Source organism: Anomaloglossus baeobatrachus, chromosome 3 (assembly GCF_048569485.1).
Source record: "Anomaloglossus baeobatrachus isolate aAnoBae1 chromosome 3, aAnoBae1.hap1, whole genome shotgun sequence".
Taxonomy (NCBI): Eukaryota; Metazoa; Chordata; class Amphibia; order Anura; family Aromobatidae; genus Anomaloglossus; species Anomaloglossus baeobatrachus.
In genome coordinates this window covers 283,279,085-283,351,173 of record NC_134355.1, presented here as the reverse complement: position 1 = coordinate 283,351,173, position 72,089 = coordinate 283,279,085, and positions in this window count along the sequence as shown.

Sequence of the window (72,089 nt, the reverse complement as noted above, 5' to 3'; positions counted from 1 at the left end):
CACAACAGATTACACTGGACAAAGAGATCTATTGTACAGAATAGCATCTCTGTGTCATGTATTCTAGAGGGAGAAGAAAAGAGATTTATTTTTCTTCTAATAAAATTCCTAAAAATAATTACAAAAAATTAGAATAATTTACTTTTTATTGCGCTTTTTTTATAAAAAAAAACATCACAAATCAACAAATAACATGGGCATACAAGTTGTGCTCAAAAGTTTACATGCCCCAGCAGATTTTTTGCTTTCTTGGCCTTTTTTCAGAGCATATGAATGATAATAACACAAAAACCTTTTTTTCCACTCATGGTTAGTGGTTTGGTGAAGCCATTTACCGTATTTTTGGACTATAAGACGCATCGGACCATAAGACGCACCCTGGTTTTAGAGGAGGAAAATAGGAAAATAAAATTTTAAGCAAAAAATGTAGTCATGACACACTGTTATGGGGCAAGGATCAGCTGCTGACACTGTTATGGGAGTAATGTCCCCAAATTCTCCACTAAGGTACTCCATCCTGGTAATGATCCTCCTGCCTTGTATATATATATGTCCCTCATCCTGGTATAGCCCCCATCCTGCTATATACTGCCATCCTGGTATGTGCTCCCATCCTGCTATATATCCCCATCTTGGCATATGGCTGCATCCTGCTATATATCCCATCCTGGCATATGGCCGCATCCTGCTATCTACCCCATACAGCTCATATGCCCCCATCCTGCTTTATACCCCATCCTGGCATATGGCCACATCCTGCTATATACGCCATCCTGGTGTATGGCCACATCCTGCTATGTACCCCATTTTGGTGTATGGCTGCATCCTGCTATATACCCCATCCTGTTATATGCCCTCATCCTGCTATATACCCCCATCCTGGTGTATGGCCCCATTCTGTGACACACAAAAAAATAAACGTTCATACTCACCTTTCCTCACTTCACGCAGCATCGCTCCTCCTCCTGGCTGTGTCAGCAGCGCCGCTAACCTGTGTTTAGCCGGCCATGATCCCTGCAGCACTGCGATATTCTCCTGTCTGCTGGCCGCGGCTGTGTGTGTACACGTGCGCACATCGATGACGTCATCACTGTGTGCACCGCTTGTCTCCACACACAGCCGCGGCCGGCACAGACAGGAGGACGAGCGATGCTGCAGGGATCGTGGCCAGTGAGTATACTGATTCACTGCACCCCGTACTGATGATGATGCGCGGGGGGCAGTGAATACAGCTGCACATGATCACTCCAGGCTTTAGTTGCCATGGGTTATCATGCAAGCCGGCTGTTTAGTATGCCACATCCCCAGCCCATCATCCCACCCACCTGACAATGCCGGCTTCAGTGCTGAGAGATGATGGGCGGGATGATGGGCGTGCATAGGAAATGAGCGGGCCCACGTGATCACGGCAGGCGCTGCTACAGTTTGCGCATGCCGCCACTGACTCGCTCCACCGCAGCACCCTCATTCCCCACAGCCATGCCCTACATTTTTTTGGGCATATGGGAAGTGGTAGTGTGCCGGAGTTAACCTCCAATATATGCCCTACATTCAGACTATAAGACGCACCCCCCACTTTCCTCCAACATTTCGGGGGAAAAAAGTGCATCTTATAGTCCGAAAAATATGGTATTGTCAAACTACTGTGTTTTCTTTTTTTAAATCAAAATAATAACCAAAAACATCCAAATGACCCTAATCAAAAGTTCACATTTCCCAGTTCTTAATAGCATGTATTGCCCCTTCTAACATCAGTGACAGCTTGAAGTCTTTTGTGGCAGTTGTGGATAAGACTTTTTATTTTCTCAGATGGTAAAGCTGCCCTTTTTTCTTGGCAAAAAGCTTCCAGTTCCTTTAAATTCCTGAGCTTTCTTGCATGAACTGTGCGATTGAGTTCTCCCCAGAGTGGCTCAATGATATTGAGGTCAGGAGACTGAGATGGCCACTCCAGAAACTTCACTTTGTTCTGCTATAGCTAATGACAGGTTGACTTGGCCTTGTGTTTTGGATCGCTGTCATGTTGGAACCTCCAAGTACATCCCATGCACAGCTTCCTGGCTGATGAGTGTAAATTTGCCTCCACTATTTGCCGATAACGTGCTGCATTAATCTTTCCTTCAACTTTGACCAAGTTTCCTGTGCTTTTGTAGCTCACATGTGATGCCCTGGACTAGTCAGGTCGTCCCAGGTAGTCACACACACATCACCCCCTTCCCCGAGTAGGTGACAGCAGCCAACCAAGAAACCCTTGTCACCACCCTCCAGGTTTGATGTCCACACCAGGGGGGGTGGAGCCAGGTGGATGGCTCCGCCCACCGAGAAGTTCACAGGCCTGGAGGCGGGAAAGACACAAGTTCGGACAGAAGTTCTAGAGCAGTCTAGAGAGTAGCCTTGACAGTGAAGGAGGGAGGATGAGTTCAAGGGCAGACATGTGACCAGGCCTGCCAAGAGTCTACTCAGGTGGCTGTGTCAGAGCCCAGTCACCTTTGGTAAGGACCCACTAATGATTCATAAAGAGAAATTACATACAGACACTTCATCTACTAAGCACAGAATAATACCATTTTATTATGTTGGCAACATAATCAATGCCAATGATGTAATGTCAATTAAGCTGTTTCAAAATAAAGAACCATTGATTTAAGCAAATGTTTCATATTTAATGGGAACTGGTGTAGAGTTGCTCTATGAGAGGACTTGACAAGGGCACAAGAAACAATAAAATGTAAAATATTCTATAACACATCTCTACATTCAGCAGGATAAAAGCCATAATTATACTTCAGACCAATCTGATATTACAGGCTTCCTGCATTAGTGTTACCTCACTTTTTAATGACATTACTAGCTTACGTCTATCTTGTCACCTGAAAACCTGTCCTTTCCAGCAAGGTTGCATGAAAGCACAGGTTATGGTTTCCTAAGGTCAACATACTTAACATTTGTTGTACTGGACTAGCTTATCTGTATCAGTACCTTTTGAACATAATACACTGTAACTTGATGTTTGTTACTGCCATAGTCATATCTACAGGGGCATACTAAATGAAAGAGACCCAAGCCAGAAATAGCATCTATGATCCCGTGTAAAAACCCACATTTAGGCTGGTATAACAGAAAAGGCAGAAAAGTAGTTTATTTGGAAGTGCTGATACAGTCATGACCAAAAGTGTTGGCACCCTTGAAATTGTTTCAGAAAATGAAGTGTTTCTCTCAGAAAATTATTGCAATTAAACAGGCTTATTTCCTTTTATGTATATTGGGCGAAGAGGCGAAGAGCAAAAAAAAAAGGGCAAATTGGACATATTTTCACACAAAACCACAAAAATGGAACAGACAAAATTGTTGACACCTTTCCAAAATTGTGGGTAAACAACTTTGTTACAAGTATGTGATGCTCATTCAAACTCACCCGTGGCAAGAAACAGGTGTGGGCAATATGGAAATCACAACTGAAACCAAATGAAAGCGGAGAAGTTGACTCAATATTTGCATTGTGTGTCTGTGTGCCACACAAACCATGGAGAAAAGAAAGAGAAGAGAACTAAATATCAACAATCTCAAGGTTACAAGTCCATCTCCAGAGATTTTGATTTTCCTGTGTCCATGGCGTGCAACATAATCACGAACTTTACAATCCATGGCACTGTCGCTATTCTCCCTAGACTTGAATGGCAGAGGAAAAACTCATGAAAGATTGCAATACAGGATAGTGCAGATGGTGGATAAGCAGCCCCAATTAAGTTCCAAAAAAATTAAGCTGTCCTGCAGGCTCAGGATGCATCAGTGTCAATTTGAATTATCCATTGACATTTGAATTAAATGAAACACTATGACAAGAGACCCAGGAGGACCCCAGTACTGAAACATAGACATATAATAGCTAGACTGCAGTTTGCCAAAATGTAAATGAGTAAGCCACAATCCTTCTGGGAAAGCGTTTTGTAGACAAATGAGACCAAGAGCTTTTTGATAAAGCACATCATTACACTGTTTTCCGAAAATTGATTGATTACTGAAAATAAAAGAACACATTACCTAAAGTCAAATAATGTTGGAGGTTCAAAAATGTTTTGGGGATTTGCTGCCTTTGGTAGTCTGTAAGTTGACTGTGTGCAAGGCATCATGAAATCTAAGGATTACCAAAGGATTTTGGATGGAAATATAGTGTCCAGTGGTAGAAAACTTGGTTTACGTCATAGGTAGTGAAGTGATGGCTGAATACTAAAATATTTGGGTTCAGATAATTAATCTATAATACTTCGTACTATTTATGTATTCATCATGAAAAACGAATCTAATTAAAGTCAATGAGAAACTCGAATAATTTTAAGATGGATCCTCCCATGATGTCTGGCGGGGCTTTAAAAATACTGAAATGGATAGAAAAGTGCTGACATTGAATGGAAACAGCATGGGGAAGATGTCTGTATGCATCTCTGAAACACAGGTTGTTTCTGGCAACAATATTGTCAGAGTATTACGTTATTTTGAAGTGCAGTCCACTGCCTGTTTGTGATAACCAGTGCAGTTAAAATAGACAGCTGTGGGCTTAAGCCCCCAGCTGTGTGATTTATCTTGGCTGGTTATCAATAATAGAGGCCTCCCCACTACATTTTTTTTTGTTTTTGTTTTTAAATATTTTAATAATTAAAAAAATGAAATGGGTTTCTACCCATTTGTGATAACCAGCACAGATAGAGGAGACAGCTGGGGACTGATATTCTCAGGCTGGGAAGGTCCATGGGTATTGGGCCCTCCCCAGCCTAAAATAGCAGTCCGCAGCCGCACCACAATTGGCGCATCCATTAGATGCGCCAATTGTGGCACTTTACCAGGCTCAACCTGACTGCACTGGTGTGATGGCAATTGGGGTAATATATGAAGTTAATGTCAGCTGTGCTTTGTCAAAACACACAGCTGTCATCAAGCTCTGGATTGGTAATAGAGCGATGTCTATGGGACCCCCATTATTAACCCTGTAAATAAAAAGAAAACACAAACACACAAAAATCCATTATTTTAAATAGTAAAAGAAAAATACACCCTCCTTCATCAAATTATTAACCCCCAAAACACCCCCGCAGGTATGACATATTCCACACGGCATCCAACGACTATCCAGGCTCTGCCACATCAAGAGGCCATAGTTAGCAGTGACATTAGAACACTTGAAAACACACCGTAGCCTCATGGACACACTGAAAGCAGCATGGGAGCTGCCAGAAATGAACTCAGGTGAACTCAGTGCCGACCTGTCTGCATGTAACGGCAGCAGCACAGTTACACAGTCAGGTAGGGTCCAAGTCCACTCATTAAACCTTATGAATATTCCCTGCTTCCCCCACCCACCTGCTGTGACAGCATCTTTGATTGGTTGTAGTCAGACTTAGTGCCTCACCCTCTGTGCTGGTGTCTGTGATTGGTTGCCCTCACACTAGTATACATTCTGCTTCTGAAGCGCACTGATATCTTATCAAGCTCACAGGGTCGTGATAACATGGCAAAAGGACAAGCTAATCTGGGGAAACAATGATCCTACGACTAGTCAAGGCCCTAAATAGCATATGAACAGCGCGGTTTATAAGTCATTTTCTAATCATTCACATTAGTGAATAGCATTATACAGGGCTGGTTAGGCAGGGAATTTTGGCATACAGGTATGAATGCTGCTGGATTGAAGGTCATGGGGGACATGACAGGTTCTGTTTAATCATTTACAGGACCATTTACATTTCTCATGCTACAGAAACGTAAAGTATCCAGAAAAATGAGTCTTATCTTATTTCAGAGTAAAATGTTAAAAACTTACCTGTGGGGGAATTCATAAGGGCTCGAGATATCTGTTCCGATGATGACAGTTCTTTACTTGAGTGTAAGGCCGGCGTCACACGGTACGATCTATCATGCGATTGCACGAGCGATCATACCCGCCCCCATCATTTGTGCGTGACGGGCAATTAGTACAAAGTCGGTCACCCCCTATCACACGCACTTACCTCCCGGACGACGTCGCTTTGGGTGGCGAACATCCTCTTCCTGAAGGGGGAGGGACGTTGTTACGGGGGGCTGTCTGATAATAAAACCCAAAGGAATATCAGACAGTCAGGGTCCACAATGCAAAGACTCTGCTGCAGACTATGGCAGAGGATAAGGGGTATATAAGTGTGCCACTGTAAATAGTAATAGGACAAGTGCAGAGTGCAATACCTCTGTTAAACTCACAGAGGAATATAATTAGAACATAAAGCAATTCCTCCCTTACTTGGAGGGTGTGTGGTATGGTCTCTGTTAATTGTCACAGAGACAAAAGCAGTGAGTGTGAAATGGCACCTACCTAGGTCCGTTCCTCTAGCGGTGCCAGGAGACGGACAGCAGCGTAAGCCGCACAAAGCTCCTACCTGCGTTCGCTCCACTAGTGTGCGAGGACACGAACCACTAGATATGGCACCTGCCTAGGTCCGATCCACTAGTGGTGCAAAAGAGACGGACAGCAGCATAAGCCGCACAAAGCTTCTACCTATGTTCTCTCCCCTAGTGTGCTAGGATACGAACAACTGCCAGACGCAGTATAAGGAACGTTACCCTAGCGGCAACGTCCACCTACGAGTAGAATCACAAGGCCCAGCCGGACCATGTGCCTCAGGCACCTGCCTATGTCTGCTCCACTAAGAGGTAAGGATACGGACCGCAGCCGAAGCTGTAAGGTATAAGAATGCTACCCTGCCGGTAGCGCTCACCTAGCATAGACAGAGAGATGCCTAGAGGGACATGCACAGAGCGTCTACTCTCATGCATGAACCAAGAGGACTGAGCGCCAAGCGGCGTGCGTCAGGGTCTTATATAGACTCTGTGCCTCATCCAAGATGGAGGACACCAGAGCCAATCCACTGCCAGAATGACAACAATGACGTCACGCTGACCTATCACCGAGCAAAGCGTCACAAGCACATGACCAGCGACCAATCGGCATAGAAGGTGTCAGAGACATGTGACCTTGTGTCACAAGCACATGACCAGCGGCCAATCAGCTTAGAAGGTGTCAGAGACATGTGACCTCGTGTCAGCGATGATGTCACCCGCACATGTGCAATGGCTCCAAGATAGGACTTAGTCTCCAGCACTTGCACATGTGCAGTAGCAAGAAATCCAAACATAGTCTCCAGTGCTCGCACATGTGCAGTAGCAAGAAATCCGAACATAGTCTCCAGTGCCACAGCAACCGTAACAGACGTTCGGCGTCACGGCGACATCACAGAGCGGCCGGCCAATAGAAGCGAAGGGGCGGAGATGAGCGGGATGTAACATCCCACCCACCTCCTTCCTTTCGCATTGCCGCTGGGATGCAGGTAAGATGTGTTTGTCGTTCCCGGGTTGTCACACGGAGCGATGTGTGCTGCATCGGGAACAATGAACAACCGGAGCACAGAAGGAGGACCGACATTTTGAAAATGAACGATGTGTCAACGAGCAATGATTAGGTGAGTATTTTTGCTCGTTCACAGTCGTTCGGAGGTGTCACACGGTATGATATGTCAAACGATGCCGGATGTGCGTCACTAACGACGTGACCCCAATGACATATCGCCCGATATAGCGTAAAGTATGACGCCGGCATAACACCATTAGTGAATGTCTAGCCTGGAGGCATTATTCTAAAAGAATACTATCTAGAGCGCAGAATATTGCCACTAAAAACCCTCGATCATCATTATTGACAGAACATACCAGCAAACTATTGAATAATGGAGCCATTACCTTTCCACTCCATACAGTGTTGATTACTATAAAATAGTGGATCTTGTTAAAAAAAATACTCTCAGGATGCTGTTTTAAATAGGATCCTTTCCAAAGGCATCAATTTGGATGTTAGAAAACCTAACATTGGTAACAGTATTTCACCTAGTTTGTTTAACTCACAACAACCCCTACTCATTCTTGGCTCAGTGTCAAGGGTTCTTATAAATGTGGCAGAAATAAACATAATAATGTAAATACATGGTCAAAACCACAAATTTTCAATAGCCGCTCTGGGACTACATACTAAAATAAAGTATTTTATTAATTGTGCCACTACACATGTAGTATATCAGGCCCTTGGCAAATCGTGCAATAAATTTACCCTTTATACTTTATATACAGTCATATGAAAAAGTTTGGGCACCCTTATTAATGTTAACCTTTTTTCTTTATAACAATTTGGGTTTTTGCAACAGCTATTTCAGTTTCATATATCTAATAACTGATGGACTCAGTAATATTTCTAGATTGAAATGAGGTTTATTGTACTAACAGAAAATGTGCAACCCGCATTTAAACAAAATTTGACCGGTGCAAAAGTATGGGCACCTCAACATAAAAGGGACATTAATATTTTGTAGATCCTCCTTTTGCAAAAATAACAGCCCCTAGTCGCTTCCTGTAGCTTTTAATGATACTTTTAATAAGTTCCTGGATCCTGGATGAAGGTATATTTGACCATTCCTGTTTACAAAACAATTCCAGTTCAGTTAAGATTGATGGTCGCCGAGCATGGACAGCACGCTTCAAATCATCCCACAGATATTCAATGATATTCAGATCTGGGGACTGGGATGGCCATTCCAGAACATTGTAATTGTTCCTCTGCATGAATGCCTGAGTAGATTTGGAGCGGTGTTTTGGTTCATTATCTTGCTGAAATATCCATCCCCTGCGTAACTTCAACTTCATCACTGATTCTTGCACATTATTGTCAAGAATCTGCTGATACTGAGTTGAATCCATGCGACGCTCAACTTTAACAAGATTCCTGGTGCCGGCATGTGCCACACAGCCCCAAAGCATAATGGAACCTCCACCAAATTTTACTGTGGGTAGCAAGTGCTTTTCTTGGAATGCCGTGTTTTTTGGCCTCCATGCTTAACGCCTTTTTGTATGACCAAACAACTCAAACTTTGTTTCATCAGTCCACAGGACCTTCTTCCAAAATGTAACTGGCTTGTCCAAATGTGCTTTTCCATACCTCAGGCGACTCTGTTTGTGGTGTGCTTGCAGAAATGGCTTCTTTCACATCACTCGCCCATACAACTTCTCCTTTGTGCAAAGTGCGCTGTATTGTTGACCGATGCACATTGACACCATCTGCAGCAAGATGATGCTGCAGGTCTTTGGAGGTGGTCTGTGGATTGCCCTTGAGTGTTCTCACCATTCTTCTTCTCTGCCTTTCTGATATTTTTCTTGGCCTGCCACTTCTGGGCTTAACAAGAACTGTACCTGTGTTCTTCCATTTCCTTACTATGTTCCTCACAGTGGAAACTGACAGTTTAAATCTCTGAGACAACTTTTTGTATCCTTCCCCTGAACAACTATGTTGAATAATCATTGTTTTCAGATCATTTGAGAGTTGTTTTGAGGAGCCCTTGATGCCACTCTTCATAGGAGATTCAAATAGGAGAACAACTTGCAAGTGGCCACCTTAAATACCTTTTCTCATAATTGGATACACCTGCCTATGAAGTTCAATGCTCAATGAGGTTACAAAACCAATTTAGTGCTTTAGTAAGTCAGTAAAAAGTAGTTAGGAGTGTTCAAATTAAGAAATTGATAAGATGCCCATACTTTTGCACCGGTAAGATTTTGTTTAAATGCGGATTGTACATTTTCTGTTAGTACAATAAACCTCATTTCAATCCAGAAATATTACTGAGTCCATCAGTTATTAGATATATGAAACTGAAATAGCTGTTGCAAAAAGCCAAATTGTTATAAAGAAAAAAGGTTAACATTAATAGGGGTGCACAAACTTTTCCATATGACTGTACATTGAATCTTTGTTTTGTTAATTGATAAAATTTCTTTATTTTGTTATTTGATTGCTATTTCATTTGCCCTTGTTTGTGTGATGCCCCTGGACTATCAGGTCGTCACAGGGTATTGCACAAACTTCCCTTCCGTGCAGTATTCCAAGTCCCTCATGGTTCTGGGAACCTATCTTATGGTGTTGCTTCCAACAGCAAATCAAATCCTAGATACACACTGCACCAAACCCACCAGGCACACCAGTGGACGGCTTGAGTGGAATAGAGTAACCCACCTGGGGGGTCAGGGAGGGGAGGTGAGTAGTGTAGTCAGTCGGAGAGAGAGTAAGTCGGAGAGTTGGTCAGTGAGAGGAGGTTGGGAGTGGTGGCTCCCAAGAAAATCTGTCTAGGTTGCAGATGGTGGTCTGGACCTAGAGGAGTTGGACCCTCGGTCACAGGGGATTGTGGCTAGGTGCCTGGACCTGTCAAAGAGGACGGTCTGCAGCCTGGCACTATCATTGGTCCGGAACCAAAGGCACAGCCGGGTACACGGACCCTAGGTCGGGGAGAATCTTCAGGCAACCCGGCAATTAACCTGAGGAGAACGATGCCTTTATGACTTGTTCCCACCTGCTCCAGAATCGGGGCACTAGCGCAACGAGGGGGATAGGGCCTTCTGAACAAACGGTTAAGAAAATCCCAAGCGTGAGCCCTGAGAGCAGGCTCCTACACTTAGCCACAGCGGAGAGCAGGGCCCGGCAAGTTTCAGACTATTGGGCCACCACGTTGAAGTTAAATTTAGTGCCAGGGGACAGGTCATGGATCACCAGGCAACACTATAGGGGACGGGACCAGGATGAGCTCCCCTCAAGTGGCAGCGATACCCCAAGATTTGGTTTACCCGGTTGTCAGCATCTGCTTATTGACTCAGTGAGTACCTGAGTGACCCCTGCATCCCACCAAGTCCCGGGGCCTTCCCGTACCCGTGGAGAGCAACGACACCTTTGCTGCCCCACTCCATCATCACGGGTACTCCCAACGGCTCCGGCGGTATCCCTTCCTTACTGTACACCACGGGTGGCATCACGAACTATACCTCCCCTGTAAATAACTTCCCCCTTTACATTAAGAAGTGGCCCCAAGCCCCCGGGTCCGGGGATCCCCGAGCCACAAGTCATCGCACAGATCCAAGTGGTTTGATCCACTGCAGGGGCGACACACCTCTAAATAACTTGGCGTCATGAACAGGATCCAAACAGGACCCACGTACCTGGGTGATGTGCGCCTTGAAAGTCCAAACTGCATGTCAAAAGTCCTGTTTCCTGCCATTTCTTCCATCTTCCGCCATCTTTGGCACCAGAACGCCATCTTCTCGACTAAAAGCGTGTGAAGCAGAAGCCCCGCCCTTCGTCCTGAGAGTCTGCACAGAACCGGATGTTCCCAGAGGGCCCCAACGCAGCAGTGAGTGGTGGGCGAAAACCGAGGGGGTGTGATGGCATGTAGCAGTGGAAGAGAAGCAGGGACACCAGGACTCTGCTATAACGTTCCTGGACACCGAAGAGGAAAGATGGAGGCTGCGCGAGACTGGTCACCGGAGCGCGCTGCTCCCGAGACCATGACCTGGATCGAGCAAGGGATGGAGCAGCTCTGCAGGAGCATGCGGACGCAATTCCTCTTCATACTGGACCACTGGAGGAAAGAAATGAGGAACCTGGCAATGGCAGTGCGAGAACGTGAAATAGAAGTCCCTCATGAGAAGACGGTAAGCGGTTACAAAGTCCCAGTTGATCTGATCGTTCCGGCCTATGCGGCTGTGGTATCCGGTCTGCCTCTGCTTGCGGCAAGCACCTCACCACTGCCACCCCCGTCCTCTGTGGATGCCGAGATGCCTATTCCAACCATGAGAGTGGAACCTTCAGCCCCAATCTGCAAGGAGCCAGCTGCAGAGCTCCCGACCCCGTCAACCGACCAGGCCACGACAGCGGTTACCCCGATACTGGCCCGACCAGACCTGGCCGCATAACTGGGCCCGTACCTTGATACGGAGTACCCGGACTCTGCACCCCCGGCTGCGGAGCAGTTGGTCCTTTTTCCTGTAGTGGCAAAACTTGAGGAGCTGCCAGTTCCGCCGCCGCGCAGCATCCCAGCCGCTGCTGGGGCCGCAGAAGTGCACCTACGACCTATACCAGAAAGGGAGGCGAGGCCAGATGCTGACATCCCCTACTGGGAACGAAACCAGCGTAAGCTACACCAGCAGATGACAACACGAGACCGGCGATGACGGGAAATTGCCACCCGTACCCAAAAAGAGAAGGAGCAGATGGGGAGTGCCGCTTCCCGAGTCCAACGGCCACGGTAAAGTGGCCTCGTGGATTGCTTTGACCCCGACCAGGGATGAGGGATCATCCAGGAAGCAGGCCTCATGGCTGGGGTGTTTGTGTCCCGGCGAGATGTGGCACAGCACCTCCCCAGGGGGAGCACCGTTTAAGTAATATGCCTCCCTAATGTGGGACGTGAACTTGTAAATAAAATATTATTCTTTTTTCTTCCCAGTTGCAAAAATAAACCTCTGGATGTCGTGTAGCTTGGTGATGAGCTACGTTTAACCAAAGGGGAAAGTGACGCCCCTGGACTATCAGGTCATCACAGGGTACTGCACAAACTGCCCTTCCATGCAGTATTCCAAGTCCCTCATGGTTCTGGGTCCCTATCTTATGGTGTTGCCTCCAACAGCAAATTAAATCCTAGATACACACTGGGCGACTCTATTCCACTCAAGCCGTCCACCAGGCACACCAATGGACGGCTTGAGTGGAATAGAGTCGCTCACCTGGGGGGGTCAGGGAGGGGAGGTGAGTAGTGTAGTCAGTCGGAGAGAGAGTGAGTCGAAAAGTTGATCAGTGAGAGGAGATTGGGAGTGGTGGCTCCCAAGAGAAGCTGTCTAGGTTGCAGACAGTGGTCTGGACCTAGAGGAGCCGGACCCCCAGTCGCAGGGGATTGCGGCTAGGTGCTTGGACCTGTCAAGGAGGACGGTCAGCAGCCTGGCACGATCACCAGTCCGGGACCAAAGGCACGGCGGGGTGCACGGACCCTAGATTGGGGAGAAGCTTCAGGAAACCCGGCAATTAACCTGAGGAGAACAGAGCCTTTATGATCTGTTCCCACCCACTCCAGAATCAGGGCACTAGCACAATGAGGGGGCTAGGGCCTTCCAAACAAACGGTCTAGAAAATCCCAAGCGTGAGCCCTGAGAGCTGGCTACCACACTAAGCCACAGTGGGGAGCGAGGCCCGGCAAGTTTCAGACTACTGGACCACCACGTTGAAGTTAAACTTAGTGCCAGGAGGCAGGTCACGAATCACCAGGAAACACTATAGGGGACGGGACCTGGATGATCTCCCCTCAAGTGACAGCAATACCCCGAGATTTGGTTTACCCGGTTGTCAGCATCTGCTTATTGACTGAGTGAGTACCTGAGTGACCCCTGCATCCCACGGCATCCCACCCAGTCCCGGGGCCTTCCCCTACCCATGGAGGGCAACAACACCTTTGCTGCCCCACTCCATCACTCCGGGTACTCCCAACGGCAGCTGCAGTATCCCTTCCTTACCATACACCACAGGTGGCGTCACAAACTATTCCTCCCCTGTAAATAACTTCTCCCTTTAGGTTTAAAAGTGGCCCCAAGCCCCCGGGTCCAGAGACCCTCGAGCTACAAGTCATCGCACGGATCCGAGCGGTTCGAACTGCTGCAGGGGCGGCACATTTGTGCTTTTCATTCACTTGTAATTTCCAGCATTGATTACCTACTATATATATCTGGATTTTGTATTCAATGTTTCACCTATGACTAAGGACTAGTTCATAGTCCGAATCGCGTACGTTTCTTGGGTTACATGTACCCCTAATTTTCATGATATTCATACCTTTTAATTTTCATGATAATACATGATGCTTTAACATATTTTTTCATTTTTTTGATGCTGGATCTATTTTTGTATTCCCACAACCCTGCAGCAACAAGAGCTGTCAATTTTACAGTTACAGTAGAAAACTATTTTGATTTGTTTAAAATATTCTTTTCCAAATAGTTAACTCATGTATGTCATGGCAAAAATATTTCACCTGCTCCTACAAAGGACTTTCCACATAAAGTAAAATTGCTCAGGGCTTACTATAGAGAGATTTTGGAATTCACTGCTGTAGGGCACAATATTCTGACTGTGGTAGGGTGCAGGATGAAGTCCTCGCAGCCACTCTGAGATGTTATGTTGGTGCATTGGGTGCCAGCCTCCTCCTGGTGTAGGACAGGGCCTGTGCCAATGTGGCCAGAGCAACAGTTCCTGGATGACAAGAGCATTGATGACAACATTGCCCAAATTGAATCCAATTTAGAAAGTCTATGACAATGCAATATCATTAACTGCTTTGTAAATAAGATACTACTGGTTAAGTTCAAAGCTCTAGATTTGGATGACTGATGACATGAACAAGCTCACAACCCGTACCCATGTGTCCCGGCGCAGAAACAACAACTACAACTTCATAACCTTTAGTGGACGGGGTCGGCCACAGCTTTATTTTAACCTTAAACTTGTTTTAACCAACTTCCACTCAACACGTGAGTGACATCTCTCTTTGAACCGAAACGGTTGCCCCTCCAGCTCCTGGAGGGCATGTGCGTCCTCGGTCCCTTAACTGTTGAAAATACCGCCTGCTGTGACTTGTATCATAATCGTTAGCAAATTGAAACCACAAACAGGGAGGGTGGGTGGGGAGCTCTCGTCAGCGATGCCGGAAGAGGAAGAAAACGGGGGTGGGGGAACCTATAAGCCCAAGGGCTAAACCATAAACCCACCAACTATAGGGTGAGCACCATGCAGGGGAGGGGGAGGGGCCCATGCCCTAACCAGCCCATTAACACCAGGGCGCCCCCTGCCACATTCCACAATCCCTCCTCTTTTTTTTTTTTTTTTTTTTTAAACAAACTTTAATCATGTACCCCTTGGTACAAAACAGCTGCCGGACACCGCTCCATTCCTTCTCCTCCAACCTAGGCCCTCAGTCATGGACTACTTGCCCATAAAGGGCTCGTACTCCATCAGACTGATGACATGAACAAGCTCACAACCCGTACCCATGTGTCCCGGCGCAGAAATAACAACTACAACTTCATAACCTTTAGTGGACGGGGTCGGCCACAGCTTTATTTTAACCTTAAACTTGTTTTAACCAACTTCCACTCAACACGTGAGTGACATCTCTCTTTGAACCGAAACGGTTGCCCCTCCAGCTCCTGGAGGGCATGTGCGTCCTCGGTCCCTTAACTGTTGAAAATACCGCCATGAAGGGTCTTGTGTACCCCTACACCAAGCCCCGACCGCCACGTAACAACAACAGCGCCTGCTCGACCCCGTCCTGAAGGCCTGACAAAAATATGTCCAAGCCTATCTCATTTAGGTGGACACCATCCGTTCCCATTAACCGCCGATTATCCCCTTCCAGTTGCCTATGACGGATCACCACCCCAGACTTGGACCGCACAAAACGTGATAGACGACAATTAATCGTGCGGCGAGACCGCTCTATTGCCTCCGCATCCCTTGCACCCTGCCATACGACCCTGGGAATCAACTCCGACCAAACTAAAATGACCTCGCTGAAAAAATTGATGATTCTCTCAAGATCCGCCCGCATTAAGGTCATCAATTCAGCCATCTTTAGAAAACAGAGGTCATTACCGCCAGCATGAATTACTAAAATGGTCGGTGGCCGTGCAACCCTGCTGATTTCCATTGCCTCTAGCAACACCTAGTTCCATACCAGCCCACGGGTCCCTCTCCAATACACATCGATGTCCCGTAGCCCGAGCTCTTTTCCACCGGGTCTGCACGCCGCTCTTTGTGATGCCCAAAATATGTATGAATGGCCAATCAGCCACACGTTCGGGCGACGGTGACCTGTAGAAGAAAAACCATTAGATCAAAAGTTCCGGACGAACATAACTATTTACACAGTCCGATTTCCACCTGCCAATCTGCTTCACTTTACCTATCGACAACCCTGCTCTGGACGCTTCTGTCGCTGCTCCAATTCTGAATGAATGAGTCCCGAAATCTCCTGGTGGAACCCCAACAACCGCTAAACTTTTCCGCAAAACCGAAATTAATTGAAAACGCGTTAAAGGGGACCCATCAATATGGGATAAAAAGACCTGACCCTCAGTTCGACATGCTAAATATTCCGTGATTATTCTCAGTGGGCACGTGTGCCCCCGTACTGGTTGCAAAACTACCCAAGAACCCAGGCCTCCTTGGTCTGTCTTTGAACGCCGAATTCTCATCTGAACCGTGCCATTGCTTACCACTACGTCATTGTGCAAAAGGCCACCAGGACGCAATTTTGAGACTGATACCAACTCCCCTACCCGCAGCGCGCCGAAAAAGGCTAAACAAAAAGCCGCACTAAAAAGCGACACTTCAAAAGGGTCCGTGCTCACAGATCCCAAAGCCCCGATCAATTGACCCATCAGCTCATACGACACCGGCCGTCGATTCTCACGCCGCACATGCTGCTTCCTCCAACCCTTTAGTGCCTGCTGCACGAGAAAGATCTTTGTTACATCCGTCATTCCCCTCAGCCGTAGGTGAAAGCTAATACCCGACACCTTTTTAACCGCCGACGAGTATGGAACGCCTTTTTCCCGGAGATGAAGCAAAAAACCCACCACAAGCTCGCGGAGCCAAGCCGGGGGAAGGACCTCGGGGTTCTCCCCCGCCATGACACACCACTCCCTCCACGCCTTACCATATGAGTTCCAGGTGGATTCTGCAACTGACGCTCTGACCAGGGACATCATTCCTTCGTTACCAAGTCCCACACCAACTGGGGGCAGGGTTTGCCCACCCTGCATGCTTCCGGCATTAAACTGTGGAACTCCTGCCATTTGAAACGAGAAAGAGCATCAGCGCATTGGTTTTGAACACCTGGTATATGCCTAGAACGAAAAAACACATTGTGTTGAAGGCAGCGAAGAACCAAATGACGTAACAAAGACAAAACCGGCAAGGAGCTGGATGACAAACTGTTCAGCATTTGGACGACTGACATATTATCAGACCAAAAACAAACCCTCTTGTTGCTCAGCTCAAAGCCCCACAGTTCTATGGCCACCACTATTGGAAAAAGTTCAAGGAAGGCAAGGTTTCTACACAGCTCACCTTGCAACCACTCAGGGGGCCACCGAGCAGCACACCATTCCTTACCCAAAATGGCGCCAAACCCAGTGGAACCTGCTGCATTCGTAAATAATGCCAATTCCTTGTTAGATACTTCCTCCGCCTGCCAGCACGTCCGGCCGTTGTAGCTCTCCAGAAAAACCCGCTATATCTCCAAATCCGCCTTCATTGCTCTAGTAACCCGAATCCGGTGCTCAGGCCTGGACACCCCTCTCGTTGCCAATGACAACCGCCGAGAAAACACTCTGCCCATAGGCATGACACGACACGCAAACACCAACATGCCTAACAGTGACTGCATTTGTTTCAAGGTGACCTTGGAAACCGCCAAAAAGCCCTTGACCAAACCCAGCAATTTACTGATCTTATCGGGTGGAAGGCGAAAAACCATTTGAACAGAGTCCAGCTCGATGCCCAGAAAGGTTAGGCACCGAGCTGGACCCACGGTCTTTTCTGATGACAAGGGAACTCCAAAGCGTTGCATTAGGGAGCAAAAAGAATTCAAAAGATAACTGCACCTGGAACTGTCCTGTGCAACAAAAAGAAAATCATCCAAGTAATGAATGATTGCTCTAGATCCCGCTTCATGGCGAGCAGCCCACTCCAGAAAAGTGCTAAACAACTCAAAATAAAAACAAGAAATGGAGCAACCCATCGGCAAACATGTATCGTAATAGAATGCATCACCAAAATGACAGCCCAGTAGGTGATAACAGTCAGGGTGGACCGGGAGAAGCCGGAACGCTGATTCAACGTCAGACTTTGCCATGTAAGCACCTTCCCCCGCTTCCCTAAGGAGGGCAACTGCTCTATCAAACGATACATATGATACCGAGACTTCATCCTTAGCTATCCCATCATTCACCGAAGAACCCCTCGGGAATGACAAGTGGTGGATAAGGCGGTACGTGTTCGGCTCCTTTTTAGGTACCACACCTATGGGTGACACTCTCAAGTTTGAAAAAGGAGGGGAACTGAACGGTCCCATTAGCCTACCCAAAGCGACTTCTTTTGCAATCTTATCTGCTACCACCTGGGGGTATTGAACGGCAGACTTCAGGTTCCTTGAAAACATCGGACAGCTAGAGAATACGAACGGAATAAAGAAACCGTAAGTAAATCCTACTCGTAGGCATGCCGCTGCGGACTTATTGGGGTATTGGTCTAACCATGGCCCCATCTCTCCCACTTTCACCGGGGTCTTTTCCTTCAACTGCACCTGCCGGGCGGACCTGTCTGCCAGGTTTTGTACACTTTGACGCGGCATGCTGCCCGCCACACGAGGAACACTCGGGCCTGTATTTACACAGGCCAAAGAAACGGCAGTGGCCCTCGTTAAACAGCCAGCATGCCCCCGGTCTACGCACGGCCGCTCCCCCTTGACCGTGGGATGCTGGGGGGGCGGCCGCCGGCTGAAAAGGCCTCTGTGACATCATTAAACGCAGCCACACATCTGTTGCTTTTACTCCCCAACCTATCTCAGGCTGCAAGGCGAGACGCCTGCGAAATTCCTCGTCATAGCGGTGCCAGGCTGTACCGCCGTGAGATTTGTAAGCGTTATAAATCAAATCCATATACGCAAAAAGCTCGGAACAGCGCTCTGGGTGTTTTTGACCCATTACGTGACCCAGCACCGAGAATGCCTGCAACCAATTACCCATTGTTCTGGCTACCTTTGGTTTTCTGTCAATCCACCTGTCCGTGTTTGGTCTCCGCTCTCTGTCGATCGTGTGTTGATCAACAGACACCAGAGACCAAATATCTATATATTGGTTCGCCCATATTTTAGCTTTAGTGTCATCCTCCAAATGTGAACCTAAGGGACTTATTCCACAGAAAAAAGCTTCTTTATGAACTGAAGCCCGGGTTAAACTCTCTGACTGTGAAACCAAAGGGGCAGGGGGAGGGGGGTCACTGGAGGCTAACCTTGCTAACAGCGCTTTCACCACTGAAGCTAAACTATCCTCACTATCCCCCGTACCCCAAGCCCCAGCATAGTTAAACTCACCATCTCCAGACGCTGGAACCGGCGTGGGCCCATGCAGGGAAAGCGGCACCGCGCTGGCTTGTGATGCCTCGCGGAACGGCCCACTGGCCGACATCGACGACCTGTGTCTTCCTCTCCGCACCGACCCTGCGGAGCTAGCGGAGCTGCTTGAAGGCGACCTCCACCTCGACGAACGTGAGCGACGGGACCTGCTGCTTCCTCCTGATGATCTAGATCTGTGCCTGCTGCAGCGCCTGCAGTTTGACGCCGGTGTCCTGTCCTGAGCTGTGGCGCGAGAGCGAGACCTGGAGCGATCCCTCCTGCGGTACCTCCGCTCCCCTGCACCTTGAACCGGAGACCCCTCGCCTGGGGCTGCTCTGCTGTAAAACTCGGCCGATGGGGGAGGTGGAGTAGTTATCACTGTGGACCCCTGCTGTGCAGTTTCTTGCTCCTGTGTGGGAGGAAGGGTTAATGTTTCCTTTGCAGAAGAGGTTGCCTGTGCAGAATTTCCCATAGTAATGTGCTGTACAGTGACTGAGCCGAATGCCAGCACTGCAGCTGTTTGTGCCTCCTCCGTGCTATGTGTGGCCCGTGAGCTAATAACACTGTCAGTGTTACAAGCCAGGGCTGCAGCAGCACACGTGTATGGGATAGACTGCACAGGGGGCGGGATTCCGGGGGGCGTGGCCACGACGCAAGAAGCAGAGGAAGCCCGAGGCTGTCTCACACTTCCCCCATTACCTCGCCGCCTGTCAGGGAAACTGGGACTCAAACGCTGAGGGGGGCGTGTCCTCCTTGCCGAGCGCCTGCCCCTCTCTACCAAAGTCTGCTGAATATTAGAAGCAGGCGCGCCGCTCACCTCACCACCTATGATATTCAGGAGGTGTTCCCTGAAGCGCGGGTCGCCGGACTGGAGGCGTGCAGCCAGCACCGCCAAAAGCTCCCTGTCAGCCATCACTGGAGAGAGGTAACGACACGCGCTGAGCTCTCGTCAGCGATGCCGGAAGAGGAAGAAAACGGGGTGGGGGAACCTATAAGCCCAAGGGCTAAACCATAAACCCACCAACTATAGGGTGAGCACTATGCAGGGGAGGGGGAGGGGCCCAAGCCCTAACCAGCCCATTAACACCAGGGCGCCCCCTGCCACATTCCACAATCCCTCCTCTTTTTTTTTTTTTTTAAACAAACTTTAATCATGTACCCCTTGGTACAAAACAGCTGCCGGACACCGCTCCATTCCTTCTCCTCCAACCTAGGCCCTCAGTCAGGGACTACTTGCCCATAAAGGGCTCGTACTCCATCAAACATGTGAAAGGGTGAAGGGTGTTGTGGAAGATGGTGGGAATCTTTTCTAAATTTCCAGGATCCCAAAACCCAGAATTCAGGTATGAATTTTGCTAGAAAGTTGGCTCTTCTACCTTGACATAAAGGACACTTCGGCCATTTTTAATAAATTACATGTTGTAAAATCATCTGTCTGTAACTGCCATCTGATTTTCTAAATATTATACTCTTGAAAGGGAATCAGTCATCAGGGTTTTACTATGTAATCTGAAGACCGTATGCTACAAGGATTAAAAAACAGATTTTAAGGCTGCCAGTCTTGTCAAGGTCCAATCTGTTGTTTATTTGGTATGTTTGTTTAAGCAGCAGGACGTATTATTGATGTGTGCTTGGCACTCCGACACTTCCCTTCTTCAGATTGACTGAGAGCCTGGTGTGGGCAAAGCCTCTGCTACAAGCTAAATCTAAAAATTCTGATTATGTCACAACGGCTGCACCCAGTAATCTAAATGATACATGGTTGGATTCAGGATCCTATACCATGCTGCTCTCAGATGATTTAACAAAAACCTGCTGACAGATTCCCTTTAAAGGTGGCTTCACACGCTTCGAGATCGCTAAAGCGATCTCATTTGGGTCACGGAATTTGTGACGCACATCTGGGCGCTTTAGCGATGTCATTGTGTGTGACAACTATGAGCGATTTTGAGCGGTGCAGGCCGGATGGCACTGTTGTACTCACTGTTATTGACACACACCAGTCTCTGGTAAACCAAGTTGATGGTGGTCGGTGCCCGCAGCCGGCTGCGTCTGGTCCCCCACCTGGTTCGGTGGTCTTGGCCTTTCTCCTGCACTGTTTTGTGTACTTGGGCTGCCTGTGCTTCAGCGATGGGAGTCCGCTCCCCGGCTTTGTGGATGTCGGGAGAGCCCTTTTGCCCATAGACGCTGGCCCGTGGGATCTCTCTGCCTGTTGGTGGCTTTCTATCCCCCTCGTTGGGCTGTTGTGTTCAGTCGGGACTTGGGTGGGAAAGGACCTATAGTCCAGACCGCAATCAGTTAATTAACTCAGTCCAGTGGATTCTGGACCTCATTTCAGGGTCTGAGTACCCCCCTGTGTGCTCCGGTTTCCGAGTCGGTTCCCCGGGTCGGTACCGGCGGGCCACTTCCCAGTCCCGGTCCACCATGGTTCCACTGAGCCTTCTTCCCAGCTCCTGCTGGCTAAAGGCTACTCTATACACTACGATATCAGTACCGATATCGCTAGCGTGGGTACCCGCCCCCATCTGTTGTGCGACACGGGCAAATCACTGCCCGTGCCGCACAACATCGCCCAGACATGTCACACATACTTACCTGCCCGGCTACGTCGCTGTGACCGGCGAACCGCCTCCTTTCTAAGGCTGCGGTTCGTTCAGCGTCACAGCTGCGTCACTGAACCGCCGCCCAATAGAAGCGGAGGGGCGAAGATGAGCGGGACGAACATCCCGCCCACCTCCTGCCTTCCGCATTGTGGCCGGGAGGCAGGTAAAGAGAGCTTCCTCGTTCCTGCGGCGTCACATGGAGCGATGTGTGCTGCCGCAGGAACGAGAAACAACCTCGTTTCTGCTGCAGTAACGATTTTTGAGAATGGACCCCCATGTCACCGATGAGCGATTTTGCACATTTTTACAACGATGCAAAATCGCTCATAGGTGTCACACGCAACGGCATCGCTAATGCGGCCGGATGTGCGTCACCAATTCCGTGACCCCAACGAGTTCGCATTAGCGATGTCGTAGCGTGTAAAGCCCCCTTAAGGCCACCGTTTGCCTCCTAGCCAAAGGTGCCCGGGCTCCAACTCCTCTCACTACTGACAACTCCTCACTCTCTGACTGACGTGTTTTTCCTGCCTCAGGCCCTCTGAGATCCTTGGTGGGTGTGGCCAACCGCCGGGCTCCGCCCCCTGGTGTGTCCATCAAGCACTGAGAGAGGTGACTAGGTTTTAATGGTTGGCTGATGACACCTTATTGGGGGACAGGTGTAGTGCGGGGGTCTATCTGTGACTACCTGCCTAGTCCAGGGCGTCACAGATGCACATGATGGCCCTAGTCTTTGGCAGTATTCAGATTCATCCTTTTATTTATGTATCCATTTGGAAGCACATAACTCTTTGATGCAATTTTCACATAATTGTATGTCTTTTGAAGGCTGTATATCGGCATATGTGACTATTTTGAGGTGCGCTAAATATAAACAGTTTTTGGACAATCTCACCCTCATGGTTGTTTGGTTGGACCTTAGTGTTTAACCATCAGGACCCCCTCCTTTTTTGTAAAACCTGCTGTGTTATATACATGTAAATTATGTGATATGATCTATTTCTTGCTATAAAAATATGTAATAAAAAGGTTTTTTTATATTTTTGCAAGTAAATAGTTTATGACTTATTATTCTCTGATAAATTGGACTATGATTCCCAGTTTTTCTTCTTGTTTAGTGATATGATATTGCACTGGGTTTAGTCCTATAATAGTTGGCAATGGCCCTGTATTCTGCCTTTCCTTGTTATAGACATGAAAAAGGTAAAAAGAAAACCACTTTGCATTATTGACTTCCTCTTATAAACGCAAACAATGATGTACAAAATATGCAATACATTTCATATAGCTAGCGGTCATAAAAATCACTGGTGTTCCCATCATAATACAAAAAGCCACTAAAATTCCAAACAGTAGAAGTGTTGTGGAAAATCTTTTGTATTGCTCATAACAAGCAATAAATATCAATTGGGAAGAGTACAGGCAAACAACAGCAGGCGCGCCATTATGTAGCTACTGACACTTCTACAAGTCCTGGACTTTCTGAGGAGACGCATGGCACTTTTAAGATGTGTCTGATTCACTAAGTAGCATTTATTGTGATAGTCTTAAGGAATAGGGACTAAAATCTGTAGTCGAGATATACATTCTCTTTAAGTGGGGGCTACACCATTTAAAGGGAACCTGTCAGTTGCAATGTGCACCCAGAACCACGAGCAGTTCTGGGTGCATACTGCTAATCCCTGCCTAACTGTCCATGTATCTAGTAGTATACATTAAGGGATCGTTAGAAAAAGTATTTCTAAAGATCCCATACAATACGCTAATGAGGCCAGCAACTAGTTGCAAGGGCATTAGTTCCCTTGGCTAGTCAGCCCCCTTGGCATGTAAGCACGCCCCTGTGGGCGTACTAACATGCTAATGAATGCTAATGAAAGCGTCAGAGGATGGTCGCACTCACCTCTACTGCCATCGAATCCGATACCTGGATTTCGGCTCAGTGCGCATGCTATTGGAATTACGGTCATGCGCACTATGAAGCCAGGTGTACGTGTCCTGGCTTTAAACTCGTATAGAGCGCATGACTGAAAGTCCAGGATCATGCGCACTGAGCCAATGTCCAGCGTTTGACTTGATGGCAGCAGAGAGGTGAGCATGACCATCCTCTGATGTACATTCATTAGCATGTTAGTACACCCACTGGGGCATGTTTACATGCTAAGGGGGCCAACTAGCCAAGGGAACTAACATCCTTGCAACTAATCACTGGCCTCATTAGCATATCATATGGGATCTTTAGAAATCCCTTTATCTATGCTACTATAGGATGGGACAGTTAAGGTGGTGTCACACACAGCGACAACGACGTCGCTGCTATGTCACCATTTCCTGTGACGTTGCAGCGACGTCCCGTCGCTGTCGCTGTGTGTGACATCCAGCAACGAGCTGGCCCCTGCTGTGAGGTCGCCGCTCGTTGCTGAATGTCCAGCTTCATTTTTTGGTCGTCGCTCTCCCGCTGTGACGCACAGATCGCTATGTGTGACAGTGAGAGGAGCGACGAAATGAAGCGAGCAGGGAGCAGGAGCCGGCATCTGGCAGCTGCGGTAAGCTGTAACCAAGGTAAACATCGGGTAACCAAGGTGGTTACCCGATATTTACCTTCGTTACCAGCCTCCGCCACTCTCACGCTGCCAGCGCCGACTCCTGCTCTCTGCACATGTAGCTGCAGTACACATCGTGTAATTAACCCGATGTATACTGTAGCTAGGAGAGCAGGGAGCCAGCGCTCAGTGTGCGCGGCTCCCTGCTCTCTGCACATGTTGCAGAACAGCGACGCGTGTCGTTATGATCGCTGCTTTGGCTGCTGTGTTTGACAGCTAAGCAGCGATCATAACAGCGACTTACAAGGTCGCTGCTACGTCACAGAAAATGGTGACGTAACAGCGACGTCGTTGTCGCTGTCATTTAGTGTGACCCCAGCTTTAGGCAGGGATTAGCAATATGCACCCAGAACTGCTCGTGGTTCTGGGTGCATATTGCATCTGACAGGTTCCCTTTAACCTCAATAGAGAATACTTTTGAAAAACTAAATTAGCTTCAAGAATTCACAAAAATTTAATTTTTATGTTGATCTCCTAGTTATGCATCCCAAACAGGTCAATGACCTCCCTGCTAACAATATCTGACTCTGCCCCTTTATGAATGATTGATCAGGGGAGACATCTTTATTATCTTTGACAAAAATGGGTGTATATACACTAATATATATATATATATATATGCGGCCCCCGTGCCAGCAGCCGGTGCTGCTCGGATCCGGGCCTTCAAAGGTGGTGGCTCGAGGGTCTCCGGACCCGGGGGTCTCGCGGGCGCGCCGAATAAATGGGGGGGACGTAGATGTACGGGCTAGGCCATAGTAAGTTCGTGACGCCACCCACGGTGTGTGGTGAGGTGGGATACCACCGCTGCTGTTATGGGGAAAATGTTGTGCAGCAAGTTGTTAACCCCTTCGTGGGCAGGGATGGTGGCCCCGGGACCCGGTGGCTCGGTGCAGGGGATGGCGACCACAGGGGGGGTGCTGGTGTACTCACTGTTAGTAAAACACACAAGTCTCTGGTAAACCAAGGGGATTGGGGCCGGTGCCGCGGCCGGTTGCGTTCGGGTTCCCCACCCGACTGGTGGTCTCTATCCTTTTCCTGGACTGCTTTGTGTAAGGTGGACTTTCCTAGTGTGAAACTCAGGAGTCCGCTCCCGGCTGGATGTGGCCTAAGGAGCTGTGCCCGCAGATGCTGGCCCGTGGGATATATGGGCCCTGGCGGTGACCTCTTATCCCTAATCGGTGGGCTGTTGTCTTCTATGAGGGACTTTGGGTGGACAGGACCTCTAGTCCTGGCCTCAATCGGTGAATTAACCAGTTCCGCTCGGTTCCGGTGCTGGCTTCAGGGTCCGAGTACCCCCCTTTGTGCTACGGTTTCCGGGTCGGTTCTCAGTGTCGGTAACGGCGGGCTACAACCCTGTCCCAGTCCACCTCGGTTCCACCGAGCTTTCTTCCCGTCTCCTGCTGACAGAGACCACCGTCTACCTCTTAGCCAGTGGCACCAGGGCTCCTACCCTGGTACCGTTCAACTTGAACTCTCCTGCTGGAGCTACACTTAGCTCCAGCCCACACTCCTTCAAAGCTTAACTGCCTGTTTTCCCGCCCCGGGCTGTCTGGACCCCTAGGTGGGCGTGTACCAACCGCCTGGTCACGTCCACTGGTGTGTCTATCTTTCCCTAAGGGGGGGGTGACTAGGGTTTCTGGTTGGCTGTGTGTTTCCTAGTGAGGGAACGGTGTACTGCGGGGGCCTAACTGACTACCTGGTTTTGCCAGGGCGTCACACTCCCCCTTGGTTAAACACAGACCGTCCGCGGGCTGTCCGACCACCACCATATATTTAACTGGAAAAGATAAAAAATGAACATTTACAAGTATAATAACATATTTACAGTAAGCATATTTTGTTCTTCGCTTACGGGAGGCATGCTTCTTAAACGTTGCACATATAAAACCGGGACGGACCGGGTCTGTAATACTATTGTATGTTCTGAGGATTTCGATAGCGTTAGGGCAATGACCACCAGAGACGAGTTCTTGGTACAAGATGTTTATAACATGTAACCACGGTAGATACACAACGGAACAAACACAGTAGAACACACACGAAATACCTTCCCGAAATGGAGCGAAGGGGATTCCCGGGGCCACGCACCGGACTCCCCCAGGGAGACCACCAGAGCGAACCCCTATACAGGGACTGTCCGGCAATCACCCCGGAAGGCCTAAATGCGCAGCAGCCGGGACACAAGGGGCAAGTGGTAAAAGTCCAGGAGTGTCCGTACTGGATGATAGTCCGGAGTGGTTACGAACCAGAAGGAACCGGGCAGAAGTGCTGACCAAAGACGGCAGACGAAGTCCGGGCACAGCTTGAAGAAACCGGGTATGGTCCAGAGTCTGTCGGTAGTCTTTCAGAAGGATCCAAAAGGCAATCAGGAAGTAGAAGCAGCAAAGCAGGAGCACACAGCAAGCAGTATACTCAGGCACTGGACTAGGCTTAGAGGCGGCCTTTTAAGCAGCTGGACAGGAAGTAGGGCAACAGAACATTAAACTCCATGTTAACTGAGGGCAAGCTCTTTCAAAAGAGAACTGGAAAACCCGGAAACCTGACATTTCCCCCCCCCCAGAAACGGCCTCAGGACGGATCAGGGCCTGGTTTGTCCGGGTACCGTCGATGAAACTGAGCAATCTTCCGGGGTGCCCGAATGTTACCCACCGGTTCCCAGGAATCGTCCTCGGGGGCGTACCCCTGCCAACGTACCAGATACTGAAGCCGACGACGATGGAGCCGGGAGTCAATAATGTCCTCGACCACGAACTGCTCCTCGCCGTCGACCATCACAGGCGGAGGAGGCACGACACGACCAAGAAACGTATTAGGAGAAACGGGTTTGAGGAGAGAAACATGAAAGACCGGGTGTACCTTCAGATGGTGCGGTAACCGCAGCCGACAGGCCACAGGGCTCACGATCCCGGTGATCTTAAATGGACCGATGAATTTTTGTCCCAGCTTCTGCGAAGGGACACCCAATCTCAGGTTTTTGGTGGATAACCATACTGAGTCCCCTACCTTATACATGGGGGCCGGTTTCCGGTGAGTGTCTGCCGACCTCTTGTAACGCTCCTGAGCCATAGCCACAGTGTTCTTTAGAACCTCCAGATTTTGTCGCAGCTCTGTCAATCTGTCCTCCACCGCAGGCACCGAAACCGCAACCGGTGACCTAGGCAAAATAGTCGGATGGTAACCCAAGTTAGCAAAAAAGGGCGGTACCTTAGTGGAGCTGCTCTGAGTGTTGTTATACGAGAACTCCGCCAACGGAAGCATCTTCAACCAATCGTCCTGCAGATGGCTGACATAACATCGAAGATATTGTTCCAGGGTTTGATTAGTCCGTTCGGTTTGCCCATTCGTCTGAGGATGGTATGCAGAAGACAAACAGACATCAATCTGGAGTGCCGTACAAAACCCCTTCCAGAACCTAGACGTGAACTGCACGCCCCGGTCAGAGATGATCTCGTCTGGTACCCCATGCAATCGGAATACGTTCTGGATAACCAAATCCACTGTCTCTGCGGCTGAGGGAAGACCGGTACACGGAATAAAGTGAGCAGCTTTAGTCAACCGATCCACCACCACCAAAATGGTATTGTGACCGCCTGAGACTGGCAACTCCACAATAAAATCCATTGAGATAGATCCCCAAGGGCGAGATGGCACGGGTAACGGTTGGAGGAGTCCCGTAGGAGCCACACGAGGGACCTTGCACCGGGCACAAACCACACATGAGTGGACATAGTCCTTTACATCCTTTAAACAGGTAGGCCACCAGAAAAAACGGCTTAGAAATTCCTGCGTCTTCTGTACCCCCCTATGACCAGCCAACACTGAGTCATGGACCAACTTGAGAACCCGAAGTCTTACGGCCTCCGGGACATAAATGCGTCGTTCTCTCAACCACACACCATTCCGAAGAACAAGAGTTACATCATTCGGGGGGGCAGCAAGAAATACGTCACCATCATAGGCCAGCTTGATGTCCTTCCACAAGTCCTGGTCCTGGATTACTCCAACGAAATTGGCATCTGATAACACGGTCTGAGACGGGGTTCCAGGCACGGAGTCCACGGCATGGATTCGGGACAAGGCATCGGCTTTCCCATTACGTGAACCTGGACGGTATGTAACGATAAAATTGAACTGGTTAAGGAACAAACTCCAACGGGCTTGCCGTGGAGACAGACACCTGGCAGACTTAAGAAATTCCAGATTACGATGATCTGTGAGTACTATCACTTGCTGCGCGGCTCCCTGTAAGTGGTGTCTCCATTCCTTGAAAGCTGAAATAATCGCTAACAATTCCTTGTCCGCAATGTCATAGTTCCTTTCTGCAGGGGACAACCGGCGGGAAAAGAAAGCACACGGATGCAAGAGACTCTTGTCCCCAGTCCTTTGAGAAAGGATGGCCCCTAATGCGTAGTCGGAAGCGTCGACTTCCACGATAAAGGGAAGTGCGGGATTCGGATGTACCAATATTGGCGCTGAGGTAAAACAAACCTTGAGACGATGGAATGCTTCCTGGGCCTGGGCGGACCACACAAACTTCTGTCCTTTCTTGGTCAACAGAGTGATGGGACGAACGATCTCTGAAAAATTACGGATAAAGCGTCGGTAAAAGTTGGCAAAACCGACAAAGCGTTGTACCTCTTTAATGTTTCCCGGTTCCGGCCAGTCTAGAATTGCTTGTATCTTGCCAGACTCCATGTTCAGTCCCTGAGGAGAGATGACATAACCTAAGAATTGTATTTGTGAGGAATGGAATTCGCATTTCTCCAGTTTAATGTACAGGTGGTTTTCCCTCAGCCGGGTAAGTACGGTTTTGACGTGCTCCTGGTGTTTCTGTAGGGAATCAGAAAAGATTAGGATATCGTCCAGATAAATCACCATGAATTGGTCCATGATGTCCCTAAAAATATCATTAACTAGATGTTGGAAAGCCGCGGGAGCGTTACAAAGTCCAAAAGGCATCACTAGGTACTCAAAATGTCCATACCGACATCGGAACGCGGTCTTCCACTCGTCTCCGGGACGTATGCGAAGTAGATTATATGCCCCACGGAGATCCAATTTGGTGAATATTTTTGCCTGTTGGACCCTCTCCAATAGCTCAGGAATCAACGGTAACGGATACCGGTTCCGGATGGTTATTTTATTCAGTTCCCGGTAGTCAATACAGGGTCTCAGAGTCCCCTCTTTCTTTTTCACGAAAAAGATGGGTGCCCCTGCTGGTGAGGTAGACGGGCGAATAAATCCCTTGGCTAGACTTTCATCAATGTACTCTTTTAATGCTTCTAGCTCAGGTGCCGCCAACGGGTAGACATGACCAAACGGAATCTCCGCCCCTGGGAGTAAGTCTATGGGGCAATCATACGGTCTATGCGGGGGAAGCCGATCGGCTTTTCTTTTGTCGCATATATCAACAAAGTCATTATAAACCGGGGGTAGAACAGGTACCTGTACAGTGCCCTCCGCAGTCGGTGTTACTGGAACCGGAACAGTTGGACTAATGGTCGGACCACTCTGCGGTGGGAAGGATATTTCCTTAGTCTCCCAATCGATGACTGGATTTGTAGACCGTAGCCACGGAATACCTAAAATAATCGGAAAATGAGGAGAAGAAATTATCATGAACACAAGGGTCTCCTGCTGACCTGGCTTCATCACGCATTCTAGCGGTACTGTTTCCCGATCAACTGGTCCAGAGATTAACGGAGATCCGTCTACCGTCTCCATGGTAACCGGTGAGGATCTTTGCTGAGTCCGGATACCGTGTTTCCTGGCAAAAGAGGAGTCCATGAAATTTCCCCCTGCCCCAGAATCTATCATTGCAGAGGTAGGTATTAGCTGTCCCTCCCACCGGATCTGAACGGGGAGCGAGCAATGGGTATATTTCCCTTCTGAGTCCTTCGGTGAGGTGGACATTACAGTCAAGGGAAATACCGCATCCAGGTGTCCACTTGCCTCAGAGATATCGGACTCTGCGTCCGTGTTGTCACACTCTGCCATGGCTGCCAATACCTTATTTGGGCGATTCGGACGTTTCGGGCAGTCGATCAAGAAATGGTCCGATTGACCGCAATAGAAACACAAAACGCTCACGGAGCCGGTGTTCACGACGTTCGTTGGTCTCTCGCTTTTGCAGAGAGTCCACTTGCATAGGAACGTCCTCGGCCTCCCGTGGCGTCCTGAGAGCGGGTTCTCTGGAAGGAAACGCAAAGTTGTTTACACGGTTTACAGCTGCCCATTTTTCCTGTCTACGTTCCGTCAAGCGGGTATCAATACGCACACAGTGCTGGAGAAACATTTCAAAATCCCCTGGAGACTCGGAACGAGCTAACTCGTCCTTGATGGTACCGGACAAGCCTTTTCTGAAAACAGACAATAATGCATTGTTTCCCCAGTCGGTGTCTACCACTAACCTCTTGAACTCAGTGGCGTATTCAACGACAGAACGCTTTCCCTGACGTAAGGAAAGGAGAGCCGATTCAGCGGTAGCACGGCGATTCGGATCATCAAACATTTGCGCCATTGCGGTCAGAAAGTCATCCAGGTGATTTAAACGGATGTCCCGATTCTCTATCATAGGATTAGCCCAAGCCAGTGCTCGTGAGGTTAATAACATGATTATACATAACACTTTGGACCGGTCAGAACGGTAATAATCAGCATGTACATCAAAAAATAGTATACATTGGTTCACAAATCCACGAAACTGACTACGATCACCATTGAAACGGAATGGGGGTAACCTAGGCATACCGGCAGCTGATACGGACGTAGTGGGGACGGCTTCCTGAGCCTCCACTCTGACTTGCAAATCCTGAATAGCCGGACCCAGTACCTGGTGATCATGGCCCAGCTGTGCCTCCACATCTCTAAGTTTAGTTTGTACAGCCTCCATCTCCTGCTGTAAGGAGTTAATCATGGAAAAGAGCTGATCTACTCGTGTCTCAGTCATTGCCCCAGCGAAATCCTCTTAGGGCCTGAGTATAATGTAATACTATTGTATGTTCTGAGGATTTCGATAGCGTTAGGGCAATGACCACCAGAGACGAGTTCTTGGTACAAGATGTTTATAACATGTAACCACGGTAGATACACAACGGAACAAACACAGTAGAACACACACGAAATACCTTCCCGAAATGGAGCGAAGGGGATTCCCGGGGCCACGCACCGGACTCCCCCAGGGAGACCACCAGAGCGAACCCCTATACAGGGACTGTCCGGCAATCACCCCGGAAGGCCTAAATGCGCAGCAGCCGGGACACAAGGGGCAAGTGGTAAAAGTCCAGGAGTGTCCGTACTGGATGATAGTCCGGAGTGGTTACGAACCAGAAGGAACCGGGCAGAAGTGCTGACCAAAGACGGCAGACGGAGTCCGGGCACAGCTTGAAGAAACCGGGTATGGTCCAGAGTCTGTCGGTAGTCTTTCAGAAGGATCCAAAAGGCAATCAGGAAGTAGAAGCAGCAAAGCAGGAGCACACAGCAAGCAGTATACTCAGGCACTGGACTAGGCTTAGAGGCGGCCTTTTAAGCAGCTGGACAGGAAGTAGGGCAACAGAACATTAAACTCCATGTTAACTGAGGGCAAGCTCTTTCAAAAGAGAACTGGAAAACCCGGAAACCTGACAGGGTCCTTCTCACTTCACCCACCCAAAACAACCTAGCCCTAATGCCACCTATAAAATAGAGGTTGGCAACCCTTGCCCAAGTCCAGGGTAGGTCCGGGTGTTGCCCAAACAAGCCGGGTAAAAAGTTCCTTACCTGGCGGTCCTTTTTCAAGGGCCTCACATCCAGGGGACCCCTGACCCGGAGGGTAGTCACCGGTTTTGCTGGTGACAGGGCCTCGGACGACTCGACTGCAGGCCTGTCCTCCAATAAGCCTCTCCAGAGACTGTGGCTTTGTGAGAAGGTTGGTCAGGGATTATTTACAAGACCCAAACGTTTATGGGCTGGCTTGCAAGTTCTAAGCCATTGTCTTTATAAACGGGGGGTTATAACTGCAACGGGATCAACAGACGGTCCCAACGGGGACTTTAACTAAAGGTAGCTAGGAACCGCTACCACTGCTGCATGGGGCCATATGGCTCACTTGGCCCCCAGGGGTCAGCATTCCGGGACCAGCTGGAATACATCCCGGAGCTTTGGACTTCCATCGGGAACGGAGGTGGTATAGCAGGTGGTGCCACTGCTCCTGGGATCAGTGCCAGCCGGCACTCTCCCATCACATAGGAAACAGGCTCCAGTTCCAGGCAGGTCAGCGAGGATGAGACAGTCTGGGTACCTTTCTCCCATCGTGACACTGTGCGGGTAGCTCGTCTCTCATGGGCCCACACCACGGCCACCATTCTCCGGACCTCCGCTTTCCACTCCAGCACCTGTTGCAGGGATTGTGACCGCACCCGGACACAAAATCTCGCCAGATCCCGCTCCAGCCAGGTAGCGGTCCCTATCAGTAAGCGACCTGACTCGCATTCCTCCGCAGGGATCCCTGCTCCGCTCTTTGGTGCCGCCGCTTCAGCAGTCAGCGCGGGGCCAGCACCAGGTTTAGGAACAGACATCTTCCCGCTGCTCCCCCTTGGTCTTTTGCCAGCACTTCTTTCTGCGGCCTCTTAGTTTCGTTTTGCGACTTCCGGGCTCGCTTTCCGGCCGCGTTCCCAAGGGGCGGGGTTTCATCTTTTGCGCCCTTTTTCACGTGGAAGACGACGCTGGGCTGTAGTTTTCGCGCCCAAAATGGCGGCAAGATGGAGACTTCTGAAAATCTTGCAACGGATCACCGCTGACTGTCCAATACAAGGCACACTTCCACAAGGTAAGTGGATGGGTAAGTATCCTGTTCGTGATGCCAAGTTTTGGAGTGTGCCACCCCCGTGCCAGCAGCCGGCGCTTCTTGAATCCGGGCCTTCAGAGGTGGTGGCTCGAGGGTCTCCAGACCTGGGGGTCTCGCGGACACGCCAAATAGATGGGGGGACGTAGATGTATGGGCTAGGCCGTAGTAAGCTTGTGACACCACCCACGGTGTGTGGTGAGGTGGGACATTACCGCTGCTGTTATGGGGCACCCAGGGGAGATGTTGTGCAGCAAGTTGTTAACCCCTCTGTTGGCAGGGATGGTGGCCCCGGGACCCGGTGGCTCGGTGCAGGGTATGGCGACCACAGGGGGGTGCTGGTGTACTCAATGTTAGTAAAACACACAAGTATCTGGTAAACCAAGGTGATGGTGGCCGGTGCCACGGCCGGTTGCGTTCGGGTCCCCCACCCGACTAGTGGTCTCTATCCTTTTCCTGCACTGCCTTGTTTAATGTGGACTTTCCTAGTGTGAAACTCAGGAGTCCGCTCCCGGCTGGATGTGGCCTAAGGAGTCATGCCCGCAGACGCTGGCCCGTGGGATCTATGGGCCCTGGCGGTGACCTCTTATCCCTAGTCGGTGGGCTGTTGTCTTCTATGAGGGACTTTGGGTGGGACAGGACCTCTAGTCCTGGCCTCAATCGGTGAATTAACCAGTTCCGCTGGGTTCCGGTGCTGGCTTGGGGGCCCGAGTACCCCCCTTTGTGCTACGGTTTCTGGGTCGGTTCCCCGTGTCGGTACCGACGGGCTACAACCCTGTCCCGGTCCACCTCGGTTCCACCGAGCCGTCATCCCGTCTCCTGCTGACGTAGACCATCGTCTGCCTCCTAGCCAGTGGCACCAGGGCTCCTACCCTGGTATCGTTCAACTTGGACTTCAACGCTAGAGCTACCCCTAGCTCCAGCCCACACTCCTCTCCAAACTGAACTTCAAAGCTTAACTGCCTGTTTTCCCGCACCGGGCTGTCTGGACCCCTAGGTGGGCGTGTCCCAACCGCCTGGTCACGCCCACTGGTGTGTCTATTGTACCGCTCCGTGCTCGGCAGCCGAGCCGCTCGGGTCCGGACCTTCAGTGGGTGGCTCAAGGGTCTCCGGACCCGGGGGGTCCTGCAGTCACGTCAATCGAAAAGGGGTTTGCGGTTTGGGGACGTAGGTGTACGGCCGGAGCTGTGTTAAGTTCGTGACGTCACCCACGGGATGTGGTGAAGGTGGACACCACCACTGCAGTTACGGGGCACCCGGGGAGATGTTGCGCAGCAAGTTGTTAACCCCTCCGTGGGCAGGGATAGTTGCCCCGGGACCCGTTGGGGGTGTTTGGCTGTGCAAGGAGATGGGCGGCCAGATGGCACTGATGTACTCACTATTAGTAAACACACGAGTCTCTGGTAAACCAAGGTGATGGTAGTTGGTGCCCGCAGCCGGCTGCAGTCTGGTCCCCCACCTGGTTGGTGGTCTCGGTCTTTCTCCTGCACCTGTTTGTGATGGTGGACTACCTGCTCTTGCAACTTCAGGAGTCCGTTCCCGGCTTGTGGTTGCCTGAGTAGCCCTTTTGCCCGCAGACGCTGGCCCATGGGATTTCTGTGCCGTGGTGGTGGCTTTCTATCCCCCTCGTTCGACTGTTGTCTTCAGTCGGGACTTTGGGTGGGACAGAACCTCTAGTCCTGGCCGCAATCAGTTAATTAGCTAGCCACCAGTAGCTTCTGGACCTAGCTTCAGGGTCTGAGTACCCCCCTTTTTGCTCCAGTTTCTGAGTCAGTTCCCCGGGTCGGTACCGGCGGGCCACTACCCTGTTCTGGTCCACCGAGCCATCTTCCCGGCTCCTGCAGATGGAGACCGCCGTCTGCCTCCTAGCCAACAGTACCAGGGCTCCTACCCTGGCACCAGTTCAGTTTGGGTCCTTCCTCTGCTGGAGCTGCACACAGTTCAGTGGGCATCTTCCAACCGCCTGGTTCCGCCCCCTGGTGTGTCCATCAAGCACTGAGGGAGGTGACTAGGGTTTTATGTGTTTGGCTGCTGTCACCTGTTAGGGAACGGTGTAGTGCGGGGCCCTATCTGTGACTACCTGGCCCGGCCAGGGCGTCACACTATCTTTCCCTAAGGGGGGGGGGGGTGACTAGGGTTTCTGGTTGGCTGTGTGTTTCCTAGTGAGGGAACGGTGTAGTGCGGGGGCCTAACTGTGACTACCTGGTTTTGCCAGGGGTTCATATATAATATATATTTGCCTTATTCTGTCTGCCTGTCTGTCTGTAACGAAAATTACGTCATTAGATACTTACCTTTCACAAATGGTACGGGACCCCACAGGAGGGGGAACACTACTAGACCTTGTACTAACCAATAGGCCAGACCGCATATCAAATATACAGGTTGGGGGTTACTTGGGGAATAGTGATCACAAACTTCAGGAAAGCAAATTTTAAACAGTTGAGAGATGATCTTAGTGCAATAAACTGGGATGATGTACTAAGTAATAAAGTACACAAAGCAAATGGGAGACATTTATGAGCATCCTGAATAGGGCTTGTGCAGAAAATATACCCTATGGGAACAAACATGCTAGAAATAGGAGGAAAAATGGCTAAATAGAGCTGTAAGGGAAGCAATAAAAGAAAAACAGAAAGCCTTAAAAGAATTAAAGAGGGTAGGTAGTGATGCTTTATTAGAGGCATTATATAATTATAGAAAATTAAATAAAATATATAAAAAGCAAATTAAGTTAGCTAAGTTTGAGACACAGAGACTCATTGCGAGAGAAAGTAAAAATAATCCTAAAATATTCTTTAACTACATAAACAGTAAAAAACTGAAAAGCGATAGTGTTGGCCCCCTTAAAAATAGTCTTGGTGAAATGGTGGAGGGGGATGAGGGTAAAGCCAACCAGCTGAATGGCTTGTTTTCTACGGTTTTTATACAAGAAAATGCCATGGCAGATGACATGACCAGTGATACCATAAAATCACCCTTGAATATTACCTGCTTAACCCAGCAGAAAGTACGCTGCCGCCTCGAAATCACTGTGGTTGACAAATCTCCGGGCCCGGATGTCATACACCCCAGAGTACTACAGGAATTGAGTTCTGTGATAGATAGACCATTATTTTTAATCTTCACAGATTCCTTAATAACAGGGTTGGTACCGCAGGACTGGCGCATAGCAAATGTGGTGCCAATATTCAAAAAGGGGACAAAAACTGGGAAATTATAGGCCGGTAAGTTTAACCTCTACGGTTGGTAAAATCCTTGAGGGTTTCTTGAGAGATGCTATACTGGAGTATCTCAAGAAAAATAACCTTATGACAGAGTATCAACATGGGTTTATGAGGGATCGATCCTGTCGAACTAAATTGATCACCTTCTATGAAGAAGTATGTTCAAGCCTGGACCAGGGAAATGCAGTGGATGTTGTGTATATGGACTATGCAAAAGCTTTTGCTACGGTGCTACACAAAAGGTTGGTACATAAAATGAGAATAATGGGGATAGGGGAAAATATGTGTAACTGGGTTAATAACTGGCTCAGTGATAGGAAACAAAGGGTGGTTATTAATGGTACGTACCCGGACTGGGTCTCAGTTCATAGTGGGTACCACAGGGGTCAGTATTGGGCCCGCTTCTTTTCAACATATTTATTAATGACCTTGTTGGTGGCCTGCAGAGTAGAATTTCAATATTTGCAGATGATACTAAACTCTGCAGGGTAATCATCAATACAGAGGAGGATAATTTTATATTACAGGGAGATTTATGTAAATTGGAGGATTGGGCTGAGAAGTGGCAATTGAAGTTTAATGTAGATAAATGTAAGGTCATGCACTTGGGTAGAGGAAATAAAATTTATAATTATGTACTTAATTGTAGAACACTGGGTAAAACAGACACAGAAAAAGACTTGGGTGTATGGGTGGATGGTAAACTTAACTTTAGTGGACAGTGTCAGGCAACTGCTGACAGGGCTAAGAAAATAATGGGCTGTATTAAAATAGGTTTAAGGGCGGCTTTGCACACTACGACATCGCAGGTGCGATGTCGGTGGGGTCAAATCGAAAGTGACGCACATCCGGCATCACTTGCAAACAAAAGCGTCGTTATCGTATCATCGGTGCAGGCTCCGACATTTCCATAATGCCGGTGCCGCGACAGGTACGATGTAGTTCCTCGTTGCTGCGGCAGCACACATCACTGTGTGTGAAGCCGCAGGAGCGAGGAACATCTCCTTACCTGCCGCCAGCGGCTATACGGAAGGAAGGAGGTGGGCGGGATGTTTACATCCTGCTCATCTCCGCCCCTCCACCGCCATTGGTCGCCTGCCGTGTGACGTCGCTGTGACGCCGCACGACCCGCCCCCTTAGGAAGGAGGCGGGTCGCCGGCCAGAGCGACGGTCGCAGGGCAGGTCAGTGCATGTGAAGCTGGCGTAGCGATAATTATCGCTACGCCAGCTATCACAAGATATCGTACCTGCGACGGGGGCGGGGACTATCGCGTGCGACATCGCAGCATCGGCTTGCGATGTCGCAACGTGCAAAGCCCGCCTAAGTGTTCATGAAAAAATATAGTTCTACCTCTGTACAAGTCACTAGTGCGACCGCACTTAGAATACTGTGTACAATTCTGGTCACCGATATATAAGAAGGACATAGCTGAACTGGAGAGGGTGCAGAGAAGAGCGACCAAGATTATTAGAGGAATGGGTGGGCTGCAATACCAAGACAGGTTATTAAACTTGGGGTTATTTAGTTTGGAAAAACGATTGCTTAGGGGGGATCTAATCACAATGTATAAATATATGAGGGGACAGTACAGAGACCTTTCCAAAGATCTTTTTACACCTAGGCCTGCGACTGGAACTCGGGGGCATCCGCTACGTCTTGAGGAAAGAATGTTTAATCATAATCACAGACGAGGATTCTTTACTGTATGAGCAGTGAGACTATGGAATTCATGTTGTAATGAGTGATTCACTATTAACATTTAAGCAGAGCCTGGATGCCTTTCTTGAAAAATGTAATATTACCAGTTATGTATATTAGATTTTATGACAGGGTGTTGATCCAGGGAACTAGTCTGATTGCCGTATGTGGAGTCAGGAAGGAATTTTTTTACCCATTGGAGCTTGTTTGCCACATTGTTTGTTGTTTTTTTTTGCCTTCCTCTGGATCAACATGTTAGGCTACGGGTTGAACTAGATGGACTTAGGTGCACTTTGCACACTACAACATCGCAAGCCTATGCTTGCGATGCCGAGCGCGATAGTCCCCGCCCCCGTCGCAGCTGCGATATCATGGTGATAGCTGCCGTAGCGAACATTATCCCTACGCCAGCTTCACATGCACTCACCTGCCCTGCGACGTCGCTCTGGCCAGCAAACCGCCTCCTTATTAAGGGGGCAGGTTGTGCGGCGTCATAGCGACGTCACACGGCAGGCAGCCAATAGAAGCGGAGGGGCGGAGCTGAGCGGGACGTAAACATCCCGCCCACCTCCATCCTTCCGCATAGCCGGCGTGAGCCTGTAAGGGGTGGGCAGACCCCTTACAAGGAAGCACAGGTTTTCTCTGAAGTGGTTAATGCTGTCCCCATAGAAACTGTACAGGAGGGAGGAGGAGCCGGCAGCTTAGAGAGAGAAGTGTGTGTGTGTTGAAGTCAGTTGTGTCCGGGACGGGAGAGAAGAAACAGCCAGGGGCAGAGTGTGGAGCTGAGTGGGCAGAAAGAAAGAAAGAAGGGAGCTGGAAGAACAGGGAAGCCGGAGAGAACAGGAGCGGGCGGAACCTCATAGTGCGAAGCAGTCCCGGTGTGAGTCCGGGCTGTGGGTAGCCATAAGTGGGAGCCAGGTGAAGTAGAGTAGCCGGGCACATCCCCACTGGAGGAGACGTCAGGGCAGGCTTTCCCCAGCTAAGAAAAGAACGTGAAGTCATCTGTAACTGCCGGTTTTTGGAAAGAGTTGTGAAATAATGTCTTTTATTTGCATCGAACCATGCCTGGAGAGTGTTTATACGTCGGACGACATCTGCACCACCGCACTCTGCCCCACCAAGACATCTCCCGTCCCGATAGTGACGGCGGAGCCAGGGGTAAGCCTGACAGAAGGGGCCACGACTACAAGCCCAGAGGCGCCCCTGGCACCCCGTTACATGTGGCGTAGTCGGCAGGATCCGGATCATATGCAAGGGGTCCCGCTCCAAGAAGAAGGAGATCAAGTGATGCCGAGGACACTGGATCCAGATTATTGGAAAAGAGTCCCGATCCCATGGTGGGAAGAGGAAGAAGTGCCTAAGGCGTTGGACCGGGCACAAGATGGCGGCAAGATGGCCGTTGTCTGTGAAGACACAGAAAGCGCGCGCAGAATTGGCGCCAAAAGAAGAGCCTGGGGCTGGCCGGTGCCGAAAAAGAAGTTCGGAGTACTCCGCCCAAAGAGGGGAGGTGCCGGTCCCAGGGCACGAAGGAAGATATGTGAAGTGGGCGGTGTTCCAGAGAAAAAGAAGAACCGCCGCGTAGGGGTCGACCTGATGTGTGAGACTGGGGGTGGAGTATACCCAAGAGTGGGAAAAGTAAGCCCGCCTCCACTTCCTCCAGCATCTCCACTGACCCCGACACCATTATCAGAAACGCTGACTCCGAGCAAGATGGAGACTCCAGGAAGACAGCAAGCTGCGGTAGCCGCACTAGTAGCGACTAGCCTGGGCAGAGGACGCCCGAAGCAGACTGCAGGTGCGGAAGGACCCACCCGAGACGTTGGAGCAACCCGCCAACTACGAGCCCTTCCGGAGGCTGCGCCGGTTGCCCGGACAGTCCCTGTCGGAGTACGTGCAGGCCCAACGAGCCGAATGGCAACGTGCATATCATCCGGAGTGACTTTTCAAGACCAGAAGATGGCGGGCCTGTTTTTGTTCAACACCGGCGTTGTTTTGAGCCGGAAGAAGGTGTGTTGTTTGTAACCGTTCAAGTTGCTGAGCCCGGAAGAGAGCCTGATGCTGGACTGAGCCAGGGGCTCCCTCCGCGTCGTTAAGAAGATTTTTGCCGAGTTGTGTTCCTGCCAGCTAACGTCTAAGACCGGGAGTACTGCAAAAGCCTCCGGGCAGAAACTCCACTAAGACCGGGAGTGCCTGCCGACGGCCTCCGGGCACGACTAAGACCGGGAGCTTCCAGGAGGAACTCCGGGCGCTGGACTGGTGTGCCCTTGCGGGTGCCCTCAGGTGAACATGTTCGCAGTTTCATTAAAATGACTTTGTTTAGTTTTAAAATGTGATTTTAGATTTGTGCCTTGCCGGGAGGCTTAGGCTTAAAGAGGGGAGGTATGTAAGGGGTGGGCAGACCCCTTACAAGGAAGCACAGGTTTTCTCTGAAGTGGTTAATGCTGTCCCCATAGAAACTGTACAGGAGGGAGGAGGAGCCGGCAGCTTAGAGAGAGAAGTGTGTGTGTTTTGAAGTCAGTTGTGTCCGGGACGGGAGAGAAGAAACAGCCAGGGGCAGAGTGTGGAGCTGAGTGGGCAGAAAGAAAGAAAGAAGGGAGCTGGAAGAACAGGGAAGCCGGAGAGAACAGGAGCGGGCGGAACCTCATAGTGCGAAGCAGTCCCGGTGTGGGTCCGGGCTGTGGGTAGCCATAAGTGGGAGCCAGGTGAAGTAGAGTAGCCGGGCACATCCCCACTGGAGGAGACGTCAGGGCAGGCTTTCCCCAGCTAAGAAAAGAACGTGAAGTCATCTGTAACTGCCGGTTTTTGGAAAGAGTTGTGAAATAATGTCTTTTATTTGCATCGAACCATGCCTGGAGAGTGTTTATACGTCGGACGTCATCTGCACCACCGCACTCTGCCCCACCAAGACATCTCCCGTCCCGATAGTGACGGCGGAGCCAGGGGTAAGCCTGACAGAAGGGGCCACGACTACAAGCCCAGAGGCGCCCCTGGCACCCCGTTACAAGCCACAGGACGCAGGTAAGGTGATGTTCCTCGCTCCTGCGGCTTCACACACAGCGATGTGTGCTGCCGCAGGAACGAGGAACAAACTCGTAACATTGGTCCTTCCGAAATTATGGAAATGACCGACGCTACACCGGTAATACGATTTGGACGTTTTTGCGCTCCTTAATCATATCAAAAAGGATTTACACACTACGATATCAACTGCGACGCCGGATGTGCATCACTTTCAATTTGACCCCACCGACATCGCACCTGCGATGTCGTAGTGTGCAAAGTACCCCTTAGAGTCTCCCTTCATCCTTAAAAACTATGATACTATGATTACAGTGACAACCGTCGCATTGGCTGCTGGGCTCAGCCTGGCCCCGCCATCCCGCATGGACTGGCCGCTCGGCCTGGCCCCGCCCCCCGCATGCATGGATTGCCGCTTGGCCAGGCCCCGCCCCCGCACGCATTGGACACTTAGCCAGGCCCCACCCCCTCACGCATTGGACGCTCGACCTGGCCCCGCCCCCCACACACATTCCCCAAACCCACACGGAGCCCCGACTCCCAGGTGACTGCTGCAGTCCGAATGTGTGAAACCACTAGCTTACCCCGCCTCCGGCACACGTGTAGGCTGGTAACCATGGTACACATCGTGTAACTATAGAAACCACTTTCCTTAGTTACCCGATGTGTAACTTGGTTACTAGCTTACCCCGGCTCCCGGCACACGTCAGCACTGTCGCTTTGAATAGTTACTTACCTTTTCTCCACTTTCTCAGATCCAGCGCGCTCCCGTGCACTGTGTACAGTACAGTGGCCACGCGACAAGCTCCGATCACGTGTTGTCATGTGACCAGAGCATGTGACCAGGAAGTTGCGGCGCGGCCACTGTACTGTACACAGTGTACGAGAGCGCGCCGGATGTGTGAAACCACTAGCTTACCCCGGCTCCCGGAACACGTGTGCCGGAGCCAGCGTATGCTGGTAACCAGTGTACACATCGGGTAACTATGGAATAGTTACCCGAGCCCCGCCCCCGCACGGATTAGCCGCTCGGCCAGGCCCCGCCCCCGCACGCATTAGACGCTCGGCCTGGCCCCACCCCCCGCACACATTAGACGCTTGGCCGGCCCCGCCCCCCGCACGCATTCCCCGAACCCACACGGAGCCCTGACTCCCAGGTGACTGCTGCACCCCTGGAAGCCCACACCGGCAACCCAGCTGAGACATACCGTTGCGTTGCTGGGATTGTGCCGGAGCTGGTGTACGCTGGTAAACATGGTACATATCGGGTAACCATGGAAACCACTTTTCTTAGTTACCCGATTGTGTACCTTGGTTTCCAGCGTATGCCAGCTCCCTGCCCATTATGATCGTTGCTCTCCCGCTGTCAAACACGCAGATGTGTGCTGCACAGCAGGAGACCAACAAACAAAAAATGAACCAGCACTGTCCCTTTGAATAGTTACCCGATGTGTACCATGGTTACTAGCTTACCCCGGCTCCCTGCCCATTCAGATCGTTGGTCTCCCGCTGTCAAACACGGTGATGCATGCTGCACAGCAGGAGACCAAAAAGCACAATATTAACCAGCACTGTCGCTTTGCATAGTTACCCGATGTGTACCATAGTTACCAGCTTACCGACGTACGCTGGTAGCCATGGTACACAATCCTGTAACTATGGAAAATGCTTTGCTTACTTACCCGAATGTGTACCATGGTTACCAGCTTACCCCGCCTCCCGGCACACGTGTGCTAGAGTCGGCGTACACTGGTACACTGGTAATCATGGTACACAATCAGGTAATTATGGAAAGCACTTTGCTTAGTTACTTGATTGTTTACCATGGTTATCAGCGTACGACGGCCTGCTAACATACATACACATTCTAGACTACTCGATACGTTAGAATCGGGCCACCTTCTAGTATATATCTATATTGTAGCGGGGTGGGGGTCCCCCAGGACGACAAAGAGGCAGTGACCCAAATAGTCCGATCCAAACAGCTTTATTGTCCTCACTGTACAGGTAAAGTCATCCGGAACACAGCCGGGTTATGCACCGTCCATACGGGTCCCCGTCACACGGGCACCCCTTGCCGTAGGAGACGGTCTTACGATACCCCGTTCGGCTGTTCCAGGAGGGTCCACAGACTTATAATCGGTCCACACAGGCCTGGAGCTTTCCCAGGCTTCCTGCTCTGCAGCTTATACAGAACAGACTCTGCCCCACCCAGGCCTTTACAAAGAGCTGTTAAACGAGAACTGTGTCCATGAGCCACCTGCATAACCCGGCCTGGAGGCCACTGGACTGACCACTATGTAGGGCTGTAATATGTTTCTGTACGCATTCTGGGAGATACGTACCGTCCGTCACATATCAATGGCCCCGCTATCTCACAATATATATATATATATATATATATATATATATATATATATATATATATATATATATATATATATATATATATATAGTTATACACACACGTTATATATACATTTGCATGCACTTTGAACTTGCATGTTCAGGCAATGGGCAAGTATAAAAACAACATTTCGCTTATGCTGTGGGTGTGTGTGGCTCGACCAATAGATAACCTTTCACCATGGGAAACATAGCAAACAACTCCTGTTCTAGCAGCTGACGATAATGATGACTTTGCAAATAAGTCTGGAAAAGTTGTTATTGTCAGACATGCCTGCATGTCACTATATGTCAAATGTAATATGTAAGATTGTTGTTCTAAAATGTATAACTCCTAGTTTATTAACTATTATTTCAAAGAATATTGTTTTTCTAGATATGGCTATTCAAAATTAATAGGAACTAGAAAAAGCGTTGGTAGAGTCTTAGGGCAACATCATATGTATGAGTTTCACGATCCATGTACAGACAGCATTTTCCATATCGGCTGTGGGACTTCTTACCAATACTCAGCATACATGGTGTTGAATTATGTTAAACATACGTCTAAACTGGAAATCATGGTTTACATATATATAGACCGTAAAACTTGGACAATTGAAATGAGCCTTAAAGGGAATCTGTCACCAGGTTTTTGGTCCCTCATCTGAAAGCAGCATAATGTAGAGACAGAGACACTGATTCCAGTGATGTGTCACTTGCCGAGCTGTTTGCTGTCATTTTGATAAAATCATTGTATTCTCTGCTGAAGATCTAGCTGTTATACAGAGCTCATGAATATGCTGGACTACCTGACAGCAGGCCAAGTAGTCCTCTAATGATAATCTACTGCTGTTTAATCAGTGATTTTATCAAAACTACACTAAGCAGTCTAGTAAGTTACACATCGCTGGAATCAGGATCTCTGCCCGTACATTATGCTGCTCTCAGATTAACTGGCAAAAACCTAATCCCCTTTAAGGCTTCTTCCTTCTATACCTTTTATCAGTACTTCAGAGTATTTCTCAATACTTCCATCCAGTGCAGAATTTAGCAGTTGTATAATAACTCCAATGCTGTGTTTGGGTACATTCATCTTAAACACAAACAATTACAGTATATACATACAGCATACTGTATATACTATATATACCGATACTGTACAAATCTTCTGAGTAGAAGTAAATGTGACACACCCCAGGGCCTTGGGGTACTCGGTCCCGGGCCTTGAATCACGGGGACGGGTCACGGGTGGTCAGTGCCCAGTTCCGTGACCCTGGGGATCGCTTAATAAAAAGGGGAAAATAAAATTAAAAGGTTTTTCATGATACCACTTGCGGTATGCGGCTATGTGGGGAAAGCCGCCGCTGCAACGTCTGTTACTGCTGGGGCTGGTGGTACAGAGCAGCTTGGATGGTATGGCCCTCCGCAAGTAGAGCTAAGCCCCAGGGGAGTATGATGGTGGTAGTAGTATGGTGAAAGTTGGTGATGCAGAGGTGTAGGAAGAATTCAGACAACACAGGGGCTGCAGTTTAACTTGTTCTTTACTCACTGGTTCTGAGTAGCTGCAACCCAGCTGGTGCTGGTTTCTACCAATCTGGGCCTCAGGTAATGCAGTATTCCCATGATCCCAGTCCTGGTGTAGTGACCTGGTGAGCTTTCCTGCCATGCACCCGTCTGTAGTTGATGGGTACCCTTGGCCTGAAGCGTTCTGGGGTCCCCTCCTGTTGTCACAGTCCTGGCCCGTATGGCAGGTAGCTTGAACCTCTCTTGGGTCGGACCTCTGTCCCAGTTCCCAGGTTCCCTCTTTGCTGCTGTGCCCCGGACACCAACGTTGATGAGGAACCTTGATGATTCCCTCACTGGACAGATTTATCAGGTGAGCTTGAAGTGTCTTCCTGAACTACGGCTCTGCACCCCGCCGGTGCTCGGTCCCGTGAGTACTCACACTGTACTTTCCCTGGCGACCGTTTGCCTTGAGCCCAACAAGCCACTTTACACTTTCTGTCTAAACCAACTGTCAAGATGTCCGTCTCCTGTCAACTGCTCTAACTAGACCCCTCCCCCTCCCAGGTTTCTGAGTAGCGGATTGGATAAGTCCCGACCAATAGGTGGCCTTACATCAGCCCAGTCTCTAGCCTGTTACCCAGTCTGGGAAAAAGGGTATGTATGTGTGTCGCCCCCGCGTCAGCAGCCGGGCTGCTCGGATCTGGATCCGCGGTGGCTCAAGGAATCTCCGGACCGGGGGTCGGGGTCGCGCGGCCACTCGGATAAAAAGGGGGAATATTTCCAGGGGATGATATGGAAAGTTCGTGACGCCACCCGCGGTGTGTGGTAAGGTGGAATTCCACCGCTGCAGTTGGGAGTACCCGGTGGCGATGGTGTGGGCAGCCAGGTGTTTAACAGGTGCCGTTGGGACGGTAAGGGTCACCTGTGTACTCACTCAGTCCAATAATGCTGACACCGACAACTGTGGTAAACCAAAGTTCTTGCCATCGCTACCGCTGGGAAGGAGCACGCCTGTATCCCGTGCCCATAACTGTTGCCTGTTAGTCTGTGACCTTTGCCTTGGCACCTTTCTTCTAGTTGGTCCCTTTAGTGTGAAACTAATCGGGTCCTGCTCACCAGTATGGCTAACTGGGTGAGCTTGCTCTCAGGGTTCAAGCTTCAGATTTTCTGGACCGTATGTGTGGAAAGTCCTCTCCCCCTCGTTGCGATAGTACCCCGATTTTGGAAATGGTTGGAGAACGGATCTTGAAGGCTCCGTCTTCGTTGGGTAAATTGCCAGGACGCCTGAAGCTACTTCCTGACCTAGGGTCCTCGTACCCCGTCGTGCCCTGGCCCCTGCCTGGTGATGGCACAAGGTCGCTGGCTGTCCTCCTCGACACTTCCATGCCCCTTGTCACGATCCCCTGCGACCGGGATCCAGCTCCTACCAGGCCCAGACCAACGTCTGCCACCTAGTAGTTCCAATAAGCACAGCTCCTGTCCTCCTCTCTCTTTCACCTCCAACACTACACTGAACTGCTCCTGACCCTCCTGACCTCCCCTTAACCAACCCCCCCAAGTGGGCGACCCTATTCCACTCAGGCCGTCCACTGTGTGTCTGGTGGGTGTGGTTCAGAGTGTTCCTAGGATTTTGATTAGCTTGTTCTTGGCAACACCAAAGGTCAGGGACCCGTAACCAAGGAGGAGGTGGATACTGTGCAGAAGGGCAGATTGCACAATACCCTGTGATGACCTGATAGGCCAGGGCGTTACATATGTGTGTGTTTGAATGTTATTTACTGGCACTTGTCTCCCAGGAACCCGGGGTTAGCACTGCACCTGCTACTGGATGCAATATCCTGTGGCACTTGACGCCTCAGGGGCACCACATATGTAAAAAAAAGACTTCAAAGTCACAATGCTTTAAATAATAATAGTGCTGTTTATTTTTATCAACAAAATGCAAAGTGACTAAACTAGAGGAATCTACTTAAAATCATTTTTTAGTGTCACCGCCCTTTGCCTTCAATGCAGCATCAATTGTTCTAGGTACACTGCAGGTAGCCTCTTGAGAGAGTAATAGGACAGGTACTACTGTGTTTTTCTAAAAGTAAGACCTCCCCCAAAAATAAGCTCTAGCAGGCATTTTCAGCATTTTCTGATTAAGACTTAAATATAAGCCCTACCCGAAAATAAGCCCAAGTCACGGTTCAATAATAAAGTGTCCATGCAGCTAAAAATGTTCACAATGAGAAACTTTAAACTTTGGATATTCTAGGTACACTTACCCAAAGTTTTTCAAAGAGCTTGACAGGTAAGTTGTTCCAAGCATCTTGGAGAACTAACCACAGATCTTTTGTGGATGTAGGTTAATGCTCCATCTGTCTCTTCATGTAATCCCACACAGACTAATGTTGAGATCAGGGCTTTGTAAGGGGTCAGATCATTACTAGAGTTGAGCGATGTTCGAGGTTCGCCAATTTCATGTTTGGGTGATTTTGGGGTGCTCGAGATCGAACTCGAACGCAAGCTTTTTGCTAAAAGCTCGACAGCTCGAGTTACGTTCGAGAACGGTTCGATCAGCAAAAAGCCTAGCTAGTTACTAGCTGGCTTTTCACTGTAATAGTTTGAGTCACTCTGTGAATCACACTATTATCAAATTTCAGTGTATAGTGTGTGGGGGCGGCGCGTTTAGATCAGTGCTGCTGGGATAATGGCGATCGACATTTTTTTTTGCTTTTTTTTCCCCTAAGTGCGCGTGCAGTGGGGCGGGCCAGCATGTCAGCCAATAACAGACACACACACAGCTAAGTGGTCTTTTTTGCCAGACAAGCAAGGGCATGTGTCATAGGCTGTGAATGTCATATGTCCTTGCATTATAAATACGGCCATGTTCCCTCACGGCGCCATTATCTGCTTTCTGTGTGTAGGTGACACTCACCGCTGACGCAGCTCCTGTCGCCGCTCCGGCTGTGTACGCTATACACACAGCGCTCTACAGATTAGGGACAGAAGTTTATTTCAGCCCTTTTCAGGGCTGATTTCCTCGGGTTCAGAGCCATAGGTGACAGGCAGGTCCATGGAAACGCTGTATACAGCTTCAGATAACAGCGTCTGTGTACCTAAGCTCAGGGAATTCCTTGCTGCATTTCACCATTAGGAGGGATAGAAAGTGAGGCTTCCTTTCCTGTCTACTGACCCAGAGAACCCGGCCACTGTACCCACCTGCCCACTTTTGCTACGCTATTTTTAAAGTAAACAGTGCTGAAACTTAGTGCCATCCAAATAGTGGCTGCTATACTCCATTGTTGTCCCACTGGTGCCAAGCAATTTCCAGCACCTCTGCATTCAACCCTCATGCACATTTTGCTACGCTATTTTTATAGCAAACAGTTCTGAAACTTAGTGACATCCAAAAAGTGGCTGCTATACTCCATTGTTGTGCCACTGGTGCCAAGCAATTTCCATCACCTCTGCATTCTACCCTCATGCACATTTTGCTACGCTATTTTTATAGCAAACAGTGCTGAAAGTTAGTGGTATCCACAAAGTGTCTGCTATACTAATTTTGTGTCCCACTGGTGCCAAGCAAGTCCCACCACCTCTGCATTCAACCCTCATGCACATTTTGCTACGCTATTCTTATAGCAAACAGTGCTGCCAGTTTTAGGGCCATAGTTGCATTGTCAGGGATAGTCAGTGTTGGTTCTTCAGCTGTCAATAAAGCTAGACCACCTCTGCAATCTACACCGCCTCTCAATTTTTGCTACCACATTTTAAGTGGCTAATCTTGTCTCTAAAAAAATGAGTGGCAAAAGGACAGATGCTGGTGGAAAGGGGAACAGGCGTGTTGGAAAAGGAAAAAAAGTTTGTGTCCGTGGGGAAGGTGGCAAAGCTACATTAACATCTGCTGAAGATCAGCCATCTTCCAGCAAAAGTAAGATGTCTACTACTTTCCGTGAACAATCTGATGTGCTTCCTTTCTTACGGACATGAACAACTGTAAGTGTGGCGCCCTGTACTAGCCAGGTTGTCACAGGTAACATACATACACCCCCACCCCCACTAGACAGTAGCATTAGCCAAACATAAAATCCTTGTTGCCTCCCTCCAGGGCCTGATGTCCACACCAGGTGGGGCGGAGCCAAGCGCAGGGAAAGACAGCCGCCATCACCTGTCCAGGGAGAGACACTGCAGCCGGCTGCGGGACCCGTCCATCCAGCCATTTGGTTTACCGAGGACTTTGTGCATCTCTTACTGAGTGAGTGCACCCGTGCCATCCAGCACGGCGCCGTGCTGTCCCTGCAACCCTGCTCCCCCCCATCGCTCCTGGGATCCCCGTCACCAGCAGTGGTGGTGCCCATCTTCACCACAACCCGTGGGTGGCGTCACGGACTAAATCCCCCAAACCAACCACCCTTTTCACTCACGGGCGAGGAGCGCTGCTCGAGTCCCTGGATCCGGCCCACAGCTCGAGCCACCGAGCAGCAGCCGCAGCAGCGCTGGACCCGAGCGTTAGCGAGCGTTAGCGAGCGCAGCGGCGGTGTCCTCCCCGCCCGCGACAAAACTTGGCGTCACGAACAGGATTGAACCCATCTACTTACCAGTAGAAGTGCGCCTTGTGATCTCCGCCGGCGGCGTCCGGACGAAAATTTTGAAGCTCCGCCATCTTTGGCGCGAAAATCTCCCGCTCGAGCGTTTTCTCCGAGCAGGGAAGGCGAGAAAGCGAAGCCCCGCCCCCAACAAATGGAAGTGCTGAAGAGAACCAAGGGGGGGCGGGTGTGTGTCTGCCTAATGTAGCCGAGGCTATAAAAGCGGGGACGCCAGGACTCTGCAAAGCTACCCAGTTCCTGGAAGCCGCTTGCAACATGTCCGCACCACCCGAGAGGCCTGAGTCTCCGGAGCCTGCCCCCGGGATGGCGGCTTGGCTGAATACCCAAGTGATGCTGTTGTGCTGTCGTAACCGGGCCCAAGTACGGGACCTGCTAGATCGCTGGACCGCTGAGATGAAGGAGCTGGCTGCGGTCGTGTGGGTGCATGAGATAGAGGCCATGCTAGAGGAGCTGGTGAGTGACCCACGCCCTTGTGTCCCTAAAGGACCGGCCGCTGCGGCTGAAGGACCCTGTCTACCCCTGGCCCCAGCAGGGCCCGCTCCATCGTCTGGGCTGACCGCCCGTACAACCCCGCTCAGGCCGCCGTCCCCGATGGAGGTGGCGGAGTCCATGTTGCCCTGCCATGGCCCGGAGGCCCAAGAGGAAGCCAGCCAATCAATAGCTGGAGCGGGTGACTTAGAAGAACCAATGGCAGACCTCCATACACCGGCCAATGACGGGTCACTTGCCACCGAGGAGCCACGAGTCTGGGCTCAGCTGGAAACCGTTACCGACCTGCCAAGTCCCACCAATAGCCCCCTGGAGTCAGATGACAGCGGCTCGGGGGCTGACACAGAACCGGTTTCGGAGTCCGGGGAAGTGGGTGAGAGTCTTCCCAACGGCAATGCGCCAGTAGCTTTCTATGTCCCGCGTGGTGGAGGGAACGGATACCCGGCGACCGTCTCCCACCAGGCCTGCCACCGGATGTTTGCAATATTGACAGCGGAGGGCGAGGCCACCTCAGAGGAAGTGGTGGAATAGGCAGCGGTCCACCATTGCATCCAGTTGTCCCCCATTGGGACCCCCAGCACCGTTAAATACGTGAGTGAATGACAATAATCAACCGAAAGTTTATCTGATTGTCTACGTAATTATCCCGGCCATTGACGGCAAGTTGTCCCCGGAGGGACTATGTGTGTTTTTACCACTCACATGAGAAACTGTTCATGAACATGGCCGAGAACTGGCAGGCCACCCACGAACTGGTGGGCTTGTAAATAGTTTTGTGGGATGGAAACCGTTGCCACCTCCGGAGAGGCAGATTGGAGGAAGGGCCCGCAGCAGAGCAGGCTGGGGCCCGGCCACCACCAGGACCGGTGGCCATCCTCCGGGGGTCAGGGGTCCCCCTGGACGTGGGGTCCCCTGAAGTGACAGTCGGGTGCAAGTAACCGTACCCGTTCCCGCTCAGGCAGCCTGAACCTGGACTGGGGTCAAGGGGTTCTGCCCACTTCTTAGGGGCAGCATCAGGGCTAGGTTGCTTGGGTGGGAGAGCGGAAGACATCCGTCCGTCCGTCATTATTAAAAGTGTTTTTATGTGTAACGTTTGAAGTGACCTAACAAAAATGCTTATGTTTGATATGTTTACATGTTAATTTATATTTTACAGTTGAAAAATAAAACAGATGATGGACGGGCAGCCCGCGGACGATCTGCATTTCACCAAGGGGGAATGTGGCGCCCTGCACTACCAAGGTCGTCACAGGTAACATACATACACCCCCACCCCCACTAGACAGTAACATTAGCCAAACATAAAATCCTTGTTGCCTCTCTCCAGGGTCTGTTGTCCACACCAGGTGGGGCAGAGCCAAGCGGTTGGCCCCACCCACCGTGGAGTTCACAGGCCTGGAGCCGGTAAAAGTGTCAGAGTAGTTTTGGAGTTGAGTTGAGGAGGTTGAAGTGAGAGGAGTGAAGTGGAGAGTGTCTTGGTTTGTGGCCCACGCACTGACAACAAGGTTGGCAGACGGTGGTGGCCGTCTGCACGAGTGGTGAATCAACGCGGAACCGTAGGACCGGGTTCGGGCGTCGGCCCGCCGGTACCGACCGGGGAGCGAAGTGAAGCCAGCACACAAAGGCAGGGCCATCGGACCCCTACTAGGCTTGGAGTCGCCGTCAACAGTCAAATCCGAGTGTGACAGGAACCCCAGGGGTTTCCTAGCAGCCAAAGACCCGTTAGAAGGCAACCATCCACACAGTGAGGGTATACAGCTACCGCCTAAGGCTAGAGACCCAAGGGCCAGCGCCTGCGGGCAAACGGGCTCCTCCGGCATCCATACACCGGGGAGCAGACTACCGTTGGGGATCCATCGTAGTCAAAACAGTACACAAAGGTGCAGGGAAAGACAGCCACCATCACCTGTCTGGGGAGAGACACTGCAGCCGGCTGCAGGACCCGTCCATCCAGCCGTTTGGTTTACCGAGGACTTTGTGCATCTCTTACTGAGTGAGCACACCTGTGCCATCCGGCACCGCGCCACGCTGTCCCTGCAACCCTGCACCTCACCAACCCTGCCTCCCCGTCACACCACTGGGCCCCGGGACCACCGACCCCTACCCACAGAGGGGGAAAACAACATCCCAGCTGCTCCCCACCATCGCTCCCGGGATCCCCGTCACCAGCAGTGGTGGTGCCCTTCTTCACCACAACCCGTGGGTGGCGTCACGGACTAAATCCTCCAAACCAACCACCCTTTTCACTCACGGGCGAGGAGCGCCGCTCGAGTCCCCGGATCCGGCCCACCGCTCGAGCCACCGAGCAGCAGCCACAGCAGCGCCGGACCCGAGCGTTAGCGAGCGCAGTAGTGGCGTCCTCCCCGCCCGCGACATAAGAAAGGTAGATGATGCACAAAAAAAGAATATGCTTTAATGGATCTCAAGTGCTCCAACAAGTGCCCTCTCCTCCACCTCAACTATCACATCAAAATAAAACAGTCCTCTGAGTTGTCATCCCAATCACACTTGCTTTCTCTCAGCTCTCAAGTCTCCATCCGCCCTGCACAGTATGGAGTAACAGAGATGGCTGAGTCTGCAGAGCTGTTCAGTCACACTATAGCCTGGGAATCAGAGGTCTGCTCCCAAGCTACAGTGAGTACAGACCAGGAAATGTTCTGCAGTGATGCCCAGAAGCTTTGTGACTCTGATTCAGGCCCTGATGACCAAGTTTATGAGCATAATGTAGACCCTCATTCCCAAACTGTAACACCTGTTGGTGGAGACAATGAGGAACATACTGATGACGATGAGACACAAATACCATATTGGGATGACAACTTAAATATTCGGTCAGGGCAGGAAGAGGCTAGGTCTGAGGGCGAGGGGAGTGCAAACACAACGCTTGATGATGAAGTTCTAGATCCCACTTACTGTCAACCCACAGTCAGGCACTTGAGGAGGTCAACAGATGCGGTGGAGGAGGATGCAACTGACGACGAAGTTACCTGTATAGAGTCGGAGTACTGGTAGCACGTCTATAACTGCATCCTCAGCCACCACTCTGCCTCTGAGCACAAGTCGGGGTGGCTCTACAGGTCGCATGTCCTCTAAGCCTTGCCTAGACTGGTCCTTTTTTGACCTTGCAAAGGATCTCCCAAATCATGTGATCTGTAAAATTTGTCGTGAATCTATAAGTAGAGGCAAAAAGCTCCCAGTTTGACAACTTCTTCCATGAATCGTCACATGAATACCAAGCATAATTCCCAGTGGGAAGCTCACTGTGGTGCAATGTGGCCTAGCGTAGCGGGCCAACCACAGCCTGTCCCTTCCAGTGCATCCGCGCGCTCTTCATCTTCTATGACTGTGGGGACAGCTGTCACACCTGGTTTTCCACGCACACCTTTCACCACTTTAACTGCAACAGGCAGTTTGCTTAGTAGGTCGTCAGTTGGTTTGGAAGGGGAAACAAGTGTGAGTGTGCAGCTCTTTCAGACATCGATAGCACCAACGTTGGATGAAGGCAACATCATGTCTATGCCTGCACTTTCCTCACAAACCTGCATTTTGCCAGGGACACACTACTCACCACCATCTACGCACAGCAGCCAGATCTCTGTCCCTCAGATATGGACAAATAAAAGGCCATTTCCTCTGACCCATGACAAAACTAAGAGGCTGACTTTATCCCTCTGTAAGCTCTTGGCTACCGAAATGCTGCCTTTTTGCCTGGTGGACACACAGGATTTTCGAGACCTTATGTCCGTCGCTGTGCCCCAGTACCAGATGCCCAGTCACCACTACTTCTCTAAGAAAGGTGTGCCTGCGCTACACCAGCATGTCGCACACAACATCACCACGTCCTTGAGAAACTCTGTGTGTGAACGGCTGCATTTCACCACCGATACTTGGACCAGTAAGCATGGACAGGGTCATTACATGTCGCTGACTGGGCACTGGGTAACTATGGTGATAGATGGAGAAGGGTCTGCTGAACAAGTCTTGCCATCCCCACGACTTGTGCATCAATCCTCTGTATGTGTAAGTTCCTCCAACGCTTCTGCCTCCTCAACCCCGTCTGGGTTCTCCACCTCCGCCCCATGCCTGCCTGGTCAGGCCACCAGCGTTGTAACTGCGCACAAGGAATTACGCACACCTCCTTACTATGCTGGCAGCAGAGCGCAACGGCATCAGGCAGTCTTTAGCTTGAAATTTCTTGGAAATAAGAGTCACACAGTGGCTGAGTTGTGGTCAGCTCTGCTGTCCGAGTTTCATAAATGGTTGTCTCTACTCAACCTGCAGCCAGGTAAGGCCATGTGCGACAATGCTGCAAACCTGGGTGCGGCCCTACGCCTGGGCAAGGTGACACAAGTGCCTTGTATGGCTCACGTGTTGAACCTTGTTGTCCAGCAATTTTTAACACACTATCCCGGCCTAGATGGCCTTCTGCACAGGGCACGAAAACTGTCTGCTCACTTCCGCCGTTCAACCGCCGCAGCTGAGCGACTTGCATTGCTCCAGAAGTCTTTTGGCCTGCCGGTTCATCGCCTGAAATGCGATGTGCCGACACGCTGGAATTTGACTCTCCACATGTTACATCGACTGTGGCAGCACCGCCAAGCACTGGTGCAATACGTCATGACGTATAGCCTGGGCCAACGAGATGCAGAGGTGGGGCAGATCACCCTGATGGACTGGTCTCAGATCAAGGACCTATGCACCCTTCTGCACAGTTTTGACATGGCGACGAATATGTTTATCGCTGACAATGCCATTATCAGCATGACAATTCCAGTCATTTTCATGCTGGAGAACACGCTAAACACTATTCGGAGTCAGGGGGTGGTTCAACAGGAAGGGGAGGAAGTGCATGAGGATTCATATGTGCAAGGGATAACAACATCACCAAGGTCCAGATGTTCATCATCACCAAGGCGGCAGGCATGGGACGATGGGGGAGAGGGATTAACAAGGGCGCATGGTAGCAGGCAAAATGTTGAGGAAGGTGCAGGAGAGCATGAAGAAATGGAGGACGAACTGTCCATGGACATAGAAGACTCAGCAGATGAGGGAGACCTTGGTCACATTTCAGTTGAAAGAGGTTGGGGGGAGATGTCAGAGGAAGAAAGAACGGTTAGCATCTCTATGCCACAAACACAGCAAGGACTTGGTCCGCATGGATGCGCAAGACACATAAGCGCCTTCTTGCTGCACTACCTACAATATGACCCTCGGATTGTCAAAATTAAAAGTGATGATGACTACTGGCTTGCCACACTATTAGATCCCCGGTACAAGTCCAAATTTTGTGAAATAATTCCAGCCATAGAAAGGGACGCACATATGCAGGAGTATCAGCAGAAGCTGTAACTCGATCTTAGCTCGGCTTTTCCACCAAACAACCGTGCAGGTGCAGGGAGTGAATCTCCCAGTTGTAACTTGACAAACATGGGACGGTCTAGTCATCGTCAACAGTCTACCCGTACCAGTAGCACCGTATCTGGTGCTGGTAACAGCAATTTTATTGAATCTTTTCAGAATTTTTTTAGACCCTCCTTTGCAAGGCCACCAGAGACAACAAGTCTGACACATAGTCAACGGCCGGAGAGGATGATACAGGAGTATCTCCAAATGAACATCGATGCCATGACTTTGCAACTGGAGCCTTGCTCATTTTGGGCTTCAAATCTTGAAAAATGGCCTGAGCTCGCCACTTACGCCTTGGATATCTTGTCGTGTCCAGCTGTCAGCGTTGTCTCTGAACGTGTCTTCAGTGCTGTTGGGTGTGTGCTGACAGATAAGCGCACGCGTCTGTCCAGTGACAATGTGGACAGACTAACGTTCATCAAGATGAACAAGTCATGGATCCGCAAGGACTTTACTACCCCTGTGTCATCCTGGGGAGAGTAAAGGCTTGTGGATTTGGAATGTGCTTGATGCAAATGTACCTGTCAAGTTTGCAACTGGGGCACAAGGGCTGCCACTGAAGGGGTGTCTGTGTGGCCCAATTTTTGGAAAAAAGGGAGACTCTGCTTGGAGTCCCCCTGCTGTGTTTTGAAAAACGAGCCAAGATGAACAAGTCGTGGTTCATTAAGGACTTTGCTACCTACTCCGATGTCATCCTGGGAACAGTTAAGGCTGGCGTATTTTTGAATGTGCTTGATGCAAATCAACATATCCAGTTTGCAACTGGGGCACAAGTGATACCATTGAAGTGGTGTGTGTGGCCCAATTTTTGGAAAAAAGGGAGACTCAGCTTGGAGTCCGCTTGCTATGTTTTTAAAAATGAGCCAAGATGACCAAGTCTTGGTTTAGCAAGGACTTTGCTACCTACCCCAGTGTCATCCTGGGGACAGTTAAGGCTGGCGTATTTTTGAATGTGCTTGATGCAAATGTACCTGTGAAGTGTACAACAGGGGCACAAGTGCTGCCACTGAAGTGGTGTGTGTGGCCCAATTTTTGGAAAAAAGGGAGACTCTGCTTGGAGTCCCCTTGCTGTGTTTTTAAAAACGAGCCAAGATGAACAAATCATGGATCAGCAAAGACTTTGCTACCTACCCCGGTGTCATCCCGGGGTCAGTTAAGGCTGGCGTATTTTGGAATGTGCTTGATGCAAATCTACCTGTCAAGTTTGCAACTGGGGCACAAGTGATGCCACTGAAGTGGTGTCTGTGGGGCCCAATTTTGGGAAAAAAGGGAGACTCAGCTTGGAGTCTCCTTGCTGTGTTTTTCATGACTTTAGAAGGGCATGCCATGCCTATATCTGTGTCTCCTCCTCTTTTTCCTCGTCCAGCTGTTTAGTTTTCGCATGGGTATTTGTCCTTGTCACTTTCCCATGTGTTTGTGTTGTCTTGGGAGTTGTTTGTCACCTTTTGGACACCTTTGAGGGTGTTTTCCAGGTGTTTTTAGGTGTCTGTGATTGCCTCCTATTGTTTTCAATGGGGTTGGAGAGGTTCGTTGAACGGCTCGTCGAATGGCTCGTCGAACGGGGCACCGTTCGACAAACCGAACTAGAACTCTAGGGGGGTGGCTCATCTCTAATCATCACTTCCAGGACTCCTTGCTCTTCTTTCGAATGAAGATACACACATAGACAAAATGGTTTGTACCCTTCTGTTAAAGTAAGAAAACCCTACATTATCACTGAAATAACTTGAAACTGACAAAAGTAATTTTCAATGTAATTTACTAAATATCAACTAATAAATATCAGACATTATTTTTTAATGGTGGTCGAATTGTTATTTCTAGTTATTTCAGTGGCTGTTGTGGGTTTTTCTTAATTAAATAAATGGGTACCAAGAATTTTGGCCCAATTAGAAGTCTTCCTGATGGTATTACATGATGGATAAATCTCTGCCTGTATTTCTCAGCATTGAGGACACCATTAATCTTGAGGAAATCTCCAACTCCATTTGCACATATATAGCCCCAAACAAGCAAGGAACCTCCACTTTTGCTTGTAGCTACACATTCTCATTATTGTAATGTACCGCCCCAGCAGCGGTGGAACCGCTCGGATCCGGGTGTCGCTGCTTATGGCTCGAGGGTCTCCGGACCGGGTCCAGACTACCGTCTGCAACCCAATCTTCTCCTCCCCTGGGAGCTCCAACTCCCAGCTTTCTCACGCTTTGCTCCCCTTGAGCCAACTGACTTGTCACGTCCCACCTCCCTGCCTGACCCCTAGGTGGGCGGCCCTATTGCAGCTTAGCAGCCCACTGGTGTGCCTGACAGGGTGTGGTGCGAGGTGTGATTGGCATTTTTGGATGCTGATGGAGGCAGTGTTGCAAGTTGGGAACCCAGAACCAAGAGGGGTTGAGTTCTGCACTGAGAGATAAAGAGTGTGCAAGCCTTGCTTACCAAGGGGGTGTGACTCACAGGATTCGAATTCTCCTTAAAATACAGCCACTCAGAATGCATCAGTATACGCTAGTCTTTTACGATTGTGAAAAGAAATTCCAGGATGAGATTTTATTTGGCTTTATATCTACTGACACTAGACTTTAGCATTTCTGTCAATGTGATAGTGAAAGATCTTATAAATAATTGAAAGCATTCATATGACACACAGTAATGTTTTTTTTTTATTTAATGTCCTTAACGTCACATGTCTGAAAGTTAACTTCCTGCAAACAATTGCAAAACTAAAGTTGAGTAAAAAACTTCTGAACACCTGACATAATGGTCAATTGAGGTCATTAAAGATTAAAGAAGTTTTAAGTAAAGAGATATTCCCATTAGAGGAAGTGATTGCATATTTGATAAAATAGGTCATCACTTTTAGGATGGTGAAGGTACAATTGTGGATGAAAGGGTCACAAAATTATGCCATATCATAGTTACCTGCGCACCTGATGGTTCAAAGTACCGTTGTGCAAGGGAAATCTTTGAAGAGGTCACTGAAATAAAGGGGTTGGCAGGACAGGACTAACAAACTGAGCATACTGACACCCATATGATCAGCTATTATCTTGCTCAGGAGATGACAAGATGTAAATAAGGTATGAAGCCAGAAGCACGGGTCTATATGTGTCGCCCAGGGAAGGGGGTACTCAGTCCCGGGCAGTTGGAAATGGAAGTGTCACTCTGGTGGCCATTGCCCGGTCCCATGCCCTGGGGCTTCTCTTGTAAAAAGGGGAATTATTTGAAGTAGGGGTGAAAGTTAGTGTACGTGACGCCACCTGTGGGTTGCTGTTAAGGGTGTAGAACCACCGCTGCTGAATGTGGGTACTCCCAGGGCTGGTGGTGGTTGTAGCAATGATGTTGGGCCCTCCGCAGGTAGAGCTGTGCCTGGGAGATGTGTAGGGCAATAATGGAGATGACACAAGGTTGTAATGAACAGTCTCTACTTACTCCGATCCGTGGATGACTGGTTCAGGTCCCATGGTGTATCAGTGCCAATGTAGTGACCCAGGTTGCTCTGTCCCCGGCACTCTCTGTTGGTTGCATCCCCATAGCATGGAGTGTTTGGGTCCCGACTGTCCCTTTTGGGGTAACAATCTTCTTCTCCATACGGCGGGGCAGTGCGGACCCTGTGAGGAGGTAAGTGTCCGAACCACAATCCTAGTTTACTGCTGATGCCCCCGGATTATTTGGTTCGGTGAAGTCCATGAAGGTATCCTCACCGTGCAGGTGATTATCAAGCCGTGTAGAACTGGCGCCTGTTCTAGGGCCCTGTGCCCCGTGCGTGCTCCGGTCCCAGAGGTACCTGTCCGTACCCGCCCTAGCGACCTCTCTCCCGTGCCCCGGGGTCACCATTGCACGGACCCAGCTCAAACACGTCTGCACACCTCACTGTGTGCCACTGCTCTCTCTAGACTCACTGTCACCTCCCACCAGGCTGGCTAATCCCTGGACTCGTTCCTACCTCTAGGCGACCATCCCCTTACAAGATTAACCGTGTATTCCTGGTGTGGAGTGGAGAATTAGGATTTTGGTTGTGCTTTGGTGGTATCGGCACTGATACTCCAGGTCCCAGGGGGTAAGTCCTGCATCCCCTAGAGGATGCAGTTCCTTGTAGTGCCCTGAGTGGCTCAAGGGCACTACATATACATTGTTTTTTGACAAGCCTGTTGACTTTATTAGGAGATAAGGTACAGTCCTTAAAACAGCTTCTTAACAATGTACCAGCCACACTGTCCTGGTTCCATACATTGTTTACATCTAACTGTTGACAGGCATTTAACACTTGGGGTGCTTGGTATTTGACTTCCGCAACCTAATATTGATGACCTACCAATATAAGGGATCAATATGTTAGTATGGACAATCCGTTTAAGGTTACACTAGATAACTGTTGGAACTGAACCCTAAGAATCTTACGGGTATGGACAAACTAGGGGAGATGTAAAACTTGTAATCCACTGGTCCCAACACAGGCTAGTACTTGGCCTAGACCTGATCCTGATGTGTCCCTACCTGATAGGGAAGGTTAGCACCCTAAGATTACTAAATGGCACTTCCAGTCGTTGATAACTGAACTTGAGTGTCATTAACTGCATCTGTATCGCCCCCGGTCGGATCCGGAGCCACGGTGGCTCGAGGGTTCTGAGGACCCGGGGGGTCCGCGCGGACACTCAAATTAAAAGAGAGGGGGGGAGTATGTACAGGTGATTAGAAAGTTTGTGACGCCAACCACGGTGTGTGGTAATGTAGGAGACTGCTGCTGTTGGGGAAGGGAGCCCGGTGGTGATGGTGTAGCAGCAGGATGTTTAACCCCTTGGTGGGTAGGGGGTTTGTGCCCCGGGGCCTGTTGGGGAGTTGGAGATCAGGGTGCCGTTGGGTAGAGGAAAAGGGGCTTTTCAGCGTACTCACTCAGTCCAGGAATAATGACACTGACAGCTTATAAACCAGAGTTCTGAGCACCACTGCAGCCTAGAGGGAGCATGATGGGATCCGTGCCCTTGGTGTTGCTGTTAGCCTGTGGCGTTTTCCGTGACACCTTCTCACTAGTTGAATCCTCAAGCTTGAAACTTTTTGGGTCCCGCTCACCCGTATGGGTAACGGAGTGAGCTTGCTCTCTGAGTTCATGCGTAGGATTTCGTTGGACTGTATTTGGGAAAGTCCTACCCCATCGGGGTGATAGTACCCCGATTTTGGAGCGGGTTGGGGATGAATCTTGAAGTCTTCACCCCCATTGGGAAAATTACCAGGATGCGTGAAGCTACTTCCCAGCCTAGGGTCCACGTACCCCGTCGTGCCCTGGCCCCTGCCCGGTGATGGCTCAAGGCCACCGGCTGCCCTACTCGGCAGACCGTGCCCCTTGACTCGATCTCCTGCAACCAGGGTTCCAGCTCCTACCAGGCCCAGACCAACATCTGCCACCTAGTAACCTCCAGGAGTCCTGCTCCAGACCAGTGACCTCTCTCTCCCAGAGAGTCACTTTCCACCTCCTACTCCTTTCACTCCTGTTTCACTTCTTTTTCACTTTTTCACTTTCCCCTACCAACCCCCATATGAGCGGCCCTATTCCCTTCAGGCCCCCAATGGTATGTTTGGTGGGTTCGGTGTAAAGTGCTCCTAGGATTTTGATTGGCTAAGCTGTTAGCAACACCAAAGAACCAGGATCCGTAACCAAGGAGGAGAGGTTACTGTGACCCTGTGATGACCTGTGACGACCTGATAGGCCATGGCGTCACATTCCCCCTTGGTTAAACGCAGCTCGTCCCCGTTTTTTTTAACTGTGAAAGGAAAAAGGAACATTTTAACATTATGCATTTTTATTAACAGATTCCATCCCTCACAGGGGAGGCACTTTACTTAAACGTTACTGAAATATTAGGAGTTTGTCGCCCAACCGTGGGATGCTACCGGTTTCCATGGTAACTGAGGTTCAACCTATTCCGTTGCAGCCCCTTCAGGCGACAGTCCAGTCCCAACGTCCAGGTTCTCAGCAACCCACCACCCAAACAACCTGTTCCCCCTGGAAACCTATGGTGGGTCCATGACCGGGTTAAGGTCCCGGGTGTTGCCTTTTAGACGACTCTGGTTGGCACAGGAGGTGCAACTATTATACAAAACACAAGTTTGTGTTGGTCACGCCAGTTCTGTGACCGTGGTCCATATTTACTTATGTATAAAAACTTAAACGAAGTCCATGTACCGGTTGTACACTTTTCAACAATTTACTTGCAAATCTAGTAACTTTCACTCTTTTCATTAAAACTGGTTGATTAGGCACTAACATTTGCTATATGGAAAATAACAAACTATGAAAAATAACAAATGAAAGCACCGATACCTAACAATTCTATGGCATCGCAACTACTGGTACTGTAACATTTTTCAACACTCAGCTCCACTCACTGGGAGGCAGGTAATCAACAGCGGCGGCTGGTACTACTCACTCATCGATTATATTGAGCCACTTCACATCTAGGGCGTACCAGCCCCGTTCACCCCAATGCCGGGTGTAGCTGACCACTTCTCCGGCCTCCAGGTTACGACCTGGGTGGCCACTGGGGAGGTGTTGCTCAACATCTCGGCGTATGACAAACACTTCCTCGGAGAGATCCGCATCCCATAGAAAACCCCATCCCTTCTCGGGGTTAAACCGCCTGACGTACCCTACGTGCTGCGGCGCACGGACACGGAAGGTGGCTTTCCTCAGGTACTCTTTTTCTTTTCAGGTTCGGGCAAACTTCTCCTTTTGTTGTCGCTCTTGTGTGGTCATGGCTGGCGTCATCTGTCGTTGCTGTGGTTGTCATTCCCAGTAGGGGGCAACAGCATCCGGCCTCAGCTTCCTATCTGGCTCTGGCTTTGCTTGGACTCTGGCGGCCCCAACAGCCGTCGGGATGCCGCGCGGTTGTGAAAGAGGTGGACATCTTGGTTTCGCTCCCATAGGTGTAAACTGATGAACCAACTGCTCCGCAGCCGGGGTTGCAGGGTTCGGGTGCTCCACCTCTGAGGACGGGCCCATTGATGCGGCCGGGTCTGGTCTGGCCGGTGTCAGGATGACCGCTGCCGTGACTGGGATGAGGGTTGTGGTCTGGACCACTGCAGCTGGAGCTTCCTGTAGATACACTGAAGGTTCTGCTGCCGGGGTTGGTGTGGGAAGCTCGGCATCCACCGAGGACGGGGTAGTTGATGGTGGAGCGTTCACTGCAAGCGGGGACGGTCCGGATCCCTCAGCCGCTGTGGCCGGATTTGGGTAATCAATAGGGACTGGGTAACCGCTTACCCTCTCTTTACGTGGGATTTTAATCTCACAGGCTCGCACCGCCACCGCCAGGCTTCTCATCTCTTCCCTCCAATGATTCAGAATAAACAGGAACTGCCTCCGCATTCTCCTGCACAGCTGCTCAGTTCCCTCCTCTATCCATGTCGCGTACCCAGGTACAGCACGTTCTGGGGACCAGTCTCGCTCCGCCATCTTGCCACTGCATCTTCCAGGAACGTTGTCGCAGAGTCCTGGTGTGACGCCCTGGACTAGCCAGGTAGTCACAGGTAGGCCCTTGCACAAACACCCATCCCCTAACAAGGTAATAGCAGCCAACCTAAAAACCCTGAGTCACCCCTCTCAGGTCTTGACGTTCACACCAGGGGGCAGAGCCAGGTGCCACGCCCACCGAGGAATTCGGATAGCCTGAGGTGGGAAAACAGATGAGATCTGTTAGGGAGGTGGAGGAGAGCAGTAGCAAAGTGAAAACGTCTGTCAGGGATCTGGGTCGTAGCCCGGATACCCTGTGACCAGGAGGCAGACGATGGTTGCCGCCTGCAGGAGCCGGGAAGATGGCTAGTGGAACCGTAAGGGACCAGGACAGAGTAGTGGCCCGCCGGTACTGAATGGGGAACCAACTGGAAAGCGGAGCACCAGGAGGGGTACTCAGACCAAAAACAAGGTCCAGAACCACTGGACAACGTCGAATTTACTGATTGAGGTCTGGACTTTAGGTCCTTTCCCGTCCCAAGACCCAAAAGACGGCAACAGCCCACCGAGGGGGATAGAAAGCCACCACAAAGGCAGAGCGATCCCATGGGCCAGCGCCTGTGGGCAAACGGGTTCCCCGACACACATAAAGCCGGGGAGCGGACTACCATTGCTGAAGCATAGGCAGTCAAGTTCTACAAAAAGAGGTGCAGGAGAAAGGCAGGAGCCACCGAACCGGGTAGGGGACCAAGCGCAGCCGGCTGCGGGCACTGACCACCATCCTTGTGGTTTACCAGAGACTCTGGTGTATCTGTCATAGTGAGTACAACAGTGCCTTCGGGCTGCGCTCCGCACCGCACCAACACGCCCGCACCTCCCAACCACCGGGTTCCCGGGACCATCAACCCCCTGCCCACGGAGGGGTCAACACCAGGCTGCACAACACCGTCCCCGGGAGCCTAGTTACCGGCAGCGGTGGTGTCCACACTCACCACAACCCGTGGGTGGTGTCACGAACTTACATCCCTAAACACCATGGCCTCGGCCGTGAACCTCCCCACCGAAATCCCCTCACGTAGCGCCAGCTTCCCTTCAGAGCGACGTGACCCCCGGGTCTGGAGGCGCTCGAGCCACCCACCAAATGAGCCCGGACCTGAGCGGCTCGGCCGGCAGCCAAGCGCGGGGCGGTACACTGGCGTCCCTGCTCCACCTCCGCTAGTAACACATCCTGGCCCGCCCCCTTGGTCTTTTCGCAGCACTCTCTCGCTGACCGTGGTTCTCTGGGAACTTCCGGTTCCGGCCTCACAAGGAAGACAAAGGTCTCGGGCGCTTTTCCAATGAAGACAGCTTTCTGGCGAGAAAAGATGGCGGACAATGGCAGAATTGGCGGGAAAAGGACTCTGGACCTGCAGTCTTTGGCTTTCAAGGTGCACGTCACCCAGGTAAGTGGGTCCTGCTTGTATCCTGTTCATGATGCCAGGTTTTTCTAGGTGTACCGCCCCCGTGTCAGCGGCCAAGCCGCTCGGATCCGGAGCTGCAGTGGCTCAAGGGGTCTCCGGACCCGGGTGTCCGCGCGGACACTCGAATTAAAAGAAGAGAGGGGGGGAGTATGTACAGGTGATTAGAAAGTTCAGACGCCACCAACGGTGTGTGGTAATGTAGGAGACCACTGCTGCTGTTGGGGAAGGGAACCCGGTGGTGATGGTGTAGCAGCAGGATGTTTAACCCCTCCGTGGGTAGGGGGGTGTGCCCCGGGGCCCGTTGGGGAGTTGGAGATTGGGGTGCCATTGGGTAGAGGAAAAGGGGCTTTTCAGCGTACTCACTCAGTCCAGAAATAATAACACCAACAGCTTAATAATGACAGAGTTCTGAGTACCACTGCAGCCTAGAGGGAGCACGCTGGGATCCGTGCCCTTGATGTTGCTGTTAGCCTGTGGCCTTTTCCGTGGCACCTTCTCACTAGTTGGACCCTCAAGCTTGAAATTTTTCGGGTCCCGCTCACCCGTATGGCTAACGGAGTGAGCTTGCTCTCGGGGTTCATGCGTCGGATTTCTTTGGACTGTATTTGGAAAAGTCCTACCCCATCAGTGCACTAGTACCTCGATTTTGGAGCGCGTTGGGGATGAATCTTGAAGTCTTCACCCCCATCGGGAAATTTACCATGACGCGTGAAGCTACTTCCCGGCCTGGGGTTCACGTACCCCGTCATGCCCTGGCCCCTGCCCGGTGATGGCTCAAGGCCTCCGGCTGCCTTCCTCGGCAGACTGTGCCCCTTGACGTGATCCCCTGTGACCGGTGTTCCAGCTCCTAAAAGGCCCAGACCAACGTCTGCCACCTAGTAACCTCCAGGAGCCCTGCTACGGACCAGTGACCTCTCTTTCCCAGAGAGTCACTTTCCACCTCCTACTCCTTTAACTCCTGTTTCACTTCTTTTTCACTTTTTCACTTTCCCCTACCAACCCCCATATGGGCGGCCCTATTTCCTTCAGGCCCCCCAATGGTTTGTCTGGTAGGTTCGGTGTAAAGTGTTCCTAGGATTTTGATTGGCTAAGCTGTTAGCAACACCAAAGGACCAGGATCCGTAACCAAGGAGTAGTGTATACTGTGCAGAAGGGCAGATTGCACAATACCCTGTGACAACCGGATAGGCCAGGGCGTCACACATCCTAAGCTACAAAATGAGTGTAACTCAAAAACAACAATAAGCATAAATGTGCACATGCAAGGTGAGACACTGATAGGAATGTACAAACACAGTCGTACAGGAATGATGGAATACAAGAAAACAAAAAACATTACAGAATATGTGGAAAACCTCCCAAACCTAAATGAAACAAAATAGGATATGACTGGGATGGGATTCACACAAACAAACTGCAGGGAATAGTAGTAGCAATGTCTCAGTAAGAAACCTTAACCAAGGAGCTGGGTCTCCAGAAAATCATCCATCCTGAAATATGGCCAACACTAAGGCATGTGAGTAGTAGATATAAATAGATCCTCCCAAAATGTGATTGGGCAAATGAAACTAGAAAGTGCACACACTTGAATAGAAGTGAAAGAGGAAGGCAGAGAAGGAAGGAAAGGAAGGCAGAGAAGGAAGGAAGGGAAGGAAAGAGAAGGAAAGGGAAGAAAGGCAAGGAATCCTTCATCAGTTGGACCAACTCAAAACAGACTGTGGTCCAAGAGGGAAACTGACCAACAACTAGAGATCACGAGTTTGAACTCCAGAAGAGGAAGCATGATAATAACCTGACAATATGGTTCCCTTCCATCCTGTAGTTGGTTACATGGTAGTCATCATTCATGTGACTACTTCAGCCAGTCATTGGTCTCAGCTGTAATGCTGACATACTTTGTTCATATGTGACTTCTGAAGCCATGTATGGCATGTAAAGCTCTGCAGGACTAGCAAATGTTTGAGCTGTTGGGCAAATTTTCCAGAAAACTGTCACATGGTATCTGTCTCAAAACTCAGTGAGTGTCAGGACTACATCTGAGGCCTAAAACACACTTCCGCAAAAAAACGTCCGTGTGACACGGTCCATTTTTCGGGTCCGTGTTCCATTTTTTTGGGGCGTTTCTCCAGTACGTATGGCATCCGTGTGATGGCGTATGCGAGCCGTGTGCACGTGTAAAATGTCCGTGTTTGTGTGTAAAATGCCCGTGTATGTGTATGTGGAATGTCCGTGTGGAATGTCCGTTTGTGTGTTGCACAATGTCGTTGATACATGTCGGCTGACAGCAGACAGAGCTGCGCGATGAGAATGAACTTGGGTGAACTTCACAGCTATGTCTGTGTGCCGCATACTGATTAGCGGTCACCTGTGAAGGATTCACCAGTGACCGCTAATCCCCCGAGTGACTGAAGTGAGCAGCCCTCCCTCATACTTACCGCTCCCCGATCACCAGCGCGGCGAGGAACAGCTGTGCAGAGAATACGCGGCAACAATTACTTTGAATATGCCGCTCATTAATCAATCTCGTATTCCCTGCTTTCCCCACCCACAGACGCCTGTGATTGGTTGCAGTCAGACACGCCCCCCACGCTGAGTGACAGCTGTCTCACTGCACCCAATCATAGCAGCTGGTGGGTGTGTCTATACTGTGCAGTAAAAGAAATAAATAAATAAATTAAAAAAATGGCGTGCGGTCCCCCCAATTTTAATACCAGCCAGATAAAGCCATACGGCTGAAGGCTGGTATTCTCAGGATGGGGAGCCCCACATTATGGGGAGCCCCCCAGCCTAACAATATCAGTCAGAAGCCACCCAGAATTGCCGCATACATTATATGCGACAGTTCTGGGACTGTACCCGGCTCTTCCCGATTTGCCCTGGTGCGTTGGCAAATCGGGGTAATAAGGAGTTATTGGAAGCCCATAGCTGCCAATAAGTCCTAGATTAATCATGTCAGGCGTCTCCCCGAGATACCTTCAGCTGAGCTGTCACTGAGGTTACTCGCGGCCAACGCTGAATACAGCTGATCGCGCTGTTCCCTTCATTAGCTGCGTGGAGGTGACAGGAGCGGATGTGTCTTCTGCTGCTCCGGTCACCTCCATGCAGCAGAGCTGGAAGCGACTCTGGACCATCCTGGAGTACGCCGGACATGGAAGGCTTTTTCGGGCTTATTAAATTGGTGAACAAGGCAATTTGTTAGTGTTTTTTTTTCTAATAAAGGATTGTTCGGGTGTGTGTGTTTATTTACTGTAATTTACAGATTAATCATGGAAGGTATCTCGGGGAGACGCCTGACATCATTAATTATCTTAATCTTAATCTTATTAATCTAGGACTTATTGGCAGCTATGGGCTTCCAATAACTCCTTATTACCCCGATTTGCCAACGCACCAGGGCAAATCGGGAAGAGCCAGGTACAGTCCCAGAACTATCGCATATAATGTATGCGGCAATTCTGGGCGGCTGCTGGCTGATATTGGTAGGCTGGGGGGCTCCCCATAACGTGGGGCTCCGCATCCTGAGAATACCAGCCTTCAGACGTATGGCTTTATCTGGCTGGTATTAAAATTGGGGGGGACCGCACGCCGTTTTTTTTATTTATTTATTTATTTTACTGCACAGTATAGACACACCCACCAGCTGCTGTGATTGGGTGCAGTGAGACAGCTGTCACTCAGCGTGGGGGGCGTGTCTGACTGCAACCAATCACAGGCGTCTGTGGGTGGGGAAAGCAGGGAATACGAGATTGATTAATGAGCGGCTGGCATATTCAAAGTAATTGTTGCCGCGTATTCTCTGCACAGCTGTTCCTCGCCGCGCTGGTGATCGGGGAGCGGTATGAGCCAGGGGAAGAAAAAAACCGAGCGCCAATGTAAGTATGACTGAGAACAGCAGAAAAAAAAGTAAGTATGCTGAATTTAATTTAAAAAAAACAAAAAATAAGATCGCTAGTGTAAAAACGCGCACGCACGAAACGTGCTGAACATGGACATACTCCGTGTGCGGTACGTGCAGGCACGAGCCCATAGACTAAAGCGGGTCCGTGCCTGCGTGCTGCCGGCCAAAAACGGACATGTCGTCCGTGTAGAAAAGCGTACACACGTACTTACCACACGGTCACACGTTCCGTGTGATTTTACGTGTGTGTGCCATCTACCATTGAATAACATGGGTCTCCGTGTGTACGTGTCAAATATGTACCGCACATGTACAAATTAAATGGATGTGTGTTGCGGGTCTGATTCACACAGCAGTGTTGGACACTCCACACAATGCTGCTTTTGGGCTCACTCACACTTGCGCTATTTTGACGCAAACGGAATCCGTCAGTAATGTAGTACAGTTCATTTATTTACAGTGGAAGCGCGACATCGTGTGGACACAAGCGGGTACTGCATGACACACACGCGCCATAGTAACGTGCTTCCACTGTAAATAAATGAACTGTACTACATTAGTGACGGATTCAGTTTGCGTCAAAATAGCGCAAGTGTGAAACTAGCCTTTGAGTTGCACAGACTGACTCGGGCGTCGACCAGCTGTGCTCTTGTTAGTAATTGGGCTTGCAGGAGTTAATTTCTGCTAGCCTGTGGATTGCTGCTTGAGTCACATGTTGCAGGAGACCTATCACAGTCACCTCCTCCCTTTTTAAGATGGGGGAGCATTTTCTCCCATGGTGATGATAGCTTTTTGTTATCCTAGTCCTTGTGCTTTGTTACCCAGTAGTTGGTGAACTTCTGTGAGCTGTTTGGTGTGTTGTGTAAATACTCTTGTTGTCTGATTATTTCCTCTCTTTCTTTAGTTTCCTCCTGATCACATATTGTCTATACCTCTGTGACTGATTGCTCTGAGTTTGAGTTTTGGTTTCCCCCCTTGTGTTTGTGTGGGATTCATCTCTCCTGTTCCGGCCTTCTCCTGGGTGGAGAGAGGCGGGTCACAAAGCCAGGGTTGATCAGGAGCTAGGGCAAGAAAGGTGGCCCAAACATCATCATCTTCAGACGTTACTTTGTGATCAAGGTCAGCTATAGTTTCCCTAGCCTGAGGGCCAGTTTAGGCTCCTCTGTCTATACTGATCCTGTCACACTCCGTGACAAAAACTTTTTTAAAAATAAATTGTCCTAATTACCACCCCAAGTGCCCCATTTTTTTTTTTTCTTCAAAGCATGACTTTTGTAGTCTTAGCAGAAAAGTATTTTGGAATATGGTATGTGAAATTATGTGGCAGAAACATGTAAGTCTACCCTATTAAAGTGTTCTTATCTTAAGTAATTCAATGGTTAACCATAAAAATAATATGCTCTTAAATAAGGTTTGTTTTAATTGATCTGTAATTTCAGTTTCTCAGTTTCTTGTCAGTAAATAGAAACATTTTTACAATCATCTACAATCTAAGTTGTTGCATATGTTACGTATTAATATTTTAGCAATATACAAAAAAATGTGTGAAAATGTCAGAAAATATGCCAGATTTAAAGTTTTTAAGGTTTTTTAATCTCTTAAAGTAAGGACATATTGCGAGGAGTTAGTTTCTGACTAAGGCCCCCTTCACACGCACGTGCCTCCGGTACGTGTTACGTCCCGTTTCCTCACATACCGGAGACAAGGGCACATGTAGACCAATTAAAATCAATGGGTCTGCGCACACGTGCGTGTTCTGCCATGGACCGTGTGTACGTGTGGAGCATACGTGTGTCTGTGTGCTCCACACGTCAACATGTTCGTTTTTCTCCGGCATCACGGGTGTCATACAGAACGCAAACGGACCACACAGAGGTGTTCCGTGGGACATGCGCCGGAGAAAACACACGTGTTTGAGAAAAAAAAAACTTAACTCACCTTTTCCAGCTCTACTGTCTCTGCCGCTGCTGTCACTTGCTTCCGACCGCCGCTCATTATGCTCATTGCATATTTCCTTCACTGCAGCCAGAAGCGTCAGCAGCGGGGAGTCGGCAGGACCGGAGACCGAAGATCAGCACCACGGACAGCGACGCCAGGGACAGGTGAGCATAAAGTTCCCGTTCTCCGTGTGTTATCACGAATAACACACGGAGAACACACGTGTGCCATAAACACGGCTCACGGAGGGCAAAACGCACCTCTGACACGTCTGTGAAAAACGTGCGTGGTTTCTCACGGATGTGTGAAGGGGGCCTTAGGCTGCTTTCACACATCAGTTTTTTGCCATCAGGCACAATCTGGCAAAATCATAAAAAAATGGACCCGGTGTCTGTTGCCGCTGGATTAGTTTTTTCCCCCATAGACTTCTATTAGCGCCGATTTGGCCTTGCATTCCGTCCGACTTTCCGGCAAAATTTGCTTGTCCGGCAACCAGATGGAACATTGAATGGAACATTTTTTTTCCCCAGCAAAAAAACGGATCCGGCGCTGTACGGCGTGTTTTATAGTGAAAGCCTATGGCAGCCAGATCCGTCGTCATCCGTCATATGCTTGTTTCTCAAATCACAGCAAAAGGACATAAATCCAAAAAACATCACAGAAAAAAGGCACCCATATAAAAGATAGCAGAAGCACACCAATAAGGCTTCTATAGAGTGTCAGCTACACTAATATGTGTAGTGCATCGTAATGGCTTAAAGTCTGTTGCCACAACTATTAGATAATGTGAGCTGTCAAGCACTATGTAAGTGCACCCCACAAGGACAATACAATCCCTCATATCAAAAGTATAGGGCTCTGGCTGTAGCCCTCAAAAATAAAAAAAATATTTAAGGTGTTTGTTACCATTTTTGGTCAAAATACACAAACTCGCAAACCCTTCTATGGTCCTTGTTGTCTAGCAAGTCCCTATACTAAAATAGAAAGCAAATCACAAGCATGGCTGTCCATACCTACCGTGTTTCCCTGAAAATAAGACCTCCCCTGAAAATAAGACCTCCCCTGAAAATAAGACGTAGCAGGAGTCCTCGGGGAGGCTTAAATATAAGACATCCCCTGAAAATAAGACTGGGAGCAGAGGAACTCATCAAGGTCCTGCGGCAGAACACACACACACACACACATCAGATCGTATAAACAGACACACACATCACATGAAAACACACACACACAATCACACTACAGATCGCATCCACAGACTCAGCACATCCAGCAATATCGGTTGCTTCTTGGCGGCGTAAGGACCTGTGTCGCGGGCGGAGGGGACATGCTCGCCACGCTCGGGTCCAGGGCTTCTGCTGCTGCTGCTCGGTGGCTCGACCGGTGGGCCGGACCCGGGGACTCGAGCAGCGCTCCTCGCCCGTGAGTGAAAAGGGATGGTTTGTTTGGGGAGAGAGTTTGTGACGCCACCCACGGGACGTGGTGATGATGGCACCACCGCTCCTGGTGACGGGGATCCCGGGAGAGATGGTAGGGAGCAGCTAGGATGTTGTCCCCTCCGTGGGTAGGGGTTGGCGATCCCGGGGCCCGGTGGTGTAACGGGGAGGCTGAATGGCTGGGGTGTAGGGTTGCAGAGACAGCGCGGTGCCGGACGGCACTGGTGCACTCACTCAGACAATCAATATCAGAGTCTCTGGTAAACCAAAACGGCCGGATGGACGGGTCCCGCAGCCGGCTGCAGTGTTGTTGTGCTCTCCCTGGATGGATAATGGTGACTGTCTTTCCCTGCACCTATTAGAATGTTCTGACTCCTGTGGTTGCCCACCGGTAGTCTGCTCCCCGGCATATAGGTGCCGTAGGAGCCCGTTTTGCCCGCAGGCGCTGGCCCTTGGATCTCTAGCCTGTGGCGGTGGCTGTATATCCTCTCGGTGTGGATTGTTGCCTTCTGTCGGGTCTTGGT